General features: G+C 28.9%; 4 protein-coding genes across 7 annotated transcripts in view; 1 reads left to right on the top strand and 3 right to left on the bottom strand.

The window, feature by feature from the left end:
* Positions 1 to 12,860, bottom strand: part of LOC119687314 (neither inactivation nor afterpotential protein C) — a 14,589-nt gene extending 1,729 nt beyond the window's left edge. Inside the window, exons 1-15 of one of the 2 annotated variants that reach the window (XM_038101593.1) lie at positions 12,808 to 12,860; positions 10,035 to 10,341; positions 9,546 to 9,849; positions 9,205 to 9,485; positions 8,032 to 8,310; positions 7,588 to 7,976; positions 6,982 to 7,530; positions 5,986 to 6,136; positions 5,783 to 5,924; positions 5,441 to 5,715; positions 5,098 to 5,384; positions 4,887 to 5,036; positions 4,697 to 4,794; positions 1,922 to 1,972; positions 827 to 1,014 (exon numbers count right to left, since the gene is read on the bottom strand). In XM_038101593.1, coding sequence (XP_037957521.1) covers positions 827 to 1,014; positions 1,922 to 1,972; positions 4,697 to 4,794; positions 4,887 to 5,036; positions 5,098 to 5,384; positions 5,441 to 5,715; positions 5,783 to 5,924; positions 5,986 to 6,136; positions 6,982 to 7,530; positions 7,588 to 7,976; positions 8,032 to 8,310; positions 9,205 to 9,485; positions 9,546 to 9,849; positions 10,035 to 10,319 — 3,429 coding nt within the window. In that variant the 5' untranslated portion in view covers positions 10,320 to 10,341; positions 12,808 to 12,860. Of the gene's footprint in view, positions 1 to 826; positions 1,015 to 1,921; positions 1,973 to 4,696; positions 4,795 to 4,886; positions 5,037 to 5,097; positions 5,385 to 5,440; positions 5,716 to 5,782; positions 5,925 to 5,985; positions 6,137 to 6,981; positions 7,531 to 7,587; positions 7,977 to 8,031; positions 8,311 to 9,204; positions 9,486 to 9,545; positions 9,850 to 10,034; positions 10,342 to 12,807 lie in introns of those variants that run through there. The other variant, XM_038101594.1, reaches the window with a different exon arrangement.
* A 10,029-nt stretch (positions 12,861 to 22,889) lies between these two features.
* Positions 22,890 to 27,464, bottom strand: LOC119687315 (protein Wnt-10a; the record flags this gene model as incomplete). The annotated part of the gene is made up of 5 exons (XM_038101595.1): positions 22,890 to 23,229; positions 24,256 to 24,631; positions 24,683 to 25,065; positions 27,145 to 27,223; positions 27,306 to 27,464. Coding segments are annotated over 5 exons (1,185 nt in total), but the record flags the coding sequence as incomplete, so codon positions are not given.
* Positions 27,465 to 42,803: 15,339 nt separating this feature from the next.
* LOC119687019 (WD repeat-containing protein 81) lies at positions 42,804 to 56,656 on the bottom strand. The gene is made up of 10 exons (XM_038101164.1): positions 56,435 to 56,656; positions 55,755 to 56,372; positions 54,966 to 55,702; positions 54,565 to 54,908; positions 51,258 to 53,047; positions 50,462 to 51,202; positions 48,300 to 48,475; positions 47,364 to 48,245; positions 43,180 to 43,772; positions 42,804 to 43,093 (listed from the first exon to the last, which is right to left on the bottom strand). Exons 2-10 carry the CDS (start codon positions 56,320 to 56,322, stop codon positions 42,859 to 42,861), a joined length of 6,066 nt encoding a protein of 2,021 aa, XP_037957092.1. The 5' UTR covers positions 56,323 to 56,372; positions 56,435 to 56,656; the 3' UTR covers positions 42,804 to 42,858.
* Positions 56,657 to 63,007: 6,351 nt separating this feature from the next.
* Positions 63,008 to 72,089, top strand: part of LOC119662184 (putative mediator of RNA polymerase II transcription subunit 26) — an 18,980-nt gene continuing 9,898 nt past the window's right edge. For 2 of the 3 annotated variants that reach the window (XM_038071751.1, XM_038071753.1), the window contains exons 1-3: positions 63,008 to 63,292; positions 70,312 to 70,492; positions 71,652 to 72,089. The exon at positions 71,652 to 72,089 is cut by the window's right edge and continues 6,012 nt beyond it. In XM_038071751.1, the coding sequence (XP_037927679.1) occupies positions 63,278 to 63,292; positions 70,312 to 70,492; positions 71,652 to 72,089 (634 nt within the window). In that variant the 5' untranslated portion in view covers positions 63,008 to 63,277. The remainder of the gene's footprint in view (positions 63,293 to 70,311; positions 70,493 to 71,651) is intronic. The other variant, XM_038071752.1, reaches the window with a different exon arrangement.

The following is a 72,089-nucleotide window of genomic DNA, read 5'->3' as shown; positions in this document are numbered from 1 at the left end:
TTAGAAATATACAAAATACATACGCCGTAAATTAATTAGCAGCGATGTTAAATAGTCAATCATACTAACTATATCAAGTCTAAGACTCGTAGTATAGCAATCTATATAAAATGCTTGATCTGTGTTGGGACTAAAAGTTGAATACATGGTATACATAAAAGTAGACACACTAACACACAGACATTCAAGAAGGTAGATAAAATATATTTTGAAATTATTATATTTATTAGAAATTAATAAATTCACACACCATAAACTTATATCAAGTCCAAGACTCCTAGTATAACAATGTGTATAAAAAGTTAGATCTGACTTGAAATCAGAGCTCAGTAAATGGTATGCACAGAAGGGGACAGACTAACACACAGACATACAGGAAGGTAGATGCAAGACAGATTAAACGATGTCACTTATAATATATCAAACAAAAGACTACAAAAATCGAATCATAGTTATTTTATAATTTAAATAATAATAATAATAATTTAAATAATATTTAATAAATTAAATAATAAGTTAATAGTTATTAAAAATTAATAAAAAAAAATGAAAAAAAATACTTATACATTCATATTATCTAATAAAAGACTAAAAATAAAGTCTCATGGATTAAAATTGGAAACTATTAATGTAGTTTCCAGTAGACTGTTACCCCCAATTTTTGATGACTATCCAATGCTTTTGACCTATGTACTATGATAAATCACGCAATGTCTCAGATTAGATTAGATCTTTACACATTTATAAGCTTTATATTTACGACACGATTAATAAATAATAATTAATTCGCATGTAATAATAATAAAATAATTTAATAAGTAATTACCTGTTGAGATAGATTAACAAAATCTTGATATCTTGCCGCTCGGTAATGCAACAGCACTTGAAACATGGACTTCTCTCGCCACTTTTTCGCAAAGTGGCGTATAAAATCTGCAGTCTCTTCATTGACCTGCCCCGTTTTCTCATTCACTAAGGGATGGTAGCGTTGTCGTTCACGGAAGCCTCGAAAAGCTGTAATATAAATATAAAAAACGCACTGAAATGTAATGTTATTTTAAGAAGTGTCAAAAAGAAATTGATAAATGTTGTGGGCGATATATGAAGCCACATGCCATCTCAGCTTTATACCACATAATTGGCAATTGTGACAAGGAATTATCACGCAATTGTGTGACGGCCCCTTTGCTGCAAGTGTTACATATATGTCTATAACCTTAATTTAATTATATTTTTTTATATACTCAATGTTTTTCGATTATTTCAATGTCGACATTATTATTTCTATCTTTTTCTGTGTTTTACTTATGAAATTTCAAATAAATCTATTCACTCGGCTAGTTATACAACTACGAACATATACAACAGAACTATATACAGAACTATGAAGAACTATCGCAATAGTGAAGCAAATAAGGGCCCTTGTTAAAAGTGGTAATGGTACTGACTCAATTATTCTGAACTATTGTATATTTTTCATTGTACACAGCAGATACAATGTCAAAAAGCTGGCTTTCTACTTTAAGATGCATAACTCAGATATATTCTATTTTGAGGTTTATTTTCATTTTTCATTTTTGTTGGCATCATTATATTTGAAAATGACTTACAGTCTAAATTAACATGTTCAAGCAAAAACGCTTATTTATTAACACTAATAACAACAACTTTATTTATATATATGTGTATTCGATAATGTGAAAATGCACTTTTCAATAGAACAGCAGCAAGCGCTTTTTTTTTATGAATATATTCACGCGTTAATCTTCATCTTGCAGTGTCTGCTCAGCTTGAGCAATTCGTGCTGCTGCAAGAGCTTCATCCTTGCGAGCGGCTAAGAATATTTCTTCAACTTCCGATGGCGTTTCGTCAGTTTCAATATATTCTACATCGTAATCTACTTTGGAATCTTCACTATTACCTTTCTGAATTGTGAATGCTGCATCATTTTGACGGCCAGGCTTTCCTTTAGCTTTTAAATAAATAAAAAAAATATGATAGTTTACTCGTTAATTAACGAATCTAAACTAATATTAAAATATATATTTATATATAATAATTAAATTATTATATATAATTAAATACAACAACATTATTACTGCTTGCCATACAAATTGCAAAAGGTTATGAAAGATAATAGATTTAATATAGTATCATTATGGCCCAACTACTATATATATTGATGCAATGGAATCTTTTTAAGGTTATTAATACAAATACAACAAGTTTATAATATCAAACAATAAAGATTATTAAAGACAAAATAACAGTCAACTGTAACTGTAAGTAGTCTAATTCTAAAAATATGAGGAATCTGTGCCACACTAAATAGAATTGATGGATTAGATAAACAGCCTATATGGCTCAATATAATCAAATGAATACTAATTTCGGCATTTCAGCAGTATAACCAAAAAATATGAGAAATATGCGATACACCATATAATTTTGATGAAGAAACCTATATAATTTTATATAATCAAATGGATTTCTATCTGCTTAGGATCATTAATAAAAATAACACAATATTAAAATCAACAATCAATAGAGATTTCTAAAATATATAAATAAAATAATAATAATAAAATAATAATAAAATAATAATAAAACAATAATAATAATAATAAAATAATAAAAATATATAAACTGTAACCAATCGAATCCTAACAATATGAGATATGTATGCTACACTATATAGAATTGATGGAAAAGCCAAACAGTCTAAATGGTTTGATGTAATGAAATGAATTTTATTTTCAATGTTACATTTTAGAATTATTGTTTCCTACATAAAAATTTCTTCACATTTTTTTAAAAATATATTAATAATCTATACTAAAGCTCTAAATAAGTCAACTTTTTTCATAATTGATTATCTATCAATGATATCTATTGATTATCATTGACACGTTGCAGCAGCTGTCAAGCAAAAATAAAGTGATGCTTTGCTGGGTGGCTGGTCACACAGGAATCAATGGTAATAAGTCTGCGGTCAATATTGCGAGGTCTGGATCTGCCACTCAACTCTGTAGACCGGAGCCATATTGTAGATTAAGTTGGTCTACAACTAGATCTGTGGTTAAAAAATGGTTTTAAGATTCCGGGTGCTTCGCTCCGTTGGCAGCTGGTACCCTGTTTATTTCTAATTCTAATCTATAGGTTTTTATAACAGACAAAAATTGATATGGCATTTTGAGAATCTGTTTTAAAAATAATCTACTAAAATTTTTATTCAGACATTATAATGTTTATTAAATTAACATGCATAAAAAATAAGAAGTGATTCTGGAAGGTAGGGAACATATTTTTTAACTGTGGTAGCTTCTCATGATAATAGACTACAATGACTGACGCTAGTAGTTTTTATAGATACGGCAACAAATAATAAACACAAGGAACTGTATCTATTATAGTGAGTATGTATTTTCAATTCTTCTAATTTTATACTATCATCAAAATATGTGTAGTCCTGATGACAATATATATTTTTTTTTTTATAAGTTTTACATAAAACTCAAATCTTATCATTTATGTAAGTCAAAAAGCTGCAATAATATTCAGATATTATTTCTTCACTTATTCGGAAATAATCATCTTACAGAACCCTTTATTATAATAACTGAAATCTGTTATTGTGATTCCATCATGAGGAATTATTGGTAATGATAAAAATGTGCCGACCGAAGAGCTGCTAAAAATTATTTAACCAACTTTTTTTCAATAAACAACAGAAATCCTACACTGTTCAGATTATGAAACTACCTGAAAAATGGTGAGAGGTCATAACAAAATAATTGCCAATATATACTTGATTAAAATTCATTTTCAATAAAGTATATTTTTTTCAAAAATTTAATAAGAAACTACGGATACTTTTCAAATTGCTCTAATTTATATATTTTTCATATTAAATAGAGCAGTAAGACTTTGATCTGTCACTATTCAAATAAATTTACAATTCAAAAAAATAACAATCTATATATGTGTTTTTAACATATTGATAACGATTGTGAAATCTGTCTGGAAAATCAATATATATTAAATTTTAGAATCATATTTATTTTTATATTTAGTAAAACTTAAGTTGCTAAAGATATAGAAAATCCCCTTAAAATATATTCTGACTTTAAATCATAGGAACTGGTATTTGAACCAATAACTTATGTTAGTATTAGTGTACTCTTACAAATTTTTTATACAATAATTGTAGAGATATAGCGCCACAACTTCAAAAAAAAAAACACATTTACTAACAATGAAAACAATATACATTAGATCATTAAATTTCTTATATGGATGAAAATATGATAAAATATATTGTTGTCCAATATTTATAAGTTTAAATGATATGTGTTTAGAAAATAACGAATTTTTTACATTAGTTGCTATTTACGGACCTTCTCCTGATAATTAGTGCTGAAATACCGCTTTCTTTGCGATACTAATCAGTACTTAATTCAAAAGAAGAGGTTATGGGAAGGAACCAAATACAACTTTAGGTTGGATGATCTGTCTTACCAAATAGCATTAATTATAACTAACGAAAATGATTCTAAGCATCAAAATAATATGCAAATGCTTAAGGTTATTCAAACTATTTTTAAAAAAAAAATCTTCTTATTTAATAGTTTTGCATTTTAGCATAGCTTATTGAAATATATCAACAAACATAAAATAATTTCCTGAAATCATTTACCTTCTCCACCTGGGCCAGTTTTAACGCGTTTTCGAGCAACAAAAGCACGCATCATGGACTGCACCTTTATGACTTTCTTGACTTGAACTTCATACAATCTGTAAATGAAGTACATATGCACATAGATAACTTTTTTATATAGGCATTGCAATTATTTGTAAATCCTATAATAACAACAATACGAACGTACCGTGCTAAAAACTCATTATTGTAGTAACGTAAGAAAACCTTTGTTTTTCCAATAGCCCAACCTTCCATTTTCAGACGCAGTAGCAAAAGACGACAATTATCTCTCGTTACTTCAACATTTTCATCAAAATCAAAAGCCAAAAACTGATATCTAAAATTCATGTATCAACATCTTAGTCACTAAAATCGTATATCGTATAAAAATTGTGTACCGTTTAAGAAAATCTTGGAATGATATTCTGCTTGAATAGCCTTGTTGCCTACTAATAATGGTATCTAAAACACCCAAAGCCTTCATTTGTTGTTGAACCAAATCTGTATGGAAGCCAAACGGCTTATATTCGAGATCCGCTCGTATGCAACGCACAAAGTGTACTCCTAAATGTTCACCATTGCTAAGAATCTTGAGTAATGTCAAGCAAGTGTAACGAAAGTTGGCAGCTAATGTACGCAAGTTGTTCACTTGGGATATACAGCCAGCCGAAAGGGTGTTCAGAGCCTAGTAAGATCAGAGTATTAATTAATGCAATCTAATTGAACTTTACTTGCACTGACATAAGATTTTCTTTGCATGTCCTCAGATTTGTGTTGCACATTTTCAAAGGGCATTGTTAAGTTGCCGGCCTTAGTAAGCTGATTGGTGAACATCAGCATTACGTTTTCATCCAACGATGAGCGGAATGTTTCAATCATTTCTGGTGGCACAAAATCTCTGTTTATGTCAGTAAATGCTCGTGTATCGTATATAATGCGACCGGTATAGTGAGCAACTGAAATTTCGGTACCAGTGTGCTTCTTTACAAATTGGCTGTGCTTCTCTGATATGCGATCTTTAAAGGGCAACAAAAAGTTTTTAGAATATAATATATAAAATATTTTTATGATTTGATGAAATACCCATTATTAAATCCTGGTCCTGACTTGTACGTGATGCATCGTCGATTATATAGAAAAGACCATCTGGTTTAGTCAATAAATTATCTAATACAGTTTTGTTGTCGTAAAAATTGTAACTAACAGCTGGAATATCATCAGCTTCCTATTGAATAAAGTCATCATAAGAAGTTCTTTTTCTAATTTACTTTGATTATTACACTAACCATTTCCAACATTTCATTAACAAATATGCGTTGATTGTAGTGATATTGCATTTGTTCGTTCAAGGTATTAATCATTAATTGCTCCAATCCATTTCGATGGAAACATTCAAACCCGTACATATCATGTAGAATGATTGTATTAGTATCACCACTGAAAGTAAACAATTAAAACATTATATATAAATACAGTGTGTTTCCAAATTGACAAGAATTAAAGAGGTGATTTCTTAGTCCGAGAAACGAAAAACAACTTATGGAAGAGAGTGTTAATTGTGTGAACGATACTGCAAAATGATTAAAAGATACTTCCTTTAAATAACAATTTGCTCTTGCTTTTTTCATAACTAGAAAAATGTATTAATTATTACTTATATATTTAGCAAATGTTCTGATTCTTTTCTTATCGGAAAGAATTATATATGATGGAAGAAAAATTATATTTTCTGAGTAATTTGATTCCCAAATCCATTAAAGTAGAAATACAGTTCAATTAATAGCAGAACAATTTTTAATGGACTGAAATGGGTATATACTATCAAGAATTTAGATAAATCATATTTGAGATACTGAATTTTTTGTCTGAACAGTTTTTCAGCTAGAGTTTTTATTAGCTACTGGTATGAAACCACACTCTTACATACATTTTGTTTGTTTTTTGGATCTAAGAATAATTTCCTGAATTAGTATTACTTAAGTCTAATACTAACATCCATTTCGAACAAGAAGTTTACATTAAACTCTATATAAAAAAATGTTTGCAATATCTTGATATTGATATAAAGTTTCACGTCAATTTCTGTTTTTGAAATAAAGGTTTGATTAGTTAGGAAACATCTGTACTTATATATATTTTTAAATCACTCAATTAAGAATATAATATAAGATAAGAATATAATATATAAGAATATAAGAATATAATTGCTCTAACAGTAAAACAAAAATTTACAATTTGATTATTTTATATAACCAAAAGAGACCCACTGTATTTGTACTCACAAAACTGCTCTCGGAAATGACATATTAATATTAATCTTGTTTATGATCCAATCCACCAATCGCGAGTAAATTGTGGAAGCAACAGCGTCACGCGCATCCCGTGCTTCTTCTGTGGTGTATTGACGACGTTCCGCTATACCACCTTTTACCATAATGAAATTGGTTAAAGACCACATAAATTTCTTTTCGTCCACACGCAGCAACTCAGCTATACGTGAAACAATTTCCGTGTTTTCAACTTCAGCAAATTTTCCCGACTGACGGAAACGAATATTGCCTATATTAAGTATGGCCGCCAAGACCTTGCGAACTGTTTCCAATTGTTTGTAATTGAAATCCAAGTCCTCGAGAATAGTTTCAAACGTTTTATAATGTTCTGCATTGCCTATTGGATCATCTCGTACATATCTAAGCTTTTGCGGTTGGAACTCAGCTGGTATACGTAAGTAACGATAACCACGCTCCGGCTTAAGAGAATAGTCCTTAAGTCGACCCTCTTTATTTATAAAGTCATAAAAATAGTAAAATATATGGAAATTGTGTTGATTTCTGAAAAGAAAAATATTTGGTAATTGTTTTTTTTTTCGTTTATGAATCCTATCTTACATATCCGTTGTAGATACACGTAGTTTCTCCAACATGTACATATTAAAGACCGCTCCACTCATTTTTCCCGTTTTGCCAAAAGTTAAAAAGTATTGCATGACACATCGTGTGGAATCATTATTTATCGGAGTACCCGCATTTACCATCATTAATATAGCTTTAATCGAGTTTTCCACTCGTACAGTAGCACCGCGATTGCCCGATCCCAAATAACAGAGATGATTGATCATCAAACGTACATTTGTGGATTTGCCAGAATAACTTTCACCAGAAAATATAACATGTTGAGGTTCTTTATGATGCAGCATGTCTTGATAAGCAATATCAGCCACAGCAAAAATATGTGGTGAGTTTTCAGAACGGGACTTAAATTTATACTTGGAGTGAAACTAGTCAAATATATTAAGTTATTTGCAAGAACATTACTTTATTTTAATATTTTACCTCTTCAGAAAATGAATCAGCTAAGCTATTTGAATTAAGAGAGAGCAAAATGTCTCCTATAAAGCTGTAATTACCACCAAGCTCAATGCGGTGTCTTAGTGATTCTAAAATAAGATCCTCAACAGGATTTTCTATAGCTGCTAAGTCCTCTGGATACATTCTTTCTGGTTTTGCATCAAATCTCTTGATATAACCGCAATCGACAAAAATTTCCGGTTCCTTGTAAAGATATTTAACTTCACTGCAAAATTGCAGTAACTCACGTAAATCATTTTGCATCTAAATTAAAAAACATAACATAATTTATTTTAAGTTGCTCACTTAAATTAAGTAAAAATATTAAAATTAATTTACTTAAGCTTTATCTTATTGCATATCTCTCTAATCACAAAGACTGCTAGATTATGTCTATGTCTAAAATTTTAATGTTTTCTAAATCAAATGTAAAAAATTGATTGCAAAGAAGTCATTTTGCATCTTAAAGAACATATACTATTAAAGAATACATATTAAACAATATATATAGTAGAATATATATTAAAGAATATATATGGAAGAATATATATTAAAGAATATGTATTGTGGAATATATATTAAAGTATATACATTGAAGAATATATATTAAAGAATATATATAAAAGAATATATATATATTTAAAAATATCTATTAAAGAATATATATTGAAGAGTATATATTAAAGAATATATATAAAAGATTATCTATTCAAGAATAGATACTTCGTTAAAATTACCAATTTTTCTTTTTTGTTTGCGAATATTACATCAAAATTTTCAAAAACTCTCAGGCATCAGAAAAAGTTTTCGCAAGAGATTTCCATCTACATCACATAATGTAATAGCATAATCCCATAATAATCTCATAATCCCATATTTAATATCATTGTTACAATTTATAATCATTTCCACCTATGCCGACGTTTAAAATTTAGTTGCTATCTGTAAAACGCCCAAAAAATATAAGACTCTCTATATTGCTGAACTATCTAAGTCATTAAATATATTATTTAATATATTTAAAAATTCAAGACCTGATTTATACTGCAAATGTAATCTACAAATCTTAAAACAGGCTGATATACAACAGTATACATGAAGAATTCTAATTCTAAAGAATTTATTTATCCTTAAGTCATTTAATTGTTAAATAAATACCTCTTGATCATTCTCAAAAAGTTCTGTTAAGAATGGATGCTCAACCATCTCCACCATCATTGGTCGATTTTCTGCATTTTTTTCCAAGCACTCCAAAATAAAATCATTAATCTGCTGTGACCAATTGGATGGTCGCATCAAAGTCGGTGGTGGATTGCGGACAATTTGAAACATGGCACGAGTTGGATGCATGTCAGCAAATGGTGGCTTACCATCAGCCAATTCAATTGTTGTAATACCAAGAGCCCATACATCAGCTCTTGTTGTAATCTCTGGTTCCTCTAAATTAAAAATAATTGTATATGTGTTTATGTTTATGTGTTTAATTTTCTGATATTTACTTGCACCCATAGCAGCAACAACCTCTGGTGCCATCCAACATGGTGAACCAATGCATGTACCACGTTTACCCAAAGTCGAATCTACTTGCCGTGATAGCCCAAAATCACAAAGCTTAACACGTCCATCATCGGTCAACAATATATTATCACCTCGTATATCACGATGAAGTACATGATTACGATTTAATTCTATAGCACCGCGACAAGCTTCTCGTATTATATAAGCAATATGCTCTTCACGCATACGACGTTCCAGCTTAAGTAATTTATTAACCATATCGACTGCCGATCCACCACTACAAAACTGTATAATTGATAAGAAAATTAAAAAAAAAATTTAATTTTTTATCTCAATCACATATACTATACGTATATGAATACATGTATATGTAAATTCTAATATTTTTGGAACTCCAAAAACCTAATTCAGTAAATATTTAACTTTATGGTTAGTTTTCATTTAAGTATATTTTAATAAAATAAGTTTACCTCCATAACAAACCAAATCTCATCCGGTCCATGTTGTTTAGATAATTTATAGACACCATAAAACTCTGGTAAATAAGGACTATTGCAATTGTCACGTAAAGTTCGATACTCCTCCTCTATTGCGACTTGATGTTCATCATCATAATGTTGTATTTTTAGGGCAACAGTCCTTTCATTATCTAGTTCCTGCGCACGAAAGACTTTAGCATTGGCTCCCTGTGCAATTTCCTCATAAATTTCAAATTTATTTGTTGGATCTGGTAATTGCGCGTAAGGTAAGTACATTTTCAAAGGATTTACTGTATTACTAAAATGAAAAAATGGATCACTATTTTTTTTTTACTGTTTTAAATGATCTGTTTTAACTAAAAAAATGTGTTTGCATTGATCATCTGCTCAATAGCACAGATTTCGTAGGTTATTCACTGTATTTTGAAAAATCTAATTAAATAATTAATTATAATTAATTTAAAACTTGGTACTAATTATAATGCAAATTCTGAATTTTTATACGATATCACAATTGGGCTATAAGCATAAATGGATGCTTAGTAATTCCCACTTCAACCTACTCGAACTATCATACATATATTCGACGTAATCACAAAAGTTTTGAAATTTTATCGAATTAATTACAAATTAACTTAAATGAAATTACAAAACGTCTGATGTCCAGTAATAGACAAGATTCAGATTCAACTGCTGTTAAATTAAATAGTATCCAAATTAAAAACAGAAAATGTAAGACCCGCGGATTTTCATTTGGACCCAAAATACACAGGCAAAAAATATAAATGAATTGCTTTAGATCTTTAATTAGCTATTTAGATCTCACTTTTGGAAACAGGCGCAAATTCTGATATCAAAACTCTGTAAAATTTTTTATCCAAATACGCATAGTCTCACAAATGTTCAGCTTCATCAAAAATTTGTCATTCCTATCATCTTATGTTACGTCAACTTTAATAACATCAAAGACTAATTCGCTGTCTAGATGTTAGTTTACCCTTAGATCCAATTCATTTAGGGTTGGTTAGGTTTATAAAACACATTTTGCAAGCCATAGAAATAAACGTTTTAAAGCATTTATTAATCCAATATTATAAAAGTTTTTTCTTTAAGCCCTTTAAAGTTTTTTCTTCAAGCCCCTTTATTTAGTTATATCAGTCATGTTATTTGAAATTTTGTAGGGTACGAGTTCAACCCTTAGTACTTACAGGCTCAAAAAATTATTTACGAATAATAAAATATAAGAAATAATTCCAAGACCTCTGTTCATAGGTATTTAGCAATACCCGAAACATCTGTATGGTCAGCCAAAAATTCAATTAATTAAAAATCAATTTAAAAAAATGTTTGTTGTTGCAATTCACTACTGTGTAAAACCTCTTCCAAAATGAAATCATTGTATTAAGGACACAATTGTAAATTATTGTGTTAAGAAAAAATAATTTACATTTTTCTTTTTAGGGACTAAATATCTGTTCCACCAAGACTGCAATAATATCACCCGTACTTAAGAGCTGCTTCAATAGCAGCTAAATTAGTAGCTAAAGGAATGAAGAGTCTTTATAAGATTTGACATTACAATAAATTGATCCAATTTTGAAAAAGTGTTAAAAAATATAACATTATGCAGGTTATTTTAATAAATGCGACTACATTATAAATCTAAAGAACAAATTCACAGATATTTATCTATAGAAAATATTTATTAAAAGGAATTCTTCACAAAATTTTCTTCCGTTTCCTTTCATTGGCATTGAGAAATTAGTGCAAATGAAGCTTGAAACGTACTAAACATTCATATAAGATATATTTGTAGGAAATAGCCTTATAATAAATCAAAAAACAAACCGCCTTTAAACATCAAACAAAATAATTAAATAATGAATCGAAAGAGTAGAACCAACGATACCAGAATTTCTCTCCGGTTAACAGAGCTGTCTACTTAACAGAAGGTAATTTGTATAAATATTTAAAACTGGGGACTAGAAACATTTTGAAATGTAAAAAGTAGAAAATTTCCTTTCTGAAAGGATCCACTTAATAGAACTTTTGTTGTACTTTTTAATATCTTCCATGTTCTCTCTCCTGGAGTCCAAGCGTTTTGGTGTATTCTTCACAATAATTTTGAAAGATTTATAGAGTTCTACTGTAAGCATTTTATGTTGAGTAAAATTTTTTGATACATCCCAAATGTTTGGACTCACAAAATTGATTAGTTAAATATATAATATATTTATAATTATATTTACATTCAATGCGATAACTTTAAAATCACTTCAGTTAATTTAGTCCTTATCAAGTGAAAGCAAACTCTTCTAAATGAGAGGACTATATACTGTATTACAAAATGGTAGTTAGTTGGGAACGGTTGGGACACCTTGACGTGGACTGGAACATAGTGCGAATATGACAACTGATCATAAAAGTAAATGAAGAATAAAATTCAAATAAAAAAAACACGATCTTAAGAAAGTTATTATATTTCCTTAGTAACCCACAATCATTTGTAATTTTATAAATTTTTTTAAATTAGTTCAAATTGATGATTGGTTATTCAGTCATTATCCTTTTTTATATTTATTTAGAACACGTTCAACTCAATTCAAGTACGAACATTTTTGTTTTGATTGAAAAAATTAGCTGTCGTAGTGTAGTTGTCTCCGATATTTTTCACTTATAAATGCAGAAATTTTTTTCAATTCTTCCTTATAGCTAATATATATTTATAAAAAAAATTACAATATTTTGATGTATTTAGCTGCACCTTTGTTTTTTAAATAAGTAATGTTCTAATATTAGCTCCTTTAACTATGTTTTTATGTTGAATTATATCACTTTCAAAATCGAAATTTAGAAGGAATCAAGTAGCTTAACGTGCAGCTTTAATAGCTGCAAAATTACAACTAGAATCTTAAAAATTCCGCAAACGAAATTACACCGCATGACCGCTTGACAAGGAAACCTTACAATGGACAATCGATTTTAATGCTTTCAGAAATACTCTGTATCTGTGACTTTGGACAACATTTTGTACCAAATATCGATTATCCATAACACTTTCGTATGTCTAAGTATTCTTAAATAAGCTTTTTAGGTTAATTAAATTAAAACTCAAGTAATAGTAAATATTCGCTGCTATTAAAAAACGGGATCTAAGTTCATAAGATATACAATTATTGACAATTTCATATAGATTTTAATCATTAACATATTTAAGTTTGAAATTGGAGTCACAGTCTATATTCTGTTAGCTTTTGCTAAGTTTCATTATACTATATATCATAGCTATACTGAAGTTCACCCAAATGGTTGATATTAGTGATGCTTTAGGTATTAAAAATATTCGCTTTGACATATGATATGGAACTACCTTATCGAAGAGTTTATAATATATCTCATAATATTTTGTACATATAGATAATCTTCTTCTTATTTGGCACTACAGTCCAGTGTGAGTACACCAATAAATTCTTTTATCACCATACACGTTTTCATTCCATCTTGTTCTTGGTCTACCTCTGTCCCTGTTTGTCATCGGCTTTGCGTTGTACATCCTGCTTGGCCTTCTCTTCTCTTCGGTCCCATTCTTACTACATGAGCAGCCCATTATAGCCTTTGCGACTTAATGTAGATAATATTCAAATCCAATAGATATTCAATATAATAAAAGCTAAATTTCACGATTTAACGAATGATATAATTCTATAATTGACTGCTCTATATATATATTTCTTATATCACAAGAAAAAACAGAAAGATAAAAAAGAAACATTCGCTGAAATCATATCTAAAATCCTAAATACAAAATAATAACTAAACTACTGAAAGGTATATCGCTTTATTTGACGAATTTTCTTGATTTCATGATCTTTTAAATTTTAGAAATGAGCTCTACAACTCTCTAATTCAACTGAGCTCTAATTTAAGTTTTAGTTTTAGTTTTAGTTTTAGTTTTAGTTTTAGTTTTAGTTTTAGTTTTAGTTTTAGTTTTAGTTTTAGTTTTAGTTTTAGTTTTAGTTTTAGTTTTAGTTTTAGTTTTAGTTTTAGTTTTAGTTTTAGTTTTAGTTTTACCCTAACATATATTAAACTTCTTTAATAAACCTTAACACTGAACTACAGGTTTTTAGTTTTAGTTTTAGTTTTAGTTTTAGGCTCTGACCCTAACATATATTAAACTTCTTTAATAAACCTTAACACTGAACTACAGGTTTTTAGTTTTAGTTTTAGTTTTAGTTTTAGGCTCTGACCCTAACATATATTAAACTTCTTTAATAAACCTTAACACTGAACTAGTTTTAGTTTTAGTTTTAGTTTTAGGCTCTGACCCTAACATATATTAAACTTCTTTAATAAACCTTAACACTGAACTACAGGTTTTTAGTTTTAGTTTTAGTTTTAGTTTTAGGCTCTGACCCTAACATATATTAAACTTCTTTAATAAACCTTAACACTTAGTTTTAGTTTTAGTTTTAGTTTTAGTTTTAGTTTTAGTTTTAGTTTTAGTTTTAGTTTTAGTTTTAGTTTTAGTTTTAGTTTTAGTTTTAGTTTTAGTTTTACTTTTAGTTTTAAAGTTCAGTTAAGTTAAGCTAAGTTAAGTTAAGTTAAGTTAAGTCAATTTAAGCTAAGTTGAGTTAAATGTAAATTACGATTCCGAATAGTTTTTAAAGTTCGTTCAATAAGATTCGGAAATTCGAAATTTAAGCTAAGTTGAGTTAAATTTAAATTACGATTCCGAATAGTTTTTAAAGTTCGTTCTATAACAATCAAGCGTTTGATGTATTCAAAAAATCCACAGATTTCACCTAAAAAAATTAAATCTGAATATCAATATAATACTATACAAAAAAAACTTATGTACAGTATTACGATATTTTATTTATTTATACATTTCTTTTGTCTCTTATAGTTTCACAAGAACAAAGTCTACCTATTATTTTGATTTTGCTCTCTTTTGTTTATTTTACTATTCATTACAGTCATTGGCTTATAGTTAAAAGCTAACAAAAAACGAAGCCATGGCAGTAAAAGCCTTCAACACAACATACATATTGTTAAATGTTTTATATTAAATGTTAAATGTAAAATTTAGAACAACTCTACAACTTAAATAATATTTATATCACCAAATTGTTACAAATTTGATACCTAATAATACTGAATATACTTATCTTATACATTATAGACGTTTTTATTTTTCACCTATAATTAGAATACCTATATGAAACAGAACTGCTGCTCAATCCATTTCCATTGAGTGTTGACAACATAGGTTCCGCATTCGTATCGCATTAAACTTCTTCAGTTTTACTCTCAAATTTTGAATATGAAATAAAGAAGCTGTGTGAGGTAAATAATTAAAGAACTATTCTTAACCACTTTTTAGACATTCATGTGGATATACCTACAAATATAATATAATAATTAATGATTAAATAAATTAATAATAAAAAAATAATAAAAAACAAATAGAAATAACTATTTTTAATACATCAATTTATTAATTAGATTAGGTTATGTTATGTTGGCAGACCATAAAGGCCACGCGTAAACCATTAAGGTCCATTGCGATACCAGATCAGAGTCTTATTTCTAGCGATAATAAGTAGCGATAGTATGCAATTTATTAATTAAATTCTTGCAGATAATTGCAGATAATACTGCAAATAAAATACACTATTTAGATTATAAATTAATGTGACCCTTTTTTAAAATAATTCTATATATTTAAGACTAGGATGGTTCTTCTTAATCTGCCCCTCTTGAACTAAATATATTGTCACAACGCAACAATATATTTAGTTCAAAAGTATTATTATCTTAATCATTATTTAGATAATAAATAATTTAGATAATTATGATAATAAATCATTATTATCTAAATTATCTAAATCATAGATAATATTATTATCTAAAAAAAATCATAGTGAAGACAGTTTTGTATTTTATATGGAAGATAAGCGTAATTTTGCTTTAATCACATTCATTTTAAATAGCAACCATTTCTAGACTAATATGAACTACTCGGTAAAACCTTAACCTACTATCTCAAACAGTTCAGGAGTTATTGAGCGAAGGAACTGAAAATCATATCAAAAGAAAGTGAACGTTCAAAAGCAAAATGTGCATACACAATAAACACCGTGAATATATTATATATTGAGAATAAAATTTAATTTTTTTTTAAATTTGCTGTTCCATATAAATAATTGATATTAGTAGACGCCTAGTTACTCGGCTAATCTAGCTAGTGTACACGCAGAGTAAATTTTGATTAAGTTTTCATATTTAAATATATATATATATATTATTTTTAAATTAAATTTTCAAACACAAATATACATGAGTTAGTGGGAAAATGAACGAGCATCCAAAAATAGTATTAAAATCTAGCCAGTATTATTGAAAAAATAATTTATATTGATCAGTCCTTCGAAGTGCTCAAGCATTACGATATCCAAGAAACTCGAGTAAATTGGAATATGAGTATTTGCATCAAGGACTTCAAGTTTTCGGAATTTTTTAAGCTATTCGTTCAACAAATCTGGTTTTGTTCTATTTTGTCCGGATTATGTTTTATATGAACACGTATATATATTTATATATATATATATATATTTATGATATTCGAATATTTTCGAATTTAAACCTTCGAATAACTCGAATAATGTTTGACAACATTATAATAATATATGTAATTTCAATAGCTCTAATAATTATAATTGAATAAAAGCAAGTTTTATATTATTTGTAAGAATTTCATACTCAGAAACTTATTATAAAAGTAAATTAATGCCAACCAACTATGATCAAACCATTTTTAAATCCCAAAAGATTTACTAAATGTACATATATAACAATATATAAAAACTTCCATTAGAAAAAGGATACTTTATTCTTTTTATTAAGTTGAAACAATTTTTTATTTTTTAAATAAGATTTTTCAATCCATTCTAAGCAAGCAATAACTATTACCATATCATATAGAACTTCTAAGGCTTCTGAGCAAATAGCGGTAACAAATCATTAGACAATAACTTATTAAACTCAATTTTACACAATTAATAATAGTTATATATTGCAAAAAAAAATTAAATAAATTATTCTTCCAAATAGAGCAATTTACCATTAACTACTACATAACTGTAGTAGTCAGCTAGTCGCATCAAATATTTTATATCCGATTTTTTGATGCCAGTATTAATTTTGTCCAAATCTCTTCTACTTAAAACGTTTTCGCATTGCAATTTCAGAATTAATTTCCTTTTGTGACAAGTCTCTAAATATGATGTCAATTGTCGTTCAGTTTGAAAGCAAAAGGGTGATGACTTTTCCCGCAGCCTTGTATTACTTTTTAAAATTTTTCATAAGTTTTTTCCGTGACTGGTGCAATTTGGACAACGCTTTTTCCAAATCCCAATTTGTCCTATTGCTCTTCTAACTGTTTTGAAGTATTATTCAAATTACAGAAAATGGATTATTCTTTTATAAAGAATGACAACCTTTGACTTTATAACTTCAGATTTGGCAGCAATTTTTTTTACAAGCTACCCTAATGAAATTAAAAGAATTTCGAGTTTATGAAAGTATGACAGAGCTCGACAATTTTCTTTATAATTATTTTTTTAAAACTAAAATTGAAGATGTAGATGTAAGAAATATATGGTTTAAGCAAGATGATGTCACAAGTCAAGCAACACGTCATGTATAGGCTGTGTTGCTTGACAAATTTGCGGAACATGAATTGTCCCTCAAGAGCATGGGATTTGACACCCATGAGAGCAAAACTACTCATATGGTCTGGTATTACTTCGCATCTGGTATTAGAGACGCAAACCTGATGGGAAACACCACCCCAATTCTTTTGTGTATAATGCTACCAATATCGTGCGTTAGATAACTTTTTGGGTGTTTTAAGGTGTCACAACATTCCACTCGACATACTGCGCACTGATCACCTGCCCTCTGATCTACTACTCTCTATGAGGCACAAGCCTTCCCAGTTCCTAGCCTTCCATTTAGACGATATTGCCCATTCCTCCACTATAGTCCCGTTATATAATGGTGGTTACAGTAACTCCCTATATTAAGTTTAGTTTTAAATACATAATTCATTTAAGCTAGTTGTTCTAACTTAATTTACAACCCACCTTTAAACCCATGCACAATTTTTCGTCATGACTTAGATATATTTACTTCTTAAATGTTAAGCCTTTTGATCATCTATTTAATTTCTTTTCCTGTATTCTGGAATGAGTTCCCAGTCTCAGACCTGCATGGTCCCCTGCTCGAAATCTATACTTTGTGCATTCCTGAGAGATGGTTTTAGTGTGTTAAAAGCCACACGGTGGCTTTTGATGCTTTACACCTACTGTAAAAAAGAATACACCGTTTTGAGTAGAATAAAACCGATTTTGTTTGTTGTTTTATAACTATGCATAAGACCTACCCCTATTTCGATCCCTGCCCCTGTCAGCTACGGGCGTAGGCTGATTTGTGACCATTTTTTGCGACAGGCAAATAGTGAGTGGACCCTTACTGTCTCAGCAGCCAGGTCAAGGGCTACTTGGCCCATTTATTCCAAATATAGAACCTCTGACTTAATCTGTAGAAACAAATCTGAGGTTTCCAAGCTAGTATCTATCTTTACGGGTCACTGGTCCATAGGACGGCATGGAGCCAGACTTGGCCTTTCCTGTGGTACCTCATGTAGTGCGTGTCTACCAATACTTGAAGATATGACACCAGAACACCTGATGTGTTTTTGTCCAGGTCTGGCCAGAACTAGGTTTAAGTTTCTAGGGGCCCCTTTCTTCAACTCACTTAGCGATATCTCCAGCATCAGCATTAGCCACATTCTTGCCTTTGTTAATGCCTCTGGTTGGTTCTAGTTTGGCCCTCTATCTACTACCCACTATTACGAGGTTTTTGTGGACTCGAAACGGCTTTCATCCTTAGCTATTTGAGGAGGATTCGTCCTCCCTCCACCACAACTAACTAACTAACTATGCATAAGACCTGGATAAGAATTCATTCAATACCCGCTGTATTCACCAGATCTAGCTCCCTTTTCCTTTTACCTATTCAAAAATTTGAAGTAATACTTTCGTGGAAAGCTCCATACAGTCATGAAGTAGTATTGTGCACAGTTTCTGGAAAACCATTACAGAGATGATATAAAATTATTGAACGGTCGGTAGTATAACTGTATTGACGATGAGGGAGGCTATTTTGAATAATAATACTAAGTTTATTAACTTTTCAACCATTTTGTATTTCAAACTAAGCGAGTGCGATAGGAAATTGAATTGTGTAACAGATTATATCTCTACCACAGTCTAACTCTCTAAACTATAAGTATAAGTATATACATATTGTATTAAGAACTTGTATATAATTATCGCCCAATTTTAATAAAAATATTTTATACATAACTTTGTCGTGGGTCCTCGAAAATTTTATCAGTGATAACAGTTTTATCTAAAAACGGCTTCAATTTAAACTACTTTGGTGTATATTTATTTTGTTTAAAGTATTATAATATAATATATAAGCTGTTTATATTCACCCTTCAATGATGTGTTTTTTTATCAAATACACAATCCACTTCGTACAGAAATTTCGTACAAATATGCCTTATTCTGCGAATGTTTACTAAATACACAAACCACTTGACTGCAATTTTACACAAAAGAGCGCATTCCAAAACTTTCCATGCTATTCTTTAAAGAAACCATGAGTAAGGAATATTAATATAATAATATAAATATTTGAAACTAATTACTATTTTTTCTCGAGAAAAATTCTTCTACATATAAGTACTACATATGGCGGCCACATATTATATTGGTTCACAACCATTCGGCGGTCCTGCAAGGAGCTTTTTCAAACCTAATCTTAATGAATGACTGGAAAGAGCAGCGCAGACTGATTGGGATAATACAATTGCTTGCAGACAAGCTAAAGAATCGATGCCATATCGATCAAAAGCCAGAACTAGAGAGCTACTTATACTGAAGAGATGTGATCCGGCTTGTCACAGGGTTTCTCACTGGGCATTGCGAAGTTAAAAAACACCTATCGAACCTAGGTATTACTAGAGACGATAGCTGCAGACTTTGTTGCGAAGAAGAGGAAACAGTAAAACACACTCTGTGTCACTGTGATAGTCTCGCCAGACTCAGACTTCGGTACTTATCCACTTCCTATCCACTTGTAACGGAATTAGGCAACATCTCTCCAAAGGACATAATGACGTTCTTAACTGCTACTCGTCTATGAAACTGAAGTAGGTATTTTACAATAATCCTCAAGGGATGTAGCAACGTCGTAAGAAGTTCCCAGCTCATCTTAAAATCTCATCTAATCTAATCTAGTACTACACATATGTTCCACGTCTGCTACTTTTCTAAGAAATATCAATATAATTATTGTAGAAATTTTCATATGGAGGAGGATGATTCTAAACTCAAATTCTTTTTATAATGTCATTAAAATTAATGTGAAATGAATATGAGAAACCATGAGTCCAAGTGGTTATTTTCTGAGCCATTAGCTTTAATAAATAAAACAAAATTGATGAAAGTACAAAATAACCCAAAGACAATCCGGAGTTACCATGATGTTATAACCATGTTGTTGTGTCCTTTGCTGAACTCGACCAGTACATTTAACTCTTTTCTCTTTAATTGCAGTTAAAATTTTCCCTGTTTATTGTAAAATTTCATTATAAAACCTATAGGTTATTAACCCAAAATAGGAATACTGTGAAACTAACCAAAAATTCGTTCTGAACTTATAAATATTCTACTAGAACATACTTTGAACATGCAATTAGCTAATTAATTTCTTACGACACCACTACGACGTAGAACTTATATAAGATGTAGTCTATTCCATGTTGCAATTCCGTTCTATGGTACACTGAACAAGATAAAAACCGCACTAATAAGAACCGCAAGCTTTTATACAATGCGCTTGAAAGAATCTGATATCCGACAAGTATTAAACTAAACCTACCTTTTCCTATTGTTTGCTCTTCAAGAATATACAAACCACCCATCTCAACGAAATATATATATTGCCTGATTTTTAAATCACAATTTTTTATGCCACATGGTGGCATCATAAATCTGCTTGGGGAACCAAATCAGGTGTAGATTCTTTGGATACTAGAATATACTGGCGTACGCGGAAACGAATATGCGGATAAACTAGCCAGGAAAGCAACAGCTACACCGATGATGGGGCCAAAAGCTTTTTATGGACTAGGACATAGTGCGCTTCTTTTTCTGATAAAAATAAAAGAGAACCAGAATAAAAAGAATTACTGGGATAATATACCAGGATTAACACAATCCAGAATTGTATGAACCTATCAAAAGAAACACTTAGAATTATCACAGGTGCGATAACAGAGCACTGTTAACTAAAATACCACCTTACGAGACTGGGTATACATATGGATGCAAACTGTAGATTCTGCGAAGAGAATGAGGAGTCGGCCACACATGTGCTGTTAGAATGCCCTGCGCTAATGGGAATATATATTCTTATGAAAGAGGCAATAAAACTCTGTAAATTGGGTTCTATGCTACTTTTTATTGGCGCAACAGGTCTTAAAGAACTTCTCTTAAACCAGAAGGAGGCACAATATATTCGACGGTCGAGGTGCCACATCCTTTAACAATAATAATAGTAGCATCATTTAAGCATTTCAGTAGTTGACTGGTAAGTACTAACAAAATTAACTGTATAGATTTCACTGACGTCTAATCAACGAATTTAATATGAATGCTTCCGCTAAAATAGGTTTGAAAAGGATTTCGTATTTCCTCGTTTACTTTAACTGCGAAATGGCGGTCACTTTTCAATAATGAGTATTGTTTTGCTTATTTCTGTCAATTCGGATATATAACTCTAATTTCAGTATTAATATTTTTGTGAAGTAGGTCTTCAATAATTTATTTTTCTCAGCTATGGTTTAGCTATCTTATTTTTTTAACATTACCTTATGTTAAAAGTCGTTGATATTATTTGTAAAATTTAATTTTACAAGTTCTATATTTTCGACCGATTGTATATATCTAACGTTTCCATATTGTTCAAATGTGGTTGTCATAGCATGAATAACGAAATATTCTCGAATGTTGAGAGCTCGATTCAATTTCTAATAAGCACGTTCAATAGCTATTACTGGCCAAACGTTCATCAAAAATAATTTGGTCTTCCCATAAAAATTGCAATACCATATTGTCAATATTGGAAAAGAAAAGAAAACATAGTTTGAGTAAGAGACCACTTATTCACTCGCTCTAACTAGAGTCAAAGTTATACATATGAAAATATTATGTGAAAATAATATAGAATCTGATTTTATGCACAGTAATTATTTATTGCAGTTAGTTACGCATCTATATATCTATATATGTGTTTAAGATTAATCAATATTTGTGTATGTAAAAAACATATTGTAATAAAGTTTGGAATTTATATGTAATGTGTGTAATATTATGGAAATTCTATGCATATATATAAACATACATATATGTGTATATATATTTAATGTAATATATGTATATAATATAATATATACTATATTATATTATATATATATATATATATATATATATACATATATATATATATAAATATCACTGAAGTTAATATAATAATATTTATGTTTTGTAGTTCTGTATGAAAAACACAAAGGTATTTAAATTTACATACATGTAATGCATATGAATATTATAAGATATATATTATTGTATATATGTATATAAGTATAAAATATATTATTAGAATTTACATAATAACTATATTCATAATAGTAGGTATAATATATGTATATGGAGGTATTAAGCAGAACTACATACTGTATATTTTAATATGGTATAATTGAATATAAGTTATTTATTTTTATGTTTGTTTATGATATTGATATTATCTAAAATTTAAATGTATATCGTATATCGCAAGTATCTCTATAACTGTGCTCATAATTAATTACAGACGCTGATCCATTCTTCCAAATGACATTGTTCGCATTCAACCCGGCAACACCAATGAAATTTGCAGTTACAGCGCTCGGCTTTTCTCTCTTTTATTAAAGAATAACCTCGTCCACAGCAAAGTGACGTACAGCCGTTACTCACCAAGCTGCTTCGATTGCATTTACGTCCTACGGTACCTAAAAAGAAGTATTTTAAGTATTTAAACCTATAAAAAAAAATAAGTTCCTAATAAGTCGAGCCAAAAAAACAAAAAAATGCTTTAATAATTCAACATATAAATTCTGATTCTTTAAAAACCTTTGATATTTACTTCCAGCAAAGTGATCCCTTAACCTTGCACAATGTAGACATTAACACCCAATGTTAAAATAAAAACGCAGCACTGTTAATGATTTCTCCTATATATTTTAAAATAGTTCTCTGATCGTGAGTGACGACTGCCATAGTTAAGTGACGACTGCATATATGCTAGATCACAACATAGGCATGGTTAAGTATATTAAAATCCGGGAGCTACGACAGCTTAGTCATATATTTAGGTTTCAAAACGATAGTATTACAAAAATGATTTTTAAACCATCAGTTAGAAATGGAGATATAAGGCTAGATCATTATTACAGTGAAGTATTCACAGAAAATTAACAGTAATGATACTTAATGTACGAGTCAACCAATTTATTTATTTACTTGAGCTCTCTCCATTTACTAAAAGGTCCTGACATAAAATTTCGTTCTATTACCATAAAAAATATTTGACTAATTGTTATTTTAAACATTGTAAATGGTCTATTCTTATGTGACAGATCGCAATAAAAGAAAATAAAATAAAAAAAAAATTGGTGTTCTAACAGATAGAACTTAAAGCGTTACAGTATGTGGTTTATATCTTCCACAACATTTTATCCGATTAATAATTTGTAAACAAAAATAATATGTAGATACATTTTTTCACATTATGCGTATGAAGATTATAATAAAAAAAGCTTATTCTTAAAAATCTATATAATTAAAATTTATAATAATTTGATACACTTCTACCCTGGTACTTGTGTTAAGTATTTCTTTCTTTCTTTAAAAGAAAATACTTAAGAAAATATGAAAAAATTAATTTCTTAGCTTCACGTACCGAAACACCGATTGAAAGGTTATAGTACCTAAAAAGTTTTATTGGTTCTTTTGCTTGAATTATGATGTTGCATTACCTTGAATATCTGCGTTCAAATCACGTTCACAAAAGTCAGGTGATCTTTGGTAATAAAAAAGAGATGCTTTCAATTTACGAGCTGATCGCATAGCAGATTTTAGTTTAGTAATACGCCTCAATAGTCGTTCATGTTGCTTTCTATTTTGTTCAGAGCTCGTTGCCGCATTTATTAATTTGGGAGAACGCTTAAGAACTACAATAGGTTCGCCATTACCCAGATTTGACTGATCGACTAGAATTGCCCGCCGGAACTGATGTTTTATTATTTTTCCTACTACATGAAATACTGGTGCAGATTTCCAGCAAGTCTTTAATTGACAACTACCAGACATTCCGTGACATTTGCAGCGTAACTCCATATTACTCGAAACAGCCTAGAATTTTGTAAGAATAACTTAAGATCTTAGTTTAATTCAGTTCTTTACCATACGTCCAGCATTGTTGTTGTGTAAATTAATTTTTGATTGTATATCGCCAGCTTTCTCTCTACAATCCAGAAAGAGTTTTGAAAATTCTACACCAAAATCCATATTATGTGAACAGCCTCCCCATTTCCAACGACTTTTGGCTTTGGCTCTCTCATATTTTTTTTCCTCTTTGTTTGTAAGAATTTGATTTATTTCCAAATATTTTAAGAAGATTTTTTTTTCCTTTTCTAGACTCTGCCGTAGATTTCTATTTAACGCTTTACGATTTACTGAAGGATCACATCCGCAAGACATGAGACGTCCTTGACTACAAGCGCGAGCCACACTATGAGCAACTCCAGCTGCAGATATAGCAAATGCGAAAGCGCTTTCTCGATAGCCTAAAGGAATATAAACTTAGTTGAATGATATTTCCTATAAAAGTATCATGATTAAAAATAAACTTGATTAATATCATTATATTATTTGCTTAATATCAGAGAAATCATCTTAAAAATTTGTAAGGATTATGTAAATTGAAGGTATTTTCCTTAACTCTGAATTAATTGTAATTAATTGTATAATCGAATAATTATAATTGTTATAATTATAGCAATTATATAATTATATTTATATAGTATTTATAGTTAAAAAACCAGCCTAGTAAGCCCAAAGACATGCGGCAGTCAAAAGTACTTACTATCCCTGAATATATAAAAGCTGAAGTTGTTCTCAACTTAAGCAGAGCAGATATCAAACTCTACACGAAACTACTAACAAACCACTGTAGATTGCGTCACCATCTGAAAAAGATTGGTCTAGCAGAAAACGATTCCTACTGTCTCTGTCAAGAGTAGCAGGAAATAGCAGAACACGTTCTGTGCGTCTGCCTAGCCGTGGTAAAACGCAAACTTAACTATCTAGGCAGTGGATTTTGGGTCCTGAACACCTAGCTAAAATACGGCCCACAATTGTGACAAAAGTCTTCAAAGTTTGGAATTGAACTAATTGGGCAAAAAACGCACAAAAGATCTTTCAGGTTGCCTATTGTACATCCTGTTTAAGTGTCAATCAACGCCCCATTGGAATAGTCTGCTCTATTTCGCCGGTACCAATGAAGAAATTCATGCAAGTTATAACTTCCACCTTGGTAAGATGCGAGGCCTATTGATTGGCGCTTAAATTAATACGTGTGTTAAGAGCACCGTGATGTTGAGCCTAGATGGCAGGAAATCATGTAAAACAAAAGAGACATCTGTACATCCTATTGATAATAATAATAATAATTTATAGTTAAACTTAATAAAAACTTTAATTAATTGATTGAATTTTTGATTGTATTTTTTCTTAAGAACTATATTAATATGTCAATATAATATTATTTACATATTAATATGCTAATATGTGAAGGATATAGAAACCATTACAGATTAACCTACCATGACTTAAATAGCTGAAACTATACTGTTATGAAAAATGAAGAAATATACAAAGTTTGATGACTTATGTCAAATCAATCCTGTTTTATGATTCACAAACAAGAGAATAGTTAACTGTTTGAAGAAATAGCTATGCCTATTTAGTTAATGAAAATTATTCTGGACTAGCAAAAAAAAACAATTCTGGACTAGCGTTTCAATTTACTGTATTTCATATATATTATAAATCGTTTTGAACATAAAAAAATTATCTAAGCAATCACCTAAAAATTTTTTAAGCTCTGCTAGAGCAATCTACGCGAAACAAGGTAGTCTTTTTACACAGATTCATAACTTTAAATTAAAGAACAATCAAATCGATGAATTAGAGTAAGTGAAAGAGTTCCAAAGATTAAGAGACTGCGCTGACCATCAAATCATGAATGACAGATCATAACAAGAATATGTTGGCAATCACTGGCGAAAGGATCTCCCAGAAATTACAGCATACTCTGCAATTTTACTAGATAAATTGAAAGTAATCAAGGCCAAAACACGTACCATTTTGTGAGACGTGTTTTTTCAACACGACAATGCACCTGTGCATTCTTTCATGATTACTATGGATAAGATTTACGATTTGTGTTTTAAATTGATTGACAAATATTATCATTTGATAGATTTACCTATCAGTAATATTTCTTATCTTATTGTGTTTTTAATAATTATGAGAACGCAATAAACTAGATATATAACAAGGAGAAAAAAGATAAGAAGGAGGAGAAGGATAAGAACAATTGAATCATCGTTGGGAGAGGTTCACGATTTAATAGAAGACTACGTCGATAAATAAGCAAGATTGAGTTGTGTAAAAACATTTCTTTCTATTTCTAATATTTCTGAATACAAGGGTATTAACCCCGTACTGAAAATAAAAATAAAATGTCGAGAAAACTAATTGTTATATATACAGATAATACATTTAAATTATATCCGTTGTATATCAAAATTTAAATGAACTCTATAAGATTATAATAAATGATATTTTAACATTACATATACCTTTTTTCAATAAATTAGAAGCATGGGGATTTCGATTTTTAACACTTAGCGAGGAGCAGTTCCAGCGATGCCATTGGAACTATAATATATTGAATAAATACTTTAATGTTAAAGTTTTGTTAAAATTATGTTATTTTTTTTAAGAAAACTAATGCACTTACCTGTATTTGACATTCCTTAATAGCGATGTCAAGACCTTCTAGTGCTACGACTGCTACGTCACTCGCCTTATAGCAAAGTTCTAATTGATTTTTTGAAAGTCCAGGTACAGACCGACATGTGGCGCGACCATCAGGTAAACAATTCAAACTGCATAGAAATTCGAACACGAGTTTAGGTTAGTCAAAAAGTGTTTCGTAATAGCCTTGTCGTTTTTATGATTATACTTTACCTATTCAAATAATATATTTTAATATTCGATTTATATAATAATTTTTAAAAATACAAGAAAATACAAAGAAAACATTAAATTAAACAAAAAAAATTGTAATTGAATGTGGCATTTAATATTCAATTTGCGTTGACAACGGTTTGACCTATTAGACTTGGGGCAGTAGAAATAGCGTATATTATATATATAGAAATTATTACTTAGTCCGGAGATAGATGAATCAATTGCTAAAAAATAAGATAAATGTTGATAGAGTTGTTTAGACAAGTTGAGAAAACTACATATCTTTTTGTAAGCTGTTCCAGTCTTCTTATATTATATAAATAAAAATTGTACTTATTTGATATATTTTATCCTATACTTCGTTGGTATTTGCCAATATCTTCGAAGACAACTAATTTTAATTGATAAAAATTATAGCACTTTAAAAGTAATCATCACCATTTTATTTTGTTTATTTTATTGCGACTCCTTTGGGAAATTCAACATATACAAACCCAATTTTAATGAGGAACCTTCAATATTATTGCATAGGTCTTCTTAATGGCTTCTATAAAACAATTGCTACTTAACCATAATATATGAAATTAAATAATTTCGACTTTTGTTATGAAGTGATGTTTATTTCCTGGATTTGAAAATTTGTTAGCAGATTTTACCAAAAACTTTTCCACTACGCTATATACCGATATAGCTCAAGTCTTAAGATATTATTGTATGAAGTTATAAGCATTTTACATCGACTACCCTCACAAAAAGTAGAAGCGTGCAAAAATTTCAAACTTTCATTTTAATTTTAATTTGCTAATATTTTAAAAGCTTTTTAATGATAATTTTTTAAAATGATGTATATACACAAACACTTGAAAATATTTCTCTTATTTTGTAATTATAGCAACACGACGTCATTAAATATTTTTATAGATTTAGTTTATTAGAACAAAATTTATTTTTTCCCATTCAAATTAGATCCCATAGAGTGCTATAACTCGATGCCAGCGCTTAAGCCAATTATTCACATATTTTTTATAGCCTGATTTGATAGAGGAATTAATTCCTTCCACACAAAGCACCTTCTGTTTGAACGAACACATTGGGTTTGTGTCATCGCAGAGCACTCAAAAGTATAATTACAATAATATCTGATGTAAACACACTAGTTAACAGAACACTGCCAATTTTTGCATAACAATTATATTTTTGAAATAGATTTTTTTGAATCATAAAATAAAAATATTTTTTACACAAAATGTTTACATTTAACTATTTTAAAATTTTTAAGATTAAATTTGTATGAAAATAGAGAGGTGTGTTATATCTTATGTTAATAATATATTTTATGTTACTAAATCAAGAAGGCTTTCCCCAAAATATTTAAATCAGCGTCCTTATATGCATTTTATAGTATGCATCCTTTGACTACATTACTCTTCTCTCATAACAATTGTTTAGATGGTCTCACATCGGATATGAGATAATATATCACATCGGATAATGATGTATTAATTACTAGTTTTTACATGATTTTTTACATCAAATTAATTTTTAGATTTTTAAATCGAATTTTAAAATCACAAATAATTTTTATTTTTTTTCCTTATGAAAAACTTTCTCTAATGAGCTGTATGAACTATATCATGATATTGGCATAGTCATATCGTACGAATGGTAGAAAATTCTCTGACTAGAAGGATTTTGATTTGGTGCCCACTGCTAAAAAACCCTGTAAATAACGTCTTACAATTTCGGTAGAATAGCCAAGTGAGCAACAATATGATGGCACTTGGTGCTACGAACTGGCAACTGCAAGCCACTGAACAATTTGGTTAGTGTATGTTAGTAGACACGACCAAAAACGATTCACATCCGTTATGACCAACTAAATATGTAAATTAGTAACTATATACCGTGCAATACAGCGATTTTTTCTATATTACTTTCACTTTCACACTATATGTTAGACTTACTAATAAGTCTACATAATCAGTTCACATTATATTTTCATTAAGTAATCTGTAATGAATTATCAATGCAGAGACATACGTCCAAACTTGATTTATAATTTCTTTATATTTCTTATATATCTAAAATATTTACACAGAGCTACACTATGCAACTACTTAAATTCTAACTTATTACTATAGGTATATCATTTTTATTTATATTACTTTAAAAAAATGTAGAGCAAAGAAAACGCGAAGAAGAACCAAGGTGCTGTTTATAGACTGGTAACATAATTTAGCCAGACTTCTTCAATCAACAGCACTTCAAACAAAGCTATAAACAACGATTTCCAGTAGATAACGTACTTAAACCAACTTTTGTTTTCAACAAAACTATGTCATATGATATAGGATCTATCTAAAAACTCAAAAAATTATTAAACGTTATATGACTATATTATGTCCATATACAGAGATTGTGTGATTCACCTTCGATTGAGCATATTTTGTAAAACTATTTGATATCATTAGTTTATGGTTTAGAAACAAAGCATTGAAAAAGATAGAATCTGTGTTTGAAAAAATCGTGGTAACTTATTTAATTTAACAGTCTGGATTTATTAGTAATTTTGATAAACTTAACTTAATTAGAAGATATACATATACCGTCTTCTACGATAAGAACTATAGTGTTAATGAATTTTATCCATTTAAAAGACAGCACTTTCTTAAAATATAACTGTAGTTTGTAGATCCTTGAGTCGGTAGCAAGAAATTGCTATAATTGGAAGATTAAAGATATTTCTCAGACTTTACCATAAAAATGCATTAACAAGGCACAATATCAGAGGTATCTCTAGAATTTGAACTTATATATTTTAAAACTAAAACAAGCATTCAGGGAGTATATATGAAGTGTTAAAATAATATAAAATTATTTAATAGATCAAAACAAAATAATAAGAAATGATTGGACTGTTTGAAGAGTACGATTTAGAGCAATCAACGCACAAATTTGATTATACTTTTGGATGTGCTGGAAAATGTTTAAGTTCATTAAGTAACATTTATAAAATTTGGTTAATTATTAAAAATAAAAATCTTAAAGTATGACGTATATGTATTAAGAAGTTACTATATTAACTTAATATAGTTGTTATTAAAATGCATTATCTTGGAATTATTGAAACAAATAAATGGATTGGGGAACTGAGATATATCGCTAGAAATAAACAAAATTAGAAAACTTTTGTACATAGACTTTGTGAATAGGGTAAGTTCAATCAAATATTGTACCATAATGCCATAATGAAATAATAATAATCTTGGCAACAACTTTATATTCTTCCATATATATTTAAGAAAACTTTAAAACAGATATATATACAGATATAAAATAAATTTCAAAAATCGAAGACTTGATTTCAGCAAAACCAGCTTAACACTTTTAGTTACTAATATGAAATGGATGAGTATATGAAATGGATTGCTTGGGTACGATTTCAAACCATTTAAGTGCCTTTGAAAAATTTTTATTGATGTGAATACAATTCGAAATATATGATAGTAATATCTAATTTATGATTAATAAAAATATTTCATTGCACAGATCATAAACTAAAAATAGATCTATTGTACTGGAAATCGATATTTCTCTATATAAAATTCTATTGAAAAGTCAAAAATTAAGTTTTGCTGATATTTGTCTTAATATTCCATAAAATAATGATCTGAAAGTAAAGTTGTCCAAAGATTTTAATAAAATTTTGTATAATCTGCTTACTCAAAAGATACAGTATTCTAAAATTAGTATGACATAAAAACATAAATCAGCAAGAGTAGTAAAATAGTTAATTAAACTAGATTTAAATTAAGAAACATTTGCAATCTCATTTATTAAATCTGTATATCCATCCTGATATACCACCAATTGAAAAAGCAAATAATAAAAAATAAAAAAATCAAAAGACACAGGCGACTTCATCAACGCTCTGTTCTATTTATCTGCTTCAAACTTGAACATTTAAAACTTAATCGTCGATCCTTAATCGTATCAAGAGTAATTTAAGTAGAATAATTATATTAATTCCTTATGTACTGCCAAGTTGGTTTTCCTACTCTTAATGCATTGTTTTGAATACATAAGTATATAAACAATGAGAGATTCATTAACATATTAATCACACTAAAAATACAATAGTCCAACAATGGACACAGTATCTCGGACAATTAATATTTGAGCTCACATAACAAGATATTGATCGGTGGAGCCTTCGAGTTCCTAAACTTATTCATTTATATCTTGGAAACCAAAAACTTGATTATAAAATCAACAGTATCAGATATAAGATATGTTGTAGCATTATCTAACGCGCTGATAAAATCTTTCAATCGTTCTCCTGTTTTAAATTTAGTATGCATGCACTTTTATAGTTTATTTCCATTAATATAGATGATAAAAATTGTGGACATTTTTAAATTGTTCCAAACTCTGATAGAGATTATCATGTAAGCTATCAGATCCAAACATGATGAACTCTTGGAATCGTTCTCCTACTTTATGAAGCTGTTCCATACAATACCATTGTTTTCTCGTAATAATATAAATGATTAAAATTGTATCCATGTGTAAATAGTTTCAAATTCATATAGTGGTCATCATATAAACTATCAGATCCAAACATGATAAACTCTTGAAATCGTTCTCCTGTTTTATAAAGTAGTTCCATAATTTACTACTATTAATATGGATGATTAAAATTGTGGTCATTTTTTAATAATTCCAAATTCTGATGGTGATTATCATGTACACTTTTTGAATTGTCCTCCTGTTTTATGAAGAAGTTCCATGCAGTATCATAGTCCACTTTTATTAATATAGATGATTAAAATTGTAGTCATTTCAAATAGTCATTCCAAATTCACGTTGTCTTATGGTGTTTATCATGTAAACTATCAGATTCAATAATTAACAATATGTAGGTAACGTCATGATTCCATCGATAGACTTCAACAATAGTAAACCATATAGTATCACACGGGTTATACTTTGATAATTATTTCTAGTATTCACTAAAATGGATTTTCAAAGTGTTTTCTCACAACCAGAAGTAACAATATACATCACTTTTAATCAGAACTGTTCAAGCCAAAATAATAAAATAAATTTCTATGTTCCCACTATATAATTTATTATATGCATATTAACATTAAATTTAAATTTTTTTCAAAGCCAATAACTATGAACTGTTGAAGATTGGAATCTTTTTCTACTATTACATTAATATCATTGATATTTGATCAGTTCACTCCTCAAACAGTACTTGCTGAGTTATTTAATTAATATTTAATTAATGAATTATTTTTTTTTATTTAATTATATTAATAATTAATGAATTATTTTTTATTTTCATTTAATTTTATTAATAATTAATGAACTATTTTTTATTTTTATTTCATTATATTAATAATTAAAGAATTATTTAATTATTATTTAATTAATTAATATTTATTTATTTAATTATATTAATAGTTAATGAATTATTTTTTATTTTTACTTAACTACCATATTTAAATAACTAATAGATTATTTAGTTATTATTTAAGTAATGAATTATATTTTATTTTTATTTAATTATATTATTTAATTAATGAATTATTTTTTATATTTATTTAATTGTATTAATAATTAATGATGTATTTAATAATTATTAATTAATTAATGAATTATTTTTTATTTTTATTTAATTATATTAATAATTAATTAATTACTTTTTATTTTTATTTAATTATATTAATAATTAATGAATTATTTTTTATTTTTATTTAATTATAATAATAATTAATGAATTGATTAATTCAATTGGCACAGGTTTTATTTTACTCCAGTGGAACTGATTGCGTGATATCATAGTACATATATTTTCATTTAATATGAACATTGGAGTAAATTTAGACTTCGAAGCACTTAATCAACTATTCATTAGTAAATATTATATTAAATTTAATATGAATTAAAATATTAATATTTAATTTTATGTAAGTTTGCTAGAATTAAAAGTATATATTAAGTTTATATTTGCTGTGCTTTCTCTAAGTTCCATATCTTTTATTCCATAGTATATATCTCTTATTAATTTAATAATCTTTAAATCCGGATTTCTTCACTTTTGTTTATTTAAATAATTTATTATTGTCTTCTCTGCGCCAAATAATCGAAATTTGTGAATTTTATGAAACGCGCATTGCCGTTGCTGTGTAGAAATTGAAAGAAACTCCACCGTGCTCAATGACCTGTAAACCGAGACTGAAAAGTTTCGATGCAGCAAGCTTCTTCGAAAGCAATGAAACTCTTACTGGAATTTCAAAGAACAAAATAAACACAGCACATGGGTGCTGAACCACAATCGAAATTTTGCAAACCATTGAACCGAATATTGGTTCTGCTAATTTTTGGTATGCATTGAGGAAAATAATTGAATTGTGTATTCCAAAATTGTACAATAGACTTTCTTTCCCACTAAGACTTTACCACCACTTTAGGTTAATCTGATGTAAAAAAATCTGCACACCTGACATATGAAACAAGTTCATGTAAACCGTAGATACATATACATCGGAAAAAATAACACACAGTCTTAGCTTGACAAAGGAAAATTGGAAAAATGGAAACAAATTATTGCTAAATTTTTGTGAAAGATATAGTCTTCAGCAAAATTAATTAAAAATTTATTGAAAAAATCACCTCTGAGCCATTATAATTTTTAAACTCTTAGGAGAAAAAAGAGTTTATCAAATAATAAACTATTTACAGTGAACAAAAAAAGTTTTACAAAATTATTGTCAAAAATGAACCTTCAGCAAAATTAATCGAAAACCATCACTCCCATCACTCTCAAGCTTCTTTGAGCACAAAAGCATTTTACACACCTATATAAAGGGTTTTTAATGGACTAGAAACAGCCGACTACCTAAGCCGTTTGGATAAACTGCTATTTACATATGGGGTAATAATGAATACATATATATAGGTTATCAAAACTAATGATTATTTCTTAATTCAAATGACAATGATAAGAAAAGATTACCTAATAGTACCAAACTTTCAAAAATATTCCCAAAGCAGCAATATTTCAATATAATCAGATCACTTTAATAGTGCTGTAATGAGGCCCAATGCTCCACTTAGGAGATAAGGACAGCAGTAAGTAAGTAAGTAATAATTTTTAAAGAATATGTTACATCAGAACATTATAAAGTACTTACACCGATATCACCAGCAGATCGAATATTATAACAACAATTGTATTAATTAAACACGAATAAGCCGTGGGCAATAGATTAAACATTATGAAAGGTAAGACTATTTTAGATCGTTTTGTAGAGCCACTAAATAATTGGCTTTATACGCAACAAGCTAGATTTCACTCTAATTATTTAATGTAAAAATAATAAAGAAACTGGTAGTTAAACAATATACGAGTATGAATATCGATATATTTTACTAAATAGATCTTCGATTAATGAAACTTAAATGTTTATGGAAAGTATTGAGTATTTAAATATTAAAGTAAGTATTAAGGATAGTTAAACTACTTTGCTATATAAAATAATAGTTATATTTAAAGACTGCGACACAATACAAAGTTATACACAATAAAACATTAACAACATACCCGTTTTTATCACCATTGCTCTTAATCTTAGTTCCCGGCTAGATCTTTGTATTACTTAATAACATACCCTGATTTAAAAATGAATAATTTTTTTACATATCATAAATAAACTGATAACATCTTAATTCTAGACAAACTATTTATGGTACCAGCAAAAGCCAGAATAAAGATAAATATTTCAAAAACCAAGTCCATGTAAATTCCTGGAAAACATCTTAATTCTAGACAAACTATTTATGGTACCAGCAAAAGCCAGAATAAAGATAAATATTTCAAAAACAAAGTCCATGTAAATTCCTGGAAAAATATTTAAAAATAGCAGGTTTTTAATCGGTAGGAAAATCGTATTATACTTAATTATATTAATATTGTATTAATATTATATTAATTATGGTGGAGTGAAAAGAGCAAAAGAGAACTGTATATAAAAAGTTACCACAACTTACTCTAAATTATGGAATATTTTGGTGAACTAATAATATAGCCGCGGAAATCAAATCCAAGATATACAAAACTTGTGTTAAACCAGCATTATGATATGGCTTCGAAATGATGATAATTACAAACGAAATGAAATCTAAGCTTCAGTTATTTACGAATAGACATCTTCACAACATTTACATTAACTAGTGACCAAGAACTATCTACAAAATGGAACTCTGGTGAGTGACCAATTAAAGGATATCATAAAATCACAAAAACACCTGTAATAGAAAGCTTGCAAAGACTTAAAAAGCAAAAGAAATTAAAGTTGGAGGAAGGAACTAAGACTAATAATTAGGAACAGACACAACTACACATTATTTGTAGAAATCCTAAAATGGTAGGGATACCTACTATATAATATCGTAAATAATATAACATATTGATGGAAAGAATGAAAAAAAAAGAAACAGAATAGCACGTTTACTAATTCGAATTGAAAAAGAATTATAATTTAAGATAGATTTAAAAATATCCTTTGGCATTAATTTCAAGACTAATGTACCTCAAAGTAACTGTTCAATACTCAAGATTGATACATTTGTTAGTACTTACTTAAGAATATCTAAATGTATGTAGATTAACATACCTTCTTCATTACCTCTACAAAACCATCGGGTTCCTATAACAAACAAGTTTTGTTAAGTTGATTGCACCCACCTGACCCGAATCCTTTAAACATAAATCTCTTGAGTAGCAATAATTTTGTCTGAAAGAAAGCAATCAGTAGTTAGTTTCTACTACGTCCTCTTCTTGACAGCATTTACAAAGTTCACTACTAATGGCTCCCACTCTAAGCGCATCACTTAAGATAAGTAACAGTATAAGCATTTCTTACAATTCAAATTAAATGGACTATGTTCGCTTCACTTATCTTACTGAAAATTGAGCAGCACGAGGTCACTGGACCTCATTTAATCTTTAAATTTATAAAGGATTTAATATTAACATCCCATTTAATAAAATATAGACATAGTGAACCTTATTAATTTAGCTGCCACATGGATGCATGGAATGGATCTGAAATGTCTTCAAGAGCAAATATGAATTTAAATCATTTAAATAATATACTAAAACATATGTTACTTACCACAAGTTTTTGAAATTTGTTGGAAAACCAGGAAAAAAAGGAGCATCAAGACTTTCTGCAATAATATACCGTGGCAGCTTATACTTCTAAAAATATGAACAATATCATTATGCAAATAAATGAAAATAAAATGAAAATAAAAATAAATTTAATATAACATTTAACAAAATTAATTTAATAAAATTTTTAATAGTGTATATAAAAGACCCTTACACCCCATAAAAGTGAATATTAAATATTATTTAATTTCTTTAGTAGCAAAAAAATTAAAAATCATTTGGTCAATACTTCCTGATATAGTTATCTAACTGGGCTGACGTAGTTATAAACATTATCCATAAATGTCTAGGTCACATAAAATCTAAAATCATAGAATAAAATAAAATATTAGTAATGACAATATATTGAGAATGACTTTACAGTATTTTCAATTTCAACAACTTGAACTCGCAAAAGATAATCTCTTAGTCTCTTAAAAATGCTCTGCTCTTGTTAAATCCTGAGAAGATATACTCTTTTTTTTTCTCATTATCTTACTTTTTGTCTTAATTCGTTAAACGATTTGCCAGTTTCGTGATGTACTATTTTCCTCCAGATCATTTTAGTTCTACCTCTACGTCATGTTACTTGAGGGTTTCAGGTTAGTGCAGTTTGCATGATGTCATCATAGGAGTTACATGATGTATATTTATTGAGCCTGTGAACCTCCATAACTCTATATTTCGCAGACAGCAATTTATAAGCGTTTAAAGCTTGGTTTTAGTTTCAGCTGTCACAAGCCAGATTTCAGAACCATATAGCTAAACGGACTTCACACATGCATTAAAAATTTTTATTTTTGTGTCTATGTGGAGATTGTTAGTGCGGCATATGTTTTTAAGTCTGGCAAATTATCCACGCGCTTTTCGAACATTAAAATCTCTTTTTCCACTTTCATCTATTGAAAGAACACTTCCTAAGTGCATAAAATTCTCGGCATTAGCGATATTTGGGGTATCAATTGTAAAGCTCGCTGCATTATTTGCATGAATGTGCATACAATCAGTTTTTCTTATATTGATTTTATTCCAAACGACAATTCTTTACGTAACTGATTTAACAATTTAGGCTACTGTTTTGTGAATCAAACATCTCAAACACCCAGTCTAGAACTACAATGAACAAGAGTGGTGACAGAATACAGCCTTGCTTGACACCCGTGGTTGAAGTATATGCGTGGCTTGATTTCTTAATCTGCCTTTGTAGAGTACCTTACATATGAATCTTTCCAAGCTTTTCATTATAATATTAAAATTTTTTACGGAACGCCAATTGCCAGATGCATTCCCTGTTGATAGACTGAAAAGCTTTTTCATAATCCACAAAAATTACATCTTACATACTGTTGTATTAGATTGATTGTATGATTCTATGATAGCTCGCATAGTATTAATGTTATCAGTGCATGAGCGGTTAGAACGCAAACCAGTTTGTTGCTTACGGAACCTTTCATTTAGTGGTTGGATGATTCGCTCCAATATAATGTTGTCAAAAACTTTGCTTACCGCTGAAAAAAGCGAGATTACCCTCCAGTTATTACAATCAGAGAAACTACCTTTCTGAGGTATTTTCTCAATGATTGCTTCTTTCCATTCTGATAGTACCTCTTCAGAGTTCCAAATTTCTCTAAATAGGCAATCAAAATTTGTAGATATAAATCCCGGTAATGAGTGTTACTATAACGTTACTCAAACGTCATATATCTGAAGTTATATAGTATTTAAAACTTTTATTTTAAATTTTACTTAAACTCTTACCCCAACAATTTCCCCATCCCATGTGAAAGTGTTAAAAAAGCTTTAATTCTTATATGAAAATAAGACTATATTGCAAAATTGTAATATGTCTAAGCTTGTATATAAATTGGACCTCAAAGTAATGTTGAATACAGTGCTAGCTTGAAAACTTGAACACGTATTCCGTGAACGTTGGATTATCTAAACACTTTTTCTGTTTCTTTCAAAATCAAAGTTCTAAAACATGTACAAAATTTTTGGACCTATGTAAATGTGCCCTAGCACATTTTTGAGAGAGCACTATAAATAAAATAATTAAATAGTATGTATTATAATATTATATATTATAGTACAAATGTAGTACAAATATCACTTAATGTGATAATTTAATAATTAACATGTTTTCGAATACTGTTTGATGATATGGAAAATTAACTTATTACCTTGAAAACAAGTGCTTGACGAGGATGTCAAAATTACATGAAAGAGGTTGTGCAAAGCACCGTACGCATCACCCCACGACCATTCAACATCAAATGAACTAAAATGAGAGTACTCAACGCCTAAAAATACAAGGCAATGGTAAAGAGCCTTTTACTTGACTGCACCTTGCGTTCTACGTGTGAAATTCGAAATATTGTCGACGTACCGAGGCAAGTCTTTGATGAAGGCCGGCTCTGGTGTGTGCGCCGATAGAACTTTCAAGTGCCTTTCTCAAGTATCGGTACATGCCATTGCGTGCAAATTATTCTAACGCGGTGCGTTTCAATTAAAAATACGTACTCTTATTTTCTTTATGAATTTCGAAATCAGAACTAAACCAAAAGTCTTTCTTACGACTCATTTACGGCTAACGTTAAGAAAACAAACACTAATGCAATACTTAAGCGCTTAGTGCCATATGTCCCTCAAGTATTCCTGCTTCTATCAAAAGCATTCCATTTTTGTAAATTTGTTAAAGATATAAAAATGAAATTACTTTACGATTAATTGCAATCAAGATGATTTAATTTCACCAAAGCTTTGAAAATGGAAATGGTTTGCATTAGCTGTAGACTTGTAAATATGTTCATTGGATTAGTTATACGTAACCACAACCATAATTGTTTCTTTTACTATATGCATATAAAATCTTTATATATACATAGAATATAGAAGGAGTAGATAATAGTAGTTTTGACTTAACCACTTATAATGATAACCCGTTTATTATTTACATTTATATATCTGCAGACTTTCCAATTCGGATCAGGAGTGGATGCCTAAACGCAGATTTTACAAAAAGCATATAACTTGGATAGCCTGAAACTTATAAGAGATACTCCCTGAAGTAATGCGAACGCGATCCCGGGGGAGAAATTCCGAAGCAAAAGAGGAGATGTTTTAGTTTGTATACTACACAAAAGGAGTCGGACACACCATTCCGGTGACGGTGCATAAAGCATTCCAACACCTATCTACAAAAAAATTAAAAAATTAAATTTGTATTGAGTACGAATATCGTTTAATCTATTAATGGGTTTATGTATATAAGTATTATGTAGAAAATTTGATCAATTCGATTATAAACATTATGGAAAAATAAACATCTTTCAATAGAATTATTTTAAAAAATTATTACTATTGGACCTCCAATCGAATCCCTAGGGATGAGAAAAATCGTCCGTATAATGGATGATTTGATTTATCGGGTCTTTGAAAAATGGAAGTTAGGAAAAAAATTTGAGTTTTATCAAGATTTTTGTTGATTTTTATAAGTTCTTAACTTTTGGAGTGAAAAAATAAAATTGAGATATTTTTGTGTATAATTACATTTTAATAAATATTATACGTACATGCGATTAAGTATGTACAATATTTTAATTGAATTCTTTATATCAATAATAAAAAATCATTGCGTTATTATTGGCAAATAATAACATCATATATATATCAAAAAAAAAAAAGAAAACGTCAATAAGTTATTATATGGATTTGTTGAAGTGAAAGACTTGATCATTTTAGTTTGGATATATCTTCCCTCCTTCAGACATACGTTGTACATTGTCAGCAATACAAAAAATTCTTTTTCCTTTATTATTTTTAAAATTTCAGCTGGCACCTGATCTGGTCCAGATAGTAATGGAATGGTAATGGTATTTGGGGATTTTCGGGTCAGGCTACGGCCCCTATGCACTGCGACCAGTTTGATCTATTATGCACTTCTTTAGATATTTAGTATTTCGAGGAATCGAACCAGCTCCTTCGGAGAGATTTTTTTAAGGTCTTCATCCTCTAGTTGGTATGTACCTAAAATTTTGTTTCTTCTGCTGCCTAGTGCATCACAGTTGGTGATCAGATGTTCCATAGACTGTTCCTCATCACAGCAGAATTTGCAAATATTAGTGTCTGATATACCTATTTTATATAGGTGTTTGTTACATGTGGCGTGGCCTGTTAGTGCACCAGAGAGTGACTTAAGACTCTTCTTGCTTAGGTTAAGAGCGGTGTTTGCTCTTTTGGCATCAAAATTTAAAATTTTTTCGGACTGATATAGACCGTCTATTCCATTCCAGTATTCATTAATACTTTTTTTGATCCATTTCTTCGTCTCCTGTTTTATGTTCGTTTTATTGAAGCCAAAGAAGGAAGTTGGACCAATGAATGGTCCTTCTGCCCCTTTTTTGGCACAAAGGTCCGCCTTTTCGTTGCCTTCGTGTCCTTCATGTCCGGGTACCTAAATCAGAGAGATCTGGTTGTGGTTGGAATGCATTAAACAACTTGTGTACCCTCCATCGGGTACAGACTAGTTTATCAGAATCTGATCCAGATACTTTTTTATTTTAAAGTTCTTTAGCTGCAATTGTAAATTCTCTCCACGAAAATTTTAATGTCCTACGAGTGTATTTGTGTGACATTTACGTCATTCCTGATATCGAAACTTGGAAACAGGACATTTAAAATTTCGTTCATTTTCACTTTATGGTAATTTATGTTAATTACATTTACAGTTATTTCTGTGCCATCACAATTCTCAAAGTTTACGAAGCACACATTTTTAATTATACACTTCATTGTGCTTGTATTTCAATCGTAACAGATCCTAAATCTTCCATTTCTATTCATTGAACCGCGTCAGTAATAAATTCATAGGTCTTAAATTAGTTAATAAATATTTATTTTTTACATTCTTCCATGATCCAGTTTATCTGTATATCGTTAAGGATGTACTTTTTTATTCTTCAATGTCCGATATAGTATTTCGTATGTATTCCTTTCTCTATAAAATCTCAGACTTTTGAATGACACCCTGGTAAAACGATTATAACTGCAATGGAACTATTACCACAAAATTTTTATTCAATCAATTCCAAGAAAGTTTTAATGTTTAATGTTCTGTTTATACCATTTCTTCATGGACCAAAGCCAGTTTACAAATGATTCTTGGTTATCCGTATTTTATTATGAGCAGCATTTTCCATGGGCTGCCATTCAGATCTTTCATGGTATTGTGTTTCTTTGACTTATCAGTAACTAATGATTCAGTTTCAGTAGCTAATTAAATTGTTAGCCGTTCCTTGTCAATCTTATGAATATTCAAAAAAACAAAGCCATCTCATCGTTATTACAATTACTATCACTTCTTTTTCGTACATGAAAATCTTCGAAATTATACTGAATTTCGAATTTCGAAATTATCAATCTGCAATTACATTCAATTACATTCTTATCCTCACTAAAATCATTCTCCTATTTTTCATATTTAAAAATCTTTGAAATTATGCCTTTCGATTTCGAAGGAATTTCGATATATTTATTGATTTCCTTTTTCTTTTCTAAACAACTTTTCACTGCTTCCATAATATTAGCCAGATTGAATTTTTAATAATCTACATTGCAGATAAGAGTTCAAGCTTTAATTGAGATTAAATGCTTCATAAATAAAAACAAAGAATTGTGTTTTTCCCCAAAGTCAAACAAAACTTAACACTCAAATAAATCAAATATTATATTTCAAATTTTAAACGTAATGCATAATATGTTCACGAATTAAAAAAAAATTACAATTCAAATTGTAGAAATCAAACAATGCAAGGTAAAGAGAATGATGAATTTTAATGGATCAGAAGACTTTCAATTACCTTTAGAATATCCTCTATTTAAAAAAAAGAAGAAGACATTTAAACTAAAACATTTAATTAAAGACACTGTTTCTTGTAGTGAAAATAAAAGCATGTATTTACATTTAAATATTATATTGTATTTATAGTTAAAATAACATAAATTATTTAAATATTATAAAATATATATTTCATAATTCGCTCTTAATATAATTATGCTAAATTTTGTTGGAATGTTAACAATTGCACATTTCTGATTAACTAAATAGAACTATATTTCCACTTTCATTTCCAGCAAGAAATAAACGATTCAAAGGAAGTATAGCTAATGAAGTCAAAACACCACGAAATATCTCTGGCCGTAATTTTATAACCGTATTGGTAGCATGGGAGCTATTTATATCCGAATATATTCCAATACGATTGCCAGTAGTTGCATACACTAACTCTTTTCCAATCGTTTGCAGAAAATGAGCCGGTTCCGTTGAGGGTCTAAAACAAAAAACATACAAAATTAAGTTTAAAGAATAAAGACTGTTATATACTGAAACAAATATCAGATATGTAGAGCAACATACCTTAATTGATAATGCAATATTCCATCGTTAGCATGCCATACAGCCAAACTATGATCGAGTGCTGAACTAATCAGCTGATGGTCATTTGGTGCAGTAAGTTGCAATAAATCGCATTCAATTGGACGCCATCCATTTAAATATTGTCCAGTGCGACTATCTAGCATTACAATACTACCAGATGACAGACCAACCGCAAACCAATTACTAGATGGTGTCACTGCGATACAACGTATAGTTAAATTTCCTTGAGTCACAGGGCAAACTCGCCATTCATTCACATACTGCATACATCGTGAGTCTATAATTTTTACAGTTGACTCGGCAGTACCTGCTATTAATAATGGACTAGGCGATGATAAACATTTCACTATGGTAACAGGATTATATTTCGGTGACTCCAGAATTCCTAATGGTCGTCCTATAAATGGATCCCATATGTGAACACCCGAATCGCAGGAAACTGCATAGCGCATTGCATCCAGATATGCCAAAGAATTGATTGACTTTTTGTGATCCGTATATGTGAATTGACATGAACTGATAGTTTTACCATCTCCCTCGTTACGCAAGGACCAAATTTTTACGGTTTTATCCTAGTAATATATATAATATATATTTCGAATATTATAATTTTTTCTCAATTAATTATAAAATAATAAAATATTTAGGTATATAGGATAGAATGACCCAAACACCGCTTAAAAAAACAAAAAAATTAAGTAAATAATAAATAATTTATATTAATAAAACAAAAATAAATAAGAAATTTTAATAATATTAAACAAAAAGAAATATTGTTTATTATTTATTATATTATAATAAATCAACAAAAAAAGTTTGCAAAACTTGATCATTTTTAAGGTCAAAATTTATTCAATTTCTTATTTCCAATAAACATGTTTTGTTCTTTTTTTGGACAAATTTCTTACGTCCAAAATAGTTTCCAAATAATAACTTCCACCCAATATTTGTTTTTCAGGATACGATTTTTTTTATCCTGTATATTATCCTGTACAATAAACATTAATAATTAATAGAATTTTTGCTCTGTGAGATAAATGCTAACAACAATCATCTCTACTATCTACTATCTATTATCTTTAATATTATCTTTGCCTAAATCTATCTTTCACAGAAACTGTTAGTCAGAATTGGGGAGTTAACAATGAGTCCTTATTTGTATATAGATGAACACTCTGCTTAAACTTCAACATATCTCTTGGCAAATGATAAAAAAAAATATTTGATACATGTGATTGTTATGAAGAGATATAAAATATATTGATCGTAAGAAATTTGGCTCGAAAAATGGAAATATTTATTTAAGATTAAATTTTGATCGTACAGTATACAACCCAAAAAAAATAAAAGAAAAACGCTAGTTGTTGTCAATAATTATTAAGAAAAAAATGGAAAAGATTTTAATCTGAAATGCTAAGCCCAAAATAACAAAAAAAAATATTTTGTTTATACTATGTTCAGACACATCTTAATTACGCAAAAATCTTAATTTTATCTTCGTTTCAGATAAATTAAGTTGCTTTTTCTATATAAAATTCAGTTTTAAGGTAAGAACAAAATTAAGGAAAATTACCTTAATTTCGTTGACATTATTTTTTAAATAAATGTCAGTGACAGTTGACTTTAATAAAATCGGGAAAATATTTTGAAAGTAGTGCGAATTTTTAAATTTGAATATAGAAAAAAAAGTGTAACTGTTATTAATTTCAAATAGAGTGAATTCACATACCTGGAATCCACTAAATATAATAAACTACTGAATGCCATCCTTTATAGTTATAACAATCAACTTTTAAAATTTCCCAAATACAAATAGTGTTTGGAGCAAATAATTTTTAACATTTGTTTTGTAAACAAAAAACATATGATTTCCTTAATTTGGGACAGTATAAACACTTTCGAAATTAACTTAGGACGTGTGCGAGTTAGGCTAAGTTGATGCTAAACCAAATGGGAAATTTTTTGGGATTTTTTGCACTGCACACATTTAGCCATTTAACAACACGTACCGACACATCACTACATTATCGGCACAACTTAGAATTTCCCTCATTTAGAACGCAACTTAGCCTAACTCGCACACGACCTTAACTTCATTTTTACGAAATTAAGGAAATTTAGCTGTTTTAACATAGTATTAGGGTTAAACAATTATTTAACCCTAAAAATAGAAAAAGTTTATTGATTATTATTAAAAAAAAAAAATTAATTGGAAAATGTTTAACTCAGGAGATAAAAAAAATTTCATTATTATTATGAAAAAAATTCTTTATAATAATAATTTCTTAAGACGAAAAAAAAATAACCGCTAAGAATTTTTTCTTAGACGAATTAAAATTGTTAGGCACTTTTATTTTCAAAATTATGAATTTTATTATGGATCTCTGGTTAAAATTAAACAAAAAGTAATAATGCAATAAGAACTAGTGTTCAAATGATTCTAGTTTGTTGTGGTTCTGCTTTAACTTATTATGTACTTTTGATAACTCATTATGGAGAATTTAATTCATTTGATAGAAAATATCTATATAACACTATAAGAAAAAGTTAGTCCATTTATGAGAACTCTTTAGAATTATAGACAACAGGTGACATTAATTGGCAAAAATGCAAGTAAGGTGGTTAAAACTATTAATTTTTGCAAAAAAATAACCATTCTGAAAGATCAGAAGGAAATTCACAAAAAAATTAGGAACTAAAAAAAACAATTAATTGATAAATATAGATTAGAACATTTTTAAGAATATGTATCACTGAAGCTATACTTCAGCGACACATATCTAGACAAAAATAAATAAAAACCGCAAGCCAATATTTATTTTTACTGACTAAAAAAGGTCCTATCTGAAGAGCTAAGTAGTAGATTGTCGATAAATTACAAGCAAATATAAATAATAATATAAGCTACTGATTTATTAAAACAAAATATATAACAAAAATGAACAAATGAATGAAAATATGTAACATCTAAACAGAATGAAATTTCATGAAAATTCAATTGGGAATAAAGTGATTGGATGCTCAAATTATCTAGAGAGAGAGATAGAAAGAGTATATTAGTATCAATAATATTTATAAACTACATATTTTACAATATATGTATTTTACAATACAATTTTGAACTAATGATTAAATCGATCATTATAGACAAACTGATCATATATTATCAGTTAATTTAATCGTTCATTGTCAGTATTGTTACAGTAGATCTACATTTACTTTTGGAGAATTTTTTTATTGAGTAGTTAACAGCTTAGTTAAACCGATTTACTTTACCAGAATTTCACGAAAGGTCGGATCTACTCGTCAACAACGACGACCAAGTGCCGTTCAACACCCCCTAAAAGGACTTCACAAGCAAGTCCCAGCGGAATATTAAATAATAAACAATAACCACTAAATATTTATATTAGCAGTAGTTATCGAAAATACTAATGGCGAGCAGAAATAAAAAAAAAGAATATAAGAAATATATTCTTTTATTTCTATAATATATATATATAGGGTTAGACAATTTAAGTTTTACCTATTCAAGCGACCATATCTTTTTTTTGAGCAATTATTTTTTATTGATTCAAATTACAAAAATTTGTGAAAATAATCAAAATTTCAGAATACATTCACTCTAGCTCAATGTGGCCATATTTTGCCGTAACTATGGCAAACAATTAAGAAATAAGTTGGATGCTTCACGAATGTTTGGAAATTCGCAACGTTCGTGCAGTCGAAACAACTCCATTACTTTTTCGAATATGCATTGGATGCTTCGATATTTTCAGTTCTTTGGGCATTTAATTACCACTACGACTCGGAAAGTCGAGCTTTGACTTTCACAAAACTCAAAACCCGTTGATCTACGTGAAGATATCAACATTGAATCTAGCTTTAAAAACAAAAAATCAATGCTCTCATCGTGAGATACTGCTTCGAAAAAATTTAAAAAAGCTATGAAAAATTGGAACTTCAAAATACAGTTTTTCAGATGCCAGATCATTTTTTATAACTGATGCCATAAAATGGACTATAGACTCATTTACTCAAATTGTGTAGTCATTTTCTTGTCATTTGAAATTTTGCAACTCTTAAACAACCAACCCAAATAAATTCTTATTATAGCAGTAGAATACAACATTTGGTATTAAAAGATTTTTTTTTTCACAAACCTTTGATGAAGAAATGAAACTGTTTTCGTTGTCTAATGCTATTATTGAACGCACAGAATTTGTGTGTCCGCTGAAAGATTGTAGTTTAATTTGTTTTAGATTAATTGATGAATCCTGATCACTACGACCGACTTCATGACGCCAATATGATAACCAATTTCCCCTAACATGCCTGCCTGTAGGTATCTGCTCGAATTTATATGCCACCATATCTAAAACTTCCATTGGTCCGATATCTTGTTTCGTTTGTTCAGTAGTAACAGCATTTGCAAGTTCAATTCGATTGCCTACAACATATGTACCAAAACTATTGGTTAAGCATTGTTCCACTTTTATGTCGGTTGACTTTGTCGCATTACTATTACTATAGTTATTAGTGTTAGTGGATGATATGGATGATTTGTAGTTGGGTTGCTCATACTCATGACAAAGTGTTAATATAAGTTGTAAATTCAAAAGCGTACGCTGCATAATGGCTTCTCCCAAAAACCGTAAAAATGATAAATAGGCGGAATGTGCAAGTTCTGGACTAAAAATATATCGAATTTCCTCATTAGCACGATAAATATCTTGACTTGCACCAGCAGTATCATTTTTAAAAGCAGTAGTGTTAGTGGGCAAAAAAGGCATAGTTTGTTGTTTTGATGTTTTTAAATAATCACTTGAACCATAAACTTTGTCGAAAATAAGAAAAAAAGGGCGTAAAACTGGAATGCATAAATGTTCCTTTGACATATCGGGACCAATACGTATGCATAAAACATAAACAGCATCGAGTAATTTGCGTGTTAATACAGATCGGCCTAAAAAGCTATTAGGCATTAATTTAGGAGTGGAATCTAGGAATCTCACTATTGGCAATAAAATTGATTCTAGAATGTCCTGGAAATAATAATATAATAATATAATATATGTAGATATAACACAGTTGCTTACTTTTAATCGTTCCATTATAGTTACATCTTTTAAACATGGTATTATACACTTTAACAACTGTAAGGAACTTATGATTGCACCTTCAAGATTACCAGTTATGCGATTGGAGCTCTGTACTATTAATTCACCAATATATGGGAGATACTGAAAAAGTATTACCTCTTCACCGTAAAGAGCTGAAAGTAAATATAAATATGCTGTATATAATAGAAATAACACGAAATAACAAATTTTTACTTTATTGTATGAAAAGTCTGTGAAATTATATTTTATTTGCTAAATAAATCAGCAGTACACTGAGGTCAACATCGTGACAACCTTACTAAAAAAAGATTAAAAGGCGCTTATATCTGTATTTATACAGATAGCCCAAGCCACATTTAAGGCAATGACATCTTGAAATCATCCTTCAAAAGTTCTAGTAAATTGCTATGGCATGCTACAGCTACTGTAAAACAAAGACATATTGGTAGATGAATTAGTGGCATCGAGTTCAGAGATAATAAATCAAGAACTGAATCATCCACTCAATTCTGTGCACCTAAGCATTGCTGTACTATAAGTTGAAAGAATAAATAATAAGTTTGAAAAATGATTTGTAGCCGAAGGAAATCGCTACTGGCGCGACACTTTAAGTAATTTCCAGTCTAATATCTACGATAGCATATCTCTCCTCAGTAGAACAAAACTAGTGTTGTGGATAGGTTATCTGACGGATCATTATGGCCTGCATTATAATCTTAACAAGATGGAACTATCTGAAGAAACAGAATACATCACTGATTTAGAGACCGATGAGACCTCTAGTCACATTCACTGTAACTGTTCGACTGGGATGTGGGCAAGAAGGAAACTGCTAGATCAGAAGTACCTATCCTTGTCCGAAGTTACGATACCCGCAATAGCTGATATTTTATCTTTTATTCGAAAGATTAATTACCTTGCGTTCAGTAAGGGTCGATAGGCAACATAAAAGATTAATCATAGTCGCAGTGTTTCGCTCTCTGGCAGCCAGTAACATATGTACATATTTATTTTCTATTCTATGTTTGTAATGCCTCCTGCGTAAAGACTGCTGAAAAATGGTTATTGTGCCGATAAAACATGGTTTAACTCAAGACGATAATTGTGACATATGCAACATACGTGTGCTATAGATATGTCTAACCTGAGACCACGAATGAAATACAGTCAAACTATCGTAACTATCGCAATAGAATCGTAAAAGAACCACTAAAGCGTATAGAAGCAAACAAAAAACAGGATATTGCACTTATGGATTGCATAAATCATGAAACAAAAGCTTGAGATATTGATGCAAGTACTCAAACGATAGCGCACTGCTTTAAAAAAGCTGGGTTTGCCCAATTTTCGACAGATTCCTTCGACATTCCTTTAGTTTTCTTAAATAAAATTGATGAAGACCGTGAATTGATGAAACAGATTTATTAAGCGTAGTTTAAAGTAAATAAAATAACTTCCAATGCTTCTCTTAACGATTATAGTGTGCTTGACAATGAAATTTGTATATCAAGCTTTTTTACAGATGATATTATTAAGCATTATAGCTCTGAATTAGTGGATCCGATTCTAGGAGCAACGAAAAGAGAAAAAAGAGGGTTCGATGTATGAAATTGTTCATCAGCTTTCGAAGAATAAAGTAGAAGATTCATTAAAAATTCTATATTTTTTTTTTCAAACGAATGATACTATAACTGATGATCACTATAAGGCTTGGAATAAATTGGAATCTCTTTTAACTAAAAATTCACTATAACTTCTGGGCTGTATTCGATTTCAAAAATATACATAAATAACTTAAAATATAATTCTACTTTTTTTCAAAAACAAAAAACTTTTTTAAATCAAAGTCTCCATAAGTCGAACCATTCTTTGTAAAATGGTACTTCAAGTTATGGAACTCTCTTATTTATAAATAGGCTTGACATTATGTAGTATAATTATTTAAAACAATATAAAACAATAATTGAAGAAACTCTTTTAGCATATTTGACAATTCAAAGACTAGCTCAATAAAAACTAGTACTGATATTTAAGTTTCAGTGTATTTCAAATATGAGTGTGTATTGATAAATTTTAATTAAATATGTATTTTAAATATGTATTCTAAATATGTTATGTACAATATATATTTTACTTACCGGATATTGATGCTAAACATTTAAAAACTGTATCAGCCGTTCTGTCACCAACAACTCGAGCATCAGTAATTGAAAATTTGTTAAGATTGTTATGGTCACTGGAAATATTTACTTCTGGCAGCAGATTTTCTTGTCCAACATAACACAAAGAAGCAAGTTTTAACAAATTTCGTGCAATGTAACGGGATGTCAGCACAGGACCTAAACGATAAGACAACCACACCAAACTCTCTGCACTCATTTCTGATATGCGCTGGCTCTGCACGGTTTCACTTTCTGTCGTCTTATGCACGTGAGGAACTTGCGATACTTTTCTATCTTCTCGCACTTTTGTATCGTATTCCGTATTTTCGTTTTTTTGCTGCATTTCCATTTCTTTGCAATGCTCTTCGACAACACCAGAAATTTCTTCAAAGGAATTAACACTTTTTTTCGAACCAATTTCGCAATTAATGGTGCTAAGCTGATTTGTACATGTTAATCCGATAGGTGGAATTTTGATTTCAGGCGATTTAATGCCAGTTGTTGATTCATAACCACTTGGTTTCGTAAATATATCACTATCTGTATATTCTGGCGTTTCGCTTTGCGATATTGCTTCTTTTAGCTCTACTGTTGATCGCAATTTAAATGAATCTTCTGATTTCTCTTCAGATGTGTAAGAATTAGATATAAGTTCACATTTAATGTCATCATCAAAAATAAATATGTCTTCAATTTCTTCCTTGTTTATTTGAGTTGCTATAAATATAATAAGGTTTGCATTTTTTGAGTAGAATTAGTAAATCAAACTTACATATCACATTTGCAGTTGAAGTCTTATTATTAACTTGCTCCTCTGTCATTTCGGAAAATAACGCAGTTGAGCTTATTTCATCATCAGCGGAACAATATAAATTCTTTGTTGTCGTCTTTAAAAATGAATTGTTCAAATTATTATAATAATAAAAACCCAAATCATCTGCAGGCTCCTTATAACCTCTTACAGCTTCAATTATCGGAGTAATGAAGTTTTGTAAAAAACATTGCAAACCGAATCGCACAATAAGACGTGACAGAAAACTATGATGATATAATTTCGCTGACTTTTCAGATTTGAAAGAACTTATTGCTAAACTGTGTTGATGATCAGTTTCTGTTGCCGCAGATAGCCTCTCTCGTTCCATACTCGTAACATCATAAAGTTTCAAAATAGGTGATAAAAGAAACTTTTGGGTGTTAGCAATTCCGAGAGCTTGTGCTATAGGATCAAAGAGATTCCATGCAGTTAGTATTGATGTATTTTCGGCAGTGAGAAGATCAATAATATAAGGCAGTAATATTTCCACAGGCGAAAATTGTTCATATCCGCCTGGCTCCAGTAAAACACTTATAAAAGTACAACAAGACATAATTTTGCATTCAGCTATTTTTTGTTCGAAGTCTAACCGCTTGCGATTGAGATCAGAATATTTGCTGCAATCTTCACCATTGCAATTAAAATGAGTAATAAGGTTTAATAAAGTTTCGCTCAAATCAAACGCTCGTAAGCTTCGTAGAAGCGCGTAAATTGTGCTGTAGACTTTTGGAAATGGTAGTATTAAATTGGAAAAAATTGGCTCTATTATTTGAGTTGAACCTAGAGGCGGAAGACCATTATAGGAAACTTGATTTGATGAGCGCACTTGCAATAAAACTTGCACAATGTACCGCAAGCATTTTGGAATTTCTTGTTTGTAAAGTGCAGCGACAGTTCTACAAGCGGACAACCTTTCCGAAAAATTAGAATTCAAACTATTAGTGAGATATGGACGTAATCTCTGTATGGCAAAAACCTCTACAATAATACAACCAATTACCTGCAACTCACGTTCTCTTTTTTCAGAAATAATAGTTTTGAGTATATGCTTCTTCAAATAACTCGAAGAAGGCATTGAGATGTTTTGAGAATTCATTTCATGTTGTAATACTGTTCTTTTGATTTCGAAATTAGGACAAGTGGCAAAAAATGGGTTAGTGAACGAGTGTCCTTTTGAGTTTAAGTCGAAGAAAACGTCGTTTACTGTTGCATTTTTATTTTCATTTGAGATCAGTTTTTGTCCGGAGAATGTGCGTGTGAAGAAACTCTGTGTTGTTTCTAAGTTTTGCATTAACGCACAAGGTGTATAGTCAGCAGGTAATTCAATGAAATTAATTGGTTGATAAAAACTAGATCCAGGTTGGTCGTCATTTATAAGTGTTTTTTGCAAATGTAGACGTGGTGAATATGTGATTGTGTTACGACTAACTGAACTGCTGGAGTACATATGATAGTCAATGGGTGAATCATCCGCCGCAAATAGATTTTCAGTACTTCTAGCTAAACGTTTAATTGACTCCTTTTTATGAAGTTTACTTTTACTGCTCGCACCAAATGCACTGTTTGAATTATGTAAATAACTTAAACGTGGAACGAGTTTAGTGAACCAAAGTGATGGAAAACGTTTAGCTGGATGAGGATGCGTGAAGAGCTGTACTATGCCACGCTGGCATAGATTTTTATGTTGATCAACCAAACTGAGGCACACATTTTTCGATCTTATAGCGGCCTTACCAGTCAGCTTATAACTAAAATAAAATCAAACGTAATTTCTTTTTTATAAATATTCAAACTAATAAGCTAATGAAATATTAATTACAATATAATAGTATTTAAAAATATAATACACATAATAATAATAATAATAATAATAATAATAATAATAATAATAATAATAATAATAATAATAATACGAATAAAATTATCCCTCTCTTCTTAAATATATCGACACGTTTTGCAATGGAACTAACATCAGTGAAATCGAATATAAACGTGAATTTACAGTCCCCCTATCCTACCTAGTATCCTATTTCAAAGCCAAAGTTGATCCACAACACGGATCTCAGCAGGCTCCCGCCCAACGTCTCCCAGTAATAACGACGTCTCCCTCATGCAGCAAGAATTCTCTTAACTCAATTGAGATCAGGATATAGTCACGCTAAACAGTTACTTGTTACGCATAAACACGTCTATTCCTAATGTGACATAGCCCATCTGTTCTCCTGCCCCTCTAAGCACACAAACCTCCGTCCAGTTGACCTTTGGACCTACCCCTTTGAAATTAGTCAGGTTCCTGTATCTGGACCGTCATTTAACTGTACTCTTGCCGTACTGCACGCACAAACCTGCGTCCAGTCGAACTTTGGCCACACCTGGGTTGCGGTTACAGAATGTTTAACGGAGTGGAAATTTTTGATCTGATTTAAATATTCAATGGCATAAGACAATTCTATATTATAATAAGATTATTCATAAACGACATAAATAAATTCAGAGGTAATAGACTAGCAATAGAAGGGTCAAACACAGGATTTCTGTTGTTATTGATGTTGTAGCCCGCCTAGATCTGCTTGTGTGACCCCTTTGGGAATGTTGATTTCTAACACAGAATTTCTAATGCAGAATTTCTAATACAGAATTTCTAATACATGTTGATATTGCTATAATAAATCATGACATCTGAATTCTACAATTTCTAAGATTTATAAAACTTAAAATTTAGAAATCAACATGAATAAATCTGAAATTGTGATGTATAGACGTTTGGTCCGAAATTTGGTTCTAAAAGGAAAGGCAATACACGAGGTCACGAAATACTGTTATTTAGGAGTCACACTTTGGCACAAGTGATTTGACGCTGAACTAGGACTCGGCAATGCAAAATAAAACGAAAAGTTACTAAAATTAACTAATCCAATTTTAATAGCAAGTGTTAAAGTAATGGTAACTTACATTTTTAACAATACGCAGAACAGAAATATAGCTCATGAGCCACCTTAAAATTTCAAATGATTCGTCTAATAAACAGACTTCACTTATTATTTAATTTCACAAAATAAATTACAAGTTAGCCGTTTTATTGGGAATCTCTTCTATTAAATAACTATTGTTATCATAATAGTATTTTTTTAATATTTAATAGTATTATTATTTTAATAATTTTAATAAAAAAATCATTTAAAGCACAAAATTACTAACTACTAACAAATATTAATCATAAAAACAATAACAATGATAAGCAAAAATTAAATAATACATTTCATACCCAAAATTTAAATCAATCCAATGTTGTAGTCGTTCACTAACATGTTGGGATTCTAAAGCCTCACGATGCTTTATAATAAAATCTTCCGGACACGATGCCCAACCTGGAACTTCTAAATCGGGCAAATCCTCATGAATGCTTTTAAATATCATAGGATCTGTATAAAATTCCGGTATACATTCATCGGGCGTCCACTCTTGTAAGCGTTGAATAGAAACTGGATATTCCGCTGGTACCCAAATCGGACGTACATGCTCGCAAAGCACATTTTGCGGTGTACGACGTGCCATATATACAAAATATGTAATTTCAGAAAGGAAATCTGAAACATGATGAGGTATACTCTATATACACAAACGAGAATTTGATTTAGTTGCTCATAAAGAATTTGAACTACTTACATCAGTCGCATTTTGATTGTTTGCATTTGAGAACATTAAATCCAAATGAATATCACCTTTATTTAGGCGATATTTACTTTTGCTTAGATCGCGCCAATTTAAGCCATTGCGAGCTGCAAAATCTGAAACCCATGGCATAATATGATGATAAGCCGGATTTTTAAGACTTCTTCCCGAAACTTCGTTTAAAATTGTTAGGTAATCAAAATTAGATAGTTGACCATTACACCACATTTCGCAATACTCTCTTAAAGCAAACTGGTTCGATTCACAAAATAATTTTGAATCGATATTTGTACTTAATGTGTTTTCAACATTAACTTTATCATTTATAAATACTTTCGAATCTCCTTTAATATCAGTACAGTAATTAATATCATTCGTTAAGATTTCACTTTGTGAAGATAAACTATGTGTTTCATTGTTTATATTCAATAAGCTTGCTTCTAATTTTGGGAATACTTGTATCCACAACTTATGTGATACAAGTATGTCATGTAAACGCACATCACCTAAAAACAGTCCCTTCGACTGCATATGCTTTAATAGCTCTAATAGCTGATAAATAAGAAAGAGTGATTTGTTTAGCGATTTATTAAGTATAGCTGGACTATAGGTGATACAGTCATATAAACTTGTCATCAATGCAGGAGGATAAAATAAAACACTAATGTGAGTAGATGTTTCTATTGCTACAATAGCTGGCAAAATATTTGGATGATTGTCGACAGTAACACCTATAAAATAAAAAATCGTTATATCATCCATGTTATGTAAAGGATTTATTACCATATTTTTTATTAACATACGAACTGTCAGTGGAAAATTCTTCACCATGTAAGTATCGATCAAGTTTACAATGAATAACTGGGCAATTATATATTCGTTGTATTAAATCTTTTAAAGCAAAATCATACGGTACTAATGTTGAAGTTGGAGTTTTGCCAGGATTCGTTTTTTTACAGAATTTCGTGCGTGCTGCGCTATACTGTATATGTGCCGACTCCCACAAGTTCTTAAAATTTGTATTTGACACATAGGCAACTGCTTGGGAAAACGACAATGGTAAAGTGCCTGCATCGAAGGCGCCAATTGTATCCAAATGTGGCAAAGGAAAAACATTTAAATTTGTATTTTTTTTAAATGTTTGAACAAGAATTCGCGTCCAGGGGTGTTTAAGGGGAACTGGATGAACACGCCTATCTAGCAGCGGATTTACAGGAAACGTAGTTATTTTTCGATATTTTTCCAAATTTTGTAACCATTGTTTATCACATATTAGATTAAAACGCCCAGGAACAACAGTCTCGCATACGTGTTGCGCATCAATTCCAATTTCCGTACATATCACATCCATACTGCAGCAATGGTTTCAATCATTTAATCCAAGTTTATGAGTGAAACTTTCTACGTAAACATATTACATATACTTTGAGTAGGATTATAAAGCATTATTTGATAACACTTACTGCAATTGTTCTCATTTTCATATGCTTATTTATTTCTAATACTATTTTAGTTAGATAAACAAACCAGCTTCTTGATAAATGCCGCGAATACCTTTGCGCCATATTAACATTGTTAATTAAAGAAAACAGCTCAATATTAAAACACCAAAATATTACGAATTCATACTAAATTCCAACTAAATAATTAATATAAAGGACAAATTATGAATTAATCATTTAATAAACTATATAACAACACTTCAAAACAACTGCTGTGTACACTTCAAAACATGCTTGGAAGGTAAGCACATAAACAGAAATTGTATGTTGTTTACACTTTCAAGCATTAATGGATAATTTTGAAATGAAAATTTCAAAGTCAAAATTCATTATTAATATATTTTATCATTATATCAATAAATTTTCATTAATATAACATATTAATATCTTCTTTTATTAAATATTTCAATTAGAAATGACTCCATCTTCTCTTTTCATATATTGTAATAATATTTTAAAACAAACTACATATTTAATAATACACTCACACTCTCTCTTTTAGGCAGTTTTGCTCATTATTGTCACTAATGAGGATAATTTACCATACAAAAATCTTTGATATAAATATGCTCATTATTAACAAATTTGCTCATTTAAGGCGAAAAATGTCGAATGTAACCTATAAATACAAATTTCCCACAAGGAAAAATACCAAAATTTGAAATATTTATCATATGTTTTATATGTAAAATGTGAACAAATAACAACTGAACTGTAAACAAAGACACTGAAGAAGTAGGTATTTAATAAAATCTTTGGTTTTATTAATTGGATATATAATTGATATATGAAATGCATATATTATTAAGTTAAAGCTTATAAAAGTTTATGAAAGTTCTTTCAGCTTCATAATCGAACTTATTATAATGGGAACGTTCAAAATTTATTATAAATGAGCAAGTACTGAAATAAGACAGTGTGAATGTACTATTACTAAATAAGCAGTGAAAACATGCTATCAGCTTCACCAAACAACAACCCAAAAAAAATAGATGATGTATTAAACAAACTAAGAGTACGTGCTCACTGATTACTTAATAAATTTATCTTACTAAATAAATTTCGCTTACCATACAAAGACCCTCTCTACTTTTCAACTGACTTAAAAATAAAGCAAGAAAATCGAACCAAAAATATCGAATGCAACCCTTCAAATTAAATTTCATAAATATCATAAATCAACAAAGTTTGAAATTTTTGTTATATATTTTATATTTAAAATGTAAACAAAGAACACCTGAGCTTTAAATAAATGTACTAAGAAAATAAGCATATAATAAAATCTTTATTATTAATTGAATATGTAATAGATTAATAAGATATACATACAACATATATGTAAATGATTTAATATTTTGTGTAATATATTATTGAGTGAAATTTTTCTAAACAAACAGAAGCAAACAGATAAGAGCTCTTTCCCATGCAACAAGTAATTTATGTCGATGGAAACAACAAAATCTTAAAGTTACTTAAGTAACTTACTAAGCACACAATGGTTACATACTATAAACGTTATGTAATAATGTGGTTTCACTGTATTCGTTAGATCAAGTAACTTGAGGTTGCAAAGTAAATTTCATTAACTATACAAAAAGCTTCCATTCTTTTTAACTTATAGTACATTCATACAGTCTCATTTAGGCATTTGTTTATTTATATTAATGAGCTCATTCCCATTATAATAAACTCATTTATATAGCTGAAAGAATTTATAACTTTTACATACTTTATTTAATAATATATCACACAAAAGAATTAAATATATAAGTGATATATTAAATCATTTATATACATTTTATACTTATTTTCTAATGTCTTTGTTTAGAGCTCAGGTGTTATTTGTTTACACTTTAATATATGACAAATACTTCAAATTTTGGTCATTTCCCTTGTGAGAAATTTATTTTTAAGGGTTATATAGGTTATATGAAACCTCTTTGTATGGCAAATCATCCTTATTAGTGGCTATAATCGCAAAACCGCCTAAAGGAGACAGTGTGAATGTATTGTTACTTGACTGTATAGTAAGCAAAATTAGGAAAAATTTTCCACAAAGGAAATTAACAAAATTTGAAATACTTGCAATATGTGTTACGTGTAAAATATAAACAAACAAAAAATGAACAAGTGAAACAACCAAGAAAAAATTTTTTAAAACACAGTCAAACTTCCATAACTCGAACTTCTATAACTCGAATTTCCTATAACTCGAACCAAAAATAGTGCACTATGGTTACATACAATTCTGCTTTATTAACTCGAACTTCTATAACTTGAATTTCTCTATAACTTGAATAAAAATTTTGCTCTGTGCCGGAGGGAATATGGGAAAGTGCATTCTATAAGTCGAATTTTTGTTTTAAGAATAAATGCATTTTGGTGTTAGGGGAAGTCCCTTTTTCCAAACCAATTGTTTAGTTTTTCTTTTTATTTTGCTTCTTTGTTCAAAAGCCAGTTGATATCAGCGTGCTTTAAAGTAAATAAAACAACTTCCGATGCTACTCTTAATGACTATATTGAACTTGACAATGAAATTTATACATCAAGCTCTCCTACAGATGACGATATTATTGAGCACTATAGCTCTAAATTACTGGAACCATTTCTAAGCGCAACGGAAACTGATGATGAGGTTTCGGTGGATATAATTGTGCATCAGCCTTCCAAGAATGAAATAGAAGACTCATTTAAAATTCAGAATTTATATTTGCATCCAATGATGTTACAACTGATGATCACTATAAGAGTATGAATAAAGTGGAATCTCTTTTTACTGAAAATACGAAAAAAATTAAAGTTTCAATCCCTAACTTTACTATAACTTCTGTGCTTTATTTGATTGCAAATAAATAAATATCTGAAAATGTAATTCGAGTTTCTTTCAAAAATAAAACAAAAATTAAAAAATTTTCTAACTCGAAGTCTCCATAATTCCTTTGCTTTGCAAAATTGGACTTCGAGTTATGGAAGTTTGACTGTATTTGTGTTTTAAGTTTTTTGATTTTCATCGAACTGAGGTCATTTATTTAACATGTAGAATAATTTATTTTAATGAATTTTAATATTTTAAATAACTATATTGTATAAGTGTAGTTATTTTTATTATTTTATGTGTTAAATATAGTAAACGACTTAATCCCGGCGAAAGCCAAAAACCATATAATATTTGCGTTTTATAAATAAAACATATAATTGATATACAAAAATGTATATAAAAATATATTTAAATGTTTTTTAATTAATTTGTTTTTGTATTTATTTTATTTGTTACTTTTAATCACTTTAATTTACATTCGAAATTTTTCATATTAAATGAGTTGATTTATTGATAATGAGCTTATTTATATGAAAGCACTTTGTATGGTAAATTATCCTCATTAATGGCTATAATGAGCGAAACCTCCTAAATGAAACAGTGTGAATAAGCTATTTATCAGATTTCATTAGCGACCTAAAACAAACTGTTTTAAAAAAGACAAGGGGCACATACGATTACGTAAAATAAGTTACAGTGTAAATATGCTAATATGATACACGAGTACATCGCACATTACATTCCGCATTGATTGTGTTTTACGAATTTGAAATTAGAGTTAGCAAGCAGCACAAACGTATTAATTTATGAAAAACAGCATATTAATGGTACAAAACTAAAAATATGTCGAGAAAAGCACAACTGTTACAAATATTACAATTATTATTTTATTCTTTTGCATGTTCGGATTAAACTTGTGTTGTTTGTTTTTTATATTGTTTTGTACTTTTTAAGTTATTGTAAGAGCTAATCATTTTTAGTGATTTTAACTTGCACGTTTTCTTCATTATTTATATCTACTATTATATGCATTAAACTAAGTTAGCCATAAAATATGAAACTGCCATGTATGATGAAACTGCATAATACCATGTTCACAGTGTACATTTATCATCAATTTTTGCAAAAATTACTTGAAGTATTAACAGTAAAAACCATTGAATTATATATATTGATATATATATTTTTCAAATTTAATTAATATTAATATTCAAATATTAATTAATATTGAATCACGAGAAAATATATATTTTATTACTGCTACATTATGCTTAAAATTTAATATTAGTTTTTATTTCAAATTTCACATTTGCGGCTTTATTTAAAAACATCAAAATTTATTCAAAAGTAAATCAGTTCATGTGAAAAAATATGTTAAATGTCATAACATAAATATAGTAGTAGTCAAATATTTAAAGTTTTGTATCAAATACGGCAGTTAATATAATTTTACATAATGTTTACATATAAAATTATTGATCATAAATTAAAGATATTCGTGTAAATTATATAAAGTACGCCTCTTTTAGCGTACTAAATTGTAATGTTTCAAAGCTTCATTCTCCTAATGTAAACGATATGTACATACATTATCGTGCTGATATTTTGAACATTTTTGTGACATATGGGAGTTATTGCTAAAATTCGTTAATGAATATCTTATGAGTAATGGGGCAACCATTGTATCTTCATTATATAACGATACACTTAAAATGTCAATAATGTAAATATTGTAGGAATTAATTTAAAACTTTTTATATAGTATATACTGATAAAGTACAATATTTTATATATACAATAAACGTAATGATATAATACGTAATAATATATGCAATATATTATATGCGAAAATAGATTATGCTGGAGTATACATATTCTCTGGAACAATTTTGTATGTCAATTAGTCTAAGTACTTAATATTTGTAGAAGCCTTCAGAATGTTCTTTGCATTGGTATTAAAATTTTATGCTGTCAACAGAGTTGCATTTCAAATATTTTCTTCTTTTTCACATTATACAGACAAGTAATTTAAAATTTCTATTGAGATGTGTATTTTTATTATCATTTTAATTATGTTTGTAGCGATATTTTTTTTAAATTAATCACATTTTGAAAAGTTTAAATACATAAAATTATATTGAATGATATGCCAGCAGCATATACTTTATTATCCGCCGTCTGATTGTAGTATGGCTGGTCTCATTGCACAGATTTTTAAATTATAAGTGTTGTATTTCAGTTAAAAATCAAAGCAATAAAACATTTATTTCTTTTTGTTTATATATTTGTTTGACTGAATTAAATTGTATTTTTTATTATACAAATTGAATTTAAATTTAATATTATGATATAATAAATATACGTATCAATGATATCCTCATTAGAGTATTATTGTAAATAATAAAATTTATTTGTTATATTTATTGAATATGTATATACGGAGCAGATATTTATATATGACTTTAGTAGTTATATACTCTTAGAACTCCTAAAATTTTATGACAATATATTATAAGGGCATAATTATCATTACGTAAACCAATAGTTAACAAATTCATTAAACAATTTTTAAATATTAAAATATTATTTTTAACGTTTTTTAAACAAATTTAATTTCAATAATAAAATTTATTTTTATTAAAATATTAGTCTGTATTAAAAATTGCATATAATTCACAATAACAAATTGATAAAGCAGTTTGTTTGACAGCAATTTTTACAAATAATTTTTCGACATCTTGTGTAGTGTTATCCCTCTTGCACTTCATGAAATATAAGTGAACTTTGAGGTAAAAGTGACAATATGAAGCAATCCATTGCAATAATATGTCCATGCTTGTCACTCCAATGTAAATTGTACTATCATCTATTGTACTCATGCACACGATGAAGAAACGAATGAATTGTGTGCTGGTCGTGCAGAAGAAGTTAAATGCAAATGGCGGTTGTTATTGTTCGTGGTGGAAAATTTTTAATAATGCAATTTTGTTTTAAAAAAGGCATAAAAACGTAAATCTACTTAAATGTTTTGAGGAATCATGCTAGTTGTTATGAATAATCAAATGATTATATTAATAGTGAAAACAGTTAAGTTCAATATGATCATAAATTTATTAAATTTGATTCGTTTACTCTAGTGTGATTGTGTGGTAAAAGTCGATGAAAAAAATTTTTATTGGGACTGTAGAGCCATTAGTCCTTATGTTAAAATTATGGAAACTGTTATTAATATTATGACTTTTATATATTAAAAACTTGAACTGATTTGTAATGAATGGATTTGGTGGTCTTAAATCCCATATTAATTCCGTGAGTGTATAGTTCTACTTATATTCGTGGCTGTTACTCGGCGCCATTGATCCCTTCCGTGTGAAAAAAGAACAATTTCCAAATGAATTAAACCATATAAATTTGGAGACAACATGGATTAATCAAGCCAAGTGAAAAAGTGTATATATCACTTTTAATATTGATGAAGTTAAATATTTAGTATACTTTTATGTATATAGAAGTTATACAATATAAAACTATATAAATAAATATTATGTTAAACAATACGGATGCCGCATAATTATTTCTGCTATAGGTGTTGTGTGTTCTCATTTAAAGGATGAGTGCATAAAGTATTTAATATAAGAAATTAATATGAGAAAAATACGTAATTAATGAAATTCTATAAAAATTATTAAATATATTATTAACAAAGCGTTGCCATACTAAACCAAAAAATAAACAAAACTAATATATAAAATGTGACTTATTTGTCAATTAAAATCAAGAAAAGTACTTAAAGTGCGAAAAAATGCAAAGACAGCTGTTCTTTAAGAATCAACTTTAAAATTAGAGTTGTATTCCCTTTATTATATAAAATTTAATGTTTATACTGAAAAAGAACAACCACACCGTTCATTAAAACTGTCAGAAATAAATGTTAAATACTTGCATAAGTTTACTAATTAAACCTCCGTCTCTTGTTGTGTGATGATATGCAAGTTAATCAGGTGAGAGTCTTAATCACATTAGTTGATTTTTTATTGCATGATATCAATAACTATTAGTTAAACATATAATAAACAAAAAATAGTTAATTATGTTATATATAATTCTAAATTTAATTGACATGTATTAACTTATTTTAATTTATTCTTTACGATTTAAGTGACACGAATGGGTCAATTCATAATAACTTATATGCACGGGATAATTGATTTTTTTTTTAATCCTGTAACATTTTTACTTGCTAAATTTTTATTTTTTAACTCTAAAGTCGTTCTTCTTACTTTACATATGTTGTGGGACAGAAAATTTGTTACGACTAACAGCTGTTTGATGTACTTTAATATACGAAAAAAGAAAAGGGATTACCTTACCAATAAGTTATTTCTTCTCCTATATAAAGACGATCATTTAAATATCAGCTACCATTCTAGATTTTGTTAAATATGCTTTAGAAGATTTATTGTTTTAAAATCATCATTTATCTTAACTTCCCAATTGTTTACAATTACATTCTTAAAGTCTTGCAATTAACTTAAGGGATTATTTTGCATCACGTGTAAACAGATTGTAAGCTCGTAAAATTTAATTAAATTTTGCTCGCTTGACAATAAGCAAATATTTAATAATTGTAAAAACACATTTAAATTTTTATTTTTAAATTACATTTTTTTTTATTAATAATAAAATATAAAAATAATAGTTTTAGCAACTGTTTTTTTAAATTAATTGCAATATATGAAATACATTACTCCCATCAGCAGTTGTAAGTAAAGAATTTTTGATATAAGATATTTCTTAATTATTTTTGTAAAGAGGTTTTTTCGAACAGTAGTGACTACAACAACAAAAATTCATATTTATATTATTTTAATTAATTAAAATTTTGGCTGACCATAGAGCTGTTTCGAGTATTACCAAATACTTATCATCAGTGGTCTGGGAAATATTTCTTGTATTTAATTATTCGTAAATAATTATTAATTATTTTTGTTTGAAAATTAATATTATTTGAAATAAATTTTTCGTTTTAAAAGGCATTTATTTAGTAGAGGTTTTTATGTAAACATGATACAACAATGTTTAGGAAACGTTTTTGTGGACTTAAAAATGCTTACCGATTTCTGTTATAAATACCCACAAACCCATATCCAATTTTTTGAGTAAAAAAATAAAATATTAATAAGAAATGTAATATATTCACATTTACATTAATTTATTGTTGTATGTAACATCTTTTTGGCTAACATTGAAGTAAGTAAATAATACTTTCTCATTTAAATACTCCATAAATGACTTAAGACAGTTTTAAAGCTTGATTCAAAACAAGTAAGCACAGATAAGTGCGGGTTATATGCTTATATCTTTGAATCAAGATGCTACTTATAGAAAGTAGATATTTCGTTATTTGTTTCAACTATGTGTCTACCAACACATTGTATTACTCCCTTTTATTTGGTCAGTGAAAAGTCTGAACTGAACAAATCAATGAAATATACATCAAATAATCCATTTGAAATTAATAAGTTTCAATAGTAGTTGCAACTGTATAGTTATAGCTTAGTAGGTACTTATTAGTATTTTCTCTATGGTTTTTTCTTTATAGTTTTTTATATTTTTGAACGAGTTTACTGGTGTATTATTTTAATAATATACAACTTTTTATAAATTATAAAATAATAAATTTTAAAATAGATTTAAGTTAAAATTATTTCCGTCTGAAAAATTGACCTTAAATTATTTCTTATATTCACAAAATATTAGTCTCGCCCGTGCGAATCATGAAGTAATATTAGTATGACGATCTCAGGATTGCGTTCCTAGATTAGGTTCTATACATAAGAAGGAATATATAAATCATGCAAAAACAAATAATACCTCTACAAACAGAATAGTATTTAAATTTAACAATTAAAAATAAAAATATGATTAATTAATTTAATTATTCTACACCTGGTTTATGATTTCGTTCTAATGTAAACGCAGCAAGTGAATTTGTTAATAAAACTTTCACAGGAAAATAAGAAAACTCCAAAAAAATGTTCGAATATAAAAGTCAAGTACGGCTTTGGGTCAGTTGATTAAGGTGCGCTGACTCTGAGCTTCAATTTTGGCAGGACAGGAGTTCGATTCCTGATACTTGCAGTCTCAAAAAATTATATACGAATAATTAAATACAAAAAATATTTCCCAGACCACTGATGATAAGTATTTGGCAATACTCGAAACAGCTGTATGGTCAGCCAAAAATTTAATTAATTAAAATAATATAAAAATGAATTTTTGTTGTTGTAGTTCATTACTTTTCTAAAAAAACCTCTTTATTAAAATTATTTCTTAAAATGTTGACTTCACATTCTTAGCACAATATATAAAAATTGTTATCTAATATAGTATATAATATATACACCGGAAATCCTATCAGAAATATATATTCTATAATCTGTACTGCATTTGGCCGCGTGTTTAGGAATAAAACATAGCTGCTCTAAAAACAGTTAGGAGTGGGATAAAAAGGAAGTTACAGTTTGATGACATGTAAGTTTTAAATTGTGATAAGGAGAGAGAGCATTCATCTAAAATACATTTAATTTTTATTTATTGTTACAATAAATTCTTGATTTTGGACAGTTTTATAGGAATTAAATTGCAAATAGCTCTTAACTTTGCTATTCTTCTAGTTTGGGCTATGTTGGTTTCTAGACAGTATTTTGTCATTTCTGGTATGCAAACTGTTTCTAAAATATTTTAAAACAATAAAATTACATATTATTTTAATAATGATAAAAAAAAAGCACGGGTAGAAAAATGAAAAACAGAGAGAAAATAAGAGGAAGAGAAAAAGAAAAATACGGGCATTACTAATGGAGCCTATTATGACCAACCTGTTACTAGTTGTATGTCCAAAATATGTATGCGTTTATCGCCAGAATCTGTTCAATTATTTGCATGTTTTTTAATTTAATTATTATTTTTATATTATAAGATTTTATTTACTAACAATCAAGTATTATATTTTTATAAAATAAATAAATTCTTATTGATAATTTATTTTAGTTACGCCTGTACATGATCGTAACTACGCCTATTATGTGAAAATTTATTGAAATTTAATGAATTTATCTATTTTAATGGGGTGTGGAAAAATTTGAAGGAGCTTGATATTTATATAATTTTTTTTTGATATTTAGAAATTTATTATTCCTAAGACCATGTTAAACATACAGTTATCTGTTATATAGCGAAAGTCACGACAATGGTACGCTTTTTTTTTGGTCATAACCTAAAGGCATGTTATGCAGAGAGTCATATCAAAATTGTGAAATTTTTTACTTTTACTACCATTTTGGAACGATTTTTTGTGTTTAAATTTAAAAGATATTACTGACATTTATATATTTACTGACATTTATACATTTACTGACATAACTAACGAGAGGAGGTACAGAAACTCTCGTCACCGTGACCAAAGTTAAACCGATCTTTCTCTCGTTCTCAATTTTTTATTTACATTAAGAACAACCACAATTTTAGATTTGACGTGACCATGACTCTTTGTATAACATGGCCCTAAAGCTTTTTTTCGTAATTTGATAGTTTCACTCAAGAGAACTAGAACGCCAAGAAAAAGTCAACTTTTTGCATAAAAATAAATTCGATTTTTTTTTTAAACTTTTTTTTATTATTGTAAACCATAAATTTTAGCTCCATATAATTCCCACTAAATTAACTCTGAATAAAAAAAGAGCATTTTTCTGAGTTCTACTTATATCCGTAGCTGTTATTCACTACCATTGATCCTCTCCGTGGGATCAATTCGCAATGAATAAAACCATTTTTCTTACTTAAAATACTCTGAAATTTAATTAATTTTTTTTTTCTTTTTGCTTTTTGTATTGTAAACTATAAATTTCAGCTCCGTCCAATTCCCACTAAATCAATTTTAATAAAGAGCAATTTTCATATTCCAAAGCAAACTCGGAAATTTTAAATTCCAGCTCCGTGAAATTACCATTATAATAAAATGTTCTTCCTAATTGAATATTTATTAGATATTCAAAGAGGTCTTTATCCAAAACATACCTACTCATAAAAATAAATGAGCGTGCATTTGAATCACGCGTTAAAAAACATTTTGGCATTATAAAGTTCAATTTTACTAACCTATTACAATTTACATATATTTTTATGTAAAACGATGCATATAGTTAGACTCTGCTTTGTTAATCTGGATTCTAATAGTTATATAAGAGTCGTATGTAGGAATGGTTTCATCATTTAATATGCCAAATACTAGTCTGTTAAACTCGATTGTTCAAGACACAAGTTAGATATTATATATATAAGGTTTTATATGCCTCAAATAGATATAAAATAATTAAAGTATTGTGTAAATTTATAAGTGAGTACTGGTACAGAAAAAAATAATTGAAGTTTCAGTTATTAAATTTATTTAAATTACAGAATCAACGTTAATTTTGTCATGCAACTTTTGTTCAGAGTCTAAAAGAAATATAAGTGTTTATATTCTGTGTTATATTAAATTTGAAGAAGAGAAGAAGAAGAGAATAAAAACTGTTTTATTTACCAACATATTTTCTTCTGCGCTAATAATATGTAATATTGATAAACAAAGACACATATATAATAATAACAGTCTTATTACCTAGAGAATTTTGTCTCTGACGATGAGGATTTAATGTCGCTAAATCAAAGAAAACCAACCTCTTCACTATGAGCACGCATTTTTTATTTATTTTAAAGTAGTGGATATCGATAATGAAATAAATATAACAAATATACATTGGACATAATATTTATTGCATTAGCTTATATGCATTTAAAAACTGTGTAAATAAATAATATTTATATTAAATTATTTTATGATAAGTAAAATGTCAAATTTAGTGAAGCGGTATTCTAATATACCCAAAGTATACTGTATTCATGTTTTTTTTTATATTTTTATCATATTTTCTTTAAATTTCTTTAAATGTGTTAAGAGAATACACATAATCTATAACATTAAATATTGCTATATTAAAGATAAGTATTAGACACATGCGAGAAAATTTCATAACCGCCGTAAGTGTCATGCGCACAGACACCTCAACTCTGCTACTTATTTACAATTGCCGAAAAATTGGAGTGGTGCGCTCAGAAATCGCACTTGTGTTTTCTTTTTAATTTATATTTAAAGATGTCTTCAAATATAGATAATACAAATACAGTCTAGCATAGAAAGTCTTTTTGGTCGCTTTCTAATGCCAGACTATATTATTACTACTGCCGATGCGTGCGCGTAAATTAGGGTGATTTTTAAAAAGGTTGCTTTTATGCAAATAGTAGTGTATCTTTCGTTCAGTGGTGTGGGCCATAGGAATGAGTTAGAGAGGCTTTCACTTGCCACAATTTACGCATTCGAATTCGTGTCTTTTCATATAATATCTGTAGGAGATATTGCAGTTAAATCTGTTAGATCAGCATTATCCTACCCATTGCTTTTACTAAATGGCGGTGACCTTAATCACAATCAGTATTTATTTCGCTGGACTCGTCAACGTTAGTAATTGAAATTCGAGTCGTTTTTAGGTTTTTAATTGATAACTGATTTTATTGTGACATACTACGCAAAACTAAAATTTTCGAGAGGGGATTTGCTGTACATATTATTGTGTCCTGAATTGATAGCTGATTTTATTATGACACAATACTCGAACTTAAAGTTTGGGGACGCACTCTGCGAAAACTAAAGCTGGCAGCAGAACACATTTCCAAAAAAAAAAACCATAAGTCACTAAGTGCAAAATTCATCTCTCAAGTGCAGATATAATATATTATAAAAGGTTAGCATTTGATTGCATACGATAAAACAAATCATTTAAATAGTTAACTAAATACTAAATACTACTTAAATACTTCTAAAAAAAAAAAAACCAAACATTGCTGACAAATACTTGATAGCTATAGTTTGGAATTTTCAAGGAATTAAGATCTTGTATATTACACATATACTATCCAACTATCCAAAGACGTATTTGCATTCGAACATAAAAATCTTGCCCAAGACTTGCCAGTGTAAACGCTCAGTTAACTTAGCTTAAGAGTTTAAGATAGAGTGACAAAATCTTGTCAAAATCTAGGCAGTGTAAATACTGGGTAACCAGTTTTACGAATATTGCGTTGCTATAGCAACACCTCTAGATGTCAACAAAAAAGAAATATTTTAAAATACACACTGAGTCGTAAACAAATTAAAAAGCGCGCAAATTTTACAAAAACAAATAAAATTGTTTTTTATTTATGGTTAAAGTAATTTAATAAATAATGTTTAGATAAATATTAAACTAATTATTACGTCTGAACTGTCGGTACAAAAATTTTGGACGCTGTCTTCGTCCACAATTTCCTTTCCTTTCATTTGCAAATTCATTTTTTCGAAAAAATAAAAGCCTGTAATTTCAGATGAAATTTTATAAGTACATCATCAAAAGATTTTCTTTTCATGATCGCATTGACGACGTGGAGCTATTCATCTGCATAGACGACTAAATTTCGCTCATCTCTACTACTGGTATTTCTTTTCGGGTTTCGACAGCAACAACAACTATAGATGATTTGACTTAAAATATCTATTTTGAAAAGATCATTTTTTTTTCTCTAAAAATCTTTTTCTCTAAAGGCTTAAGTGTTTAGTGGAATCGATTAGAAATGAGTAATACAAGTTTTATATAGTTTTCTCTAATTATCATTAAATCAAAATGGACTTATTATTTAAGAATGGTGGATTTTTGATCGAATTTTATATTATTTTTTTAAAACATATCTAATTTTTTAATCCAGTTTATTAATTTTTTATATTGTTTTTTTATTTATCATAAAAATATTTTTTTATTATTGTGTTGGAATCTTTTGGTATTATAAATAGAAAATGTTAATTAGTTTCGTTATTTGATTCTTTAATGAATTGTTATTTTACTTATTATGAAAATGTAATCGTTTTAATGTGTATTCTCTATTTCAGCAGACTGAACCGTGTGTACGGATAGCATTTCAACTCCCAGATGATGCGGTGGACATATTACGCCAATTGGCTTCCGAGAACCATGCGGCTTTAGATGCCCTCGGAATATTAAAAGTAGAGGTAGAAGGGGAATCTGTGATATCGGTTAAAATATCCGAACAATTTTATGAAATCAGAACAGGTAATTTACTAATTAATTACAGCAATTTCATAAATAGTGTGTTACCAAATTTAAAAACTTACTAAAAATTGAAAATTCAATCTATATTATTTTTATTTAATTTTTTTGTAAATGCACAAAGTGAATTATTTATCCGTATCCCAACTCTTTCCAACTCACACAGAATTTATAATATATAATTTATTCCCCTCCCACGCTAGCAATACCTATCCACATCCTAACTCATGTATCTATCTTGTAATCCCTTTAATGTAAGCTACTTTATAGATCCTTTTAAGCTACAAAATTATTGTGCAGCTTTGAAATAAAAATAGGCAAGTACAAAGATAACTTTCAATTCGTTGAACTTATGTTTCCAAAAAAAGCTGTAATTTATAAACTCGTTCTAATTTAAAAAGCATGGCAAGTGCTTTGGTTAGTGATAAAGTAGTCTTGGGTATTTGTGGAAAAACACGTTAAGTCATCTTTTTTAATTTCTCAGGCACAAGTTCTAAGCCTGGTACTTGCAGTTCAACAATTTTTATGTAAACTATAAACTAATTAAATAAAAATTCAAATATATCCTACCATCACTGATGATAACTACTTGACAATACTCGAAATATCGTGGTATGGTTAGATAAATTTTCAATAAATTGAGCAAATTTATTTTGTTGCTTCTTCATTACTGTTCGAACCCTTCTAGTTTCTTTTTGTCATAAATCGCGTGACATTCGACAAAAAGAATCAACATTAACAACAATTATTATTTTAGGAAACCAGAAAATAAAAAAAGTTTAAAAATCATTTTTATTACTGTACGATTTGATTTTGCAGATTATAACAAAAATTATTTTACATGTGCAAAAATTGCACAATATAAAAAACAATCGAAATATTCCGAAATAAATTAGCTCCTGTATGTCAGGTTTAGTTGACAATATATATGTATTATCAAAAACTACAGTAAGTACTAAATAGTTAGAAAAGGTGCCAAGAACGACCAACTTCCGTTCGCCACACTCAAAAGGCGAACAGATCCTTACGCGTTACAGCAACAAAAATAATTATGAAGTTATTAACCCTTTTATTGCAAAATAAATGACATTCAATTACATATTAGTGATAAATGTATATAAAAATAATAATAATATTAACTTATTATATTAATTACTTTCAGATAATGTTGAAACTGAGGTGGCTGGAACCTCCTCCAATAATGTTTCTTCTAATAAAAGGGAGCATTTGAGTGATTTATCGCAGATATTAACTGGAAATAATAATTCACTCACATGTTTTCCGGAAAGTTCCAGTATCAACTCATTTTTGACCCAGCAGAGACTTACGATGGTGCCAAATGCTGAAATTGGAACAAATGATGCTTTATCATCTCCGCAACAGCAACAGCAAATGATCCAGCAAAAAAGAAATTTACTTTTAGGAGGGCCAAGTACTAGCAGTGCAGCACAGGCAACTTTGCTGCAAAAACGGCAACAGCAATTGCAAGAACTTGGCTTAAATGCTGGTACAGTTCCAACTGTGTTTAAATCGCCAAATACCGTCTGTCCAATGGATGGAAAAGTACCGGTTCCTCTTTTACAATTAAACTCAAATACAA

Source organism: Teleopsis dalmanni, chromosome X, assembly GCF_002237135.1.
Source record: "Teleopsis dalmanni isolate 2A chromosome X, ASM223713v2, whole genome shotgun sequence".
Classification (NCBI taxonomy): Eukaryota; Metazoa; Arthropoda; class Insecta; order Diptera; family Diopsidae; genus Teleopsis; species Teleopsis dalmanni.
This window is presented reverse-complemented; position numbering and strand designations above follow the sequence as displayed.

Excerpts from the sequence above, each read along its gene's own strand:
- LOC119687019 (XM_038101164.1), bottom strand. The coding sequence starts at position 56,322 with ATGGATGTGATATGTACGGAAATTGGAATTGATGCGCAACACGTATGC. Across the intron at positions 54,909-54,965 it reads ACAATCAAAATGCGACTGAT|AGTATACCTCATCATGTTTC; the intron begins GTAAGTAGTTCA and ends TTGTGTATATAG. Across the intron at positions 43,773-47,363 it reads GTTTCATTTCTTCATCAAAG|GATAAAACCGTAAAAATTTG; the intron begins GTTTGTGAAAAA and ends ATATATTACTAG.